We start from the raw sequence: 61,956 nt of genomic DNA, 5'->3' as shown, positions 1-61,956 counted from the left end.
TTATTGTACATTATAACTTTGTAAATTATTGTATGTATGAATTTATTTTATTCTCACGCTACAAAAATTATTTATGTATAGTTCTATAAAAATTGTTTTATAAGAAAATGAAATATATTATCAAATATTTTTATTTAGTTTAATTACCCAACTTTTCACTCTAAATGAATGATTTAGATTATAAAAATTTATTTTTAATCGGCAGTGGATATTTTTCTACCATATGTTGTATCTTTATCAGGTTTCAAAATTTTTTGGTAAAAATGACCAAAAAACCCCTATGTGGTAAAAATTTTATTTTGATTGTTTTCGATCTAAAATAGTTTATATTTTCTTAAAACTCGATATTTAACAACGATTGCTCACAAGAAAGGCAAGAAACTGATTCGTTAGCCTTGCGAGGTTTCGATTGGCATTCCGGATAATGAGTGTCAATCGGGATGTAGCGATGATTGTCATGGGCCCGAGAGAGGTTCCGGGTCGTGACACTTCGCCTACTCACGGGGTCGATGATAATCACTGAGTCTATGAGACTCACACTCCTCTTATTTTCCCTTTTTGCAGATAGAGATCAGTCTAACGTGTAACCATTGGTGCATACAGTCCATCGCAGAGTATGTAAAGGCATCTCCTAACCCCGTTTCGAGTCGTTGCACTATTTAGGGTTGTGTCAAAACAAAATTTGCTAGATGTTGAAAACTGTTGTTAACTCATAAACATGAATTGTTATTATTTTGAATGGAGTATATAGTAATTTAATTAGTAATATTCGCTTACGCACATGATTATATGTATTTAATGAATCTAGCGGAAGTCTTAAATAAGGATTGCTCAGGACTTAGCGAAAATTCCTCTGAAGTCTCGGATGTCGGTAGCGACCAAGGAGGGATCGTTACAATATTGGTATCAGAACCCTAGGTTTAGTCGAGTTCTAAGATGTTCTTGTGTCAAGCAGCGAAGTAATGAGGTCGACGTAGAGTCTTGCTTATAGTTAGTGACTACAGCACCGATTATAAGCAAGAGGTTGTGTAGACTTCTTTAGCTTAAAAACCACCTTGTGTAATTATAAGAGATAATAAAATAACAAGAATTGACTGCTGATGTTCGGGTTTGAGATGCCACTTAAGACACAAGCTGCTGTTGGAAAGATTTTAAGCAAATGCTCATAATGAAAGGTTGATGTAATGATATACCCCTCCGACTAAGGGTGGAGGGAAGTGAAGCTAGACTAATAGGTCCGTAACAACTTATTCATTTGGTGGAGTTCAAATTTGAGCCATGATTGTCAATGGAAAGAAAATTATATTGCTATGGATTGTATATGAAATCAATATAAAGGAGCACGTGTGATAATAGCAACTTGAGTTTTGAAAATAATATGTCTGAAGAATTGCATAAATGGTATAATGATAAGAGATACAATTAGAAAATTGAACTATGTGGAAATGAAGAGAATCCCGAAACAATAGTCAAGATGGAATGATATGATCAAGAGGCAATGATAAATGAAGTGTCATTTCCTAATTATACTAAATTCTCTATGCAGCAATAATGCGATGGATGAAAAAATAAATGGTGATAGTATTATAATGTGAATATTTGGCGAGATTGAGTAAGAAAGATAAAATTTAATTTTGTCAAAGATGGTCAAAAAGCTCTTAGTCATAATAAGGATAATATATTTTAAGGCATGAAGGACTAGAACTACTGACAAGAATTAAATGGCAAATGAAAGAATTACAATTAAAGATGAATATTGACAAGTGAATTGCCTTTTCGCATAAATTGAACCGTATTAGATTAAGACTGATGTAGAAGTGTGAATCTTCGAATGTGTAATTAACGGAAAGATGGAGAAGAATGAAGTTGCATAAGTGCAAGATAAATAGGAACTATGTGGGGATAATTGAAGATGTTAATTTTCCCCAACGTTGAGGATACATACAGGAATGAACATGGTATGTTTATGATGCTGTAAGCTACCTAATATAATATAGAGACAAAATGAATGAATAAAAGTTGAAACATTTGACAAGAAACGAAGTAATAAGCGAGTGATTAGGCATGCATAAATGTAATATGTGATCGAAATTAAGGTGATTGAGAAGGAGTTACGGTTCATAGTTAATGATGGAAATAAAGATACGTTCGGCATTGAAACAATAAGCTAAAATGATTGTAGAGGATATTTCCAATTTGATTCTTAAAGATGATAATAGACATAAATGAAGTATTCTAATCGAACTAAAGGTAAACAAGATGGATAAAGCAAAATTCCCTATAAGGAAAGCAATGAAATAGGAGCCTAGAGTGGAATTAACGACCCAACGTCAACGTGAATTCGGGGACGAATTTTATTTAAGTGGGGGAGATTGTAACACCTCGTACCCGTATAGTAGCTAACTTTACCATCCCGGTAGGATGAAGGATTAGTTGATATGAGTTTATGTGTTAAAGAGCGAGAAAGAGGCGAAAGAAATGCTCAAGAGTAAAATATTTCGCACTCACAAAAATAATAATTAAATAATAATATCTTTGTCCGGAACGAATTAGCAAGCTAAAAGATGATTTGGAAGTAAATTGGGAAATACTAAGATGTTTCGGGACCAGAGAAGATAAGTGAAAATTTTTTAAATAAAATAATATTTTATTTAATAAAATAATATTAAAATATTAATATTTATCCGGATATTGGAATTAGTCAGGAAGAAAAAAATTATATGATCAATTCAAGTTGGGGAGGATGGTAATGAAGAAAAGTTTAAAAAAATTAATAATAAAAATAATAAAATAATAATAATAAATAAATATAATAATATAATAGTAAAAAAAAAAGAAAAAGACCCACATGGGCAGCCGCCCATGTGGTCAATTAATAGTCAACAAAGTGTTTTTTTTTAGTGTTGAATGGTGTAAGGGCCGGCAAGTGAAAAAAAAAGGGAAGGAAAAGAAAAGAAAGAAAAAGGAAAAAGAAAGAGAGATGGGACAAGTCGACTTTTCCCAAAAAAAAAATTTACAGCACATCAATATATAAATTTATTGTCTTTTTTATTTCTTAGCATCAGCCATTTAAGGAGAAAAAGAAAAAAAAGGAAGAAGGAGCTGAATTAGGAGAGGAAAAGGAGGAAGTGCTGCCGGTTTATGAGTAAGGAAGAAATGAGGGGCTGGTGTTGGTATGAGAATGCCGACCAAAACCAAGGAGAAAAGCCATGGAAGAAAGGAAACACAGAAAATATATATTACAAAATGGGAGTGGTAAGAGTTTGAATTTTTTTTTAGTTCCAGTTTGGGTATTTTCTAGAAGGAAAAAGGTTTGATCTTTTAGAGCTGGTAGAGGAAGTGAGAGCTTGGGTTCTTTGGGCAACAGTGAGGAGATCTAGTTTAGGCAAACAAAAAGAGAGAAAGCTGGGTTATTGTGGTGACCGACGGGGAAAGGAAGTCCGCTATAGAGAGAGCGGGTGAGAGAGTATAAAAAATGGAATTTGCATTTTAGTGAAAAGGTAACATAAACGGAAGAAGAGGGAAAGAAAAGAAAGGAAAGTAAGAGCAGAAGAAAAAAAGAAAAAGAGCTCCAAAACTGCGCTGTTTCAAAGGGAGTAAAATCACTCCCTTAGTCTTCTAGAGAACTGCAACAGATTATTTAGGTCATTGCCCGAGCCCAAGTGAGGAAATGTGTAAATGAGAAAGGTTTACTGTGGTGGCGTACCAAGGGAGATAATGGGTGATCGGCAAATGAGATTAATTATATACACGCACAAACTAATAGTGACGTAGCATCCCACTATTGTGAGGTGAGTGGGTGCTAAATTTCAAAAACTGTATCTTTGTAAATATATTATATATTACAATTGATGGTTGATGAAATTGTGGAAAGCATGAGTTGGTAGAAAGCTCTAGGTTGTTTGTGATTGAAATCAAGGATTTTAAATTCGTTTTTTTATATTATACATAAGTATATATCTACAAGTTTTTAATTACAGGGAAACAAACCTTTTAATGGCTTTCACTTCAAAATCATATCTTGCAAGCTTGTGTGATGTTTGGGCTAACGGCCATAGTATTGATTCGTAGGATTTGATGTTAAATTATTTATTTCACTTACCATACCGATTTGATAGATATGACATGTTTTGAAATAAATTATGCATTAAATTACAATGATTTCCATTTTAACTTGATTGAGATATTTTGGGTAGGACCTGTTACCACACCAAGTCAAGTGTGGTCTTTGTTCACAAAGTTATAATTATTGATTATTGATTTTTTATTATAAAAGGGGACCTGAAGCCCCGATTCATATGGTGGCATGGGTAGTTCCCATGAGTAGGTAAAGGGGGACCTGAAGTCCCTATTCACATGGTGGTGTGGGTAGTTTCCACGAGTAGGTAAAAAGGGGGACCTAAAGCCCCGATTTATATATGGTGGCGTGGGTAGTTCCCACGAGTAGGTACAAAGGGGGACCTGAAGCCCTAATTTATATATGGTGACGTGGGAAGTTCCAACGAGTAAGTGATGATGTCTGAGAGAGTAAGCCTAAGGGCTATACTAAACCTACCCAAGGATGATGCTCACTTATGGATTTTTATTACACAATTCATGTCATTAATACTCGAAATTTACTATTAAATGGCAAGTGAAATTTACATATTCATTGTTGATCAGTTATTTCGCATTTTTGTTTGAGACTCTTCATTCTACACTTGCCATTGGATTTATAGTTGATCAGATATGAAAGTTGAAAGAATTTTCTAGTACTTAAAATACAACGGTTTTCATACATGTTTACTTGTGATTTATTATTTTTAAGAGTTGCAAGGTATAAAAAACAAAATGTCTTAGTTTTACAGAATGTATTTTCTACGCTTACTCCTGAGTTTATAAGCATTCCACCTTTATGTTTGTTTCCCCTCTTCGCCTACTCACAGGGTCAATGATGATCACTGAGTCTATAAGACTCACACCCCTCTTATTTTTCCTTTTTGCAGATAGAGATTAGTCTAATGTGTAACCATTGGTGCATACGGTCCACCTCAGAGTAGGTAAAGGTATCTCCTAACCCCTTTTCTAGTCGCTCCGCTGTTTAGAATTGTGTCAAAACAAAATTTGCTAGATGTTGAAAAATATTGTTAACTCATAAACGTGAATTGTTATTATTTTGAATGGAGTAGATAGTAATTTAATTAGTAATATTCGCTTACGCACGTGATTATATGTATTTAATGAATCTAGCGGAAGTCTTAAATGAGGCTTGTTCGGGACTTAGCAAAAATTCCTTGAAATTCTCGGACATCGGTAGCGACCAAGGAGGGATCGTTGCAGTGGAGTTGTATATATAAGAAATAAATTAATTTGACATGTTTTAATCTTCATGCATTATGTAATGCTTGTATGTGAGTTATATAGAGGTTTATGAAAGTAAATGGATATTGGTTGTTAAACTTGGACTTGCGGTTAATGGTGAAATAAAATATCTAAATGTTAGGAGTCACAACTAATGAGAAAACTTTGAGAAGGCTACATTCTCTCTTCGACTGAAGAGACCATAAAGGCTGGTTTGAGCCGAATTAAAACTGTCAAAGGTAAGTGATTTGGGTATGGAAATGTGTAATATAATTACAATGTTGAAATGTTAAATTAAATTAGTATAAATTGTTTAGAAATTGAGCTAGAATATTGGATATTTCAGTGTACAAATTTAGTAAGAGACTTCAAAAGCTTGTTGGAAATTTCTTAGTGAAATCACATAAAGTCAAAGGAAGTGGTTAATAATTGGTGAGATTTCCCACCAATGGAGGTGAGTGGGGTTTTTATGTTCTGAAATGCATGTGATGCATTACACATGATAATATGCGCTACCATGGTACCTTGAATTGTTATGTTTATGCCTAGGCTAGTATATTATTAATCTATGTTATTATATGTGTTTGTTTGTGATTGCTATTGGGAAGCATGAGCTGTTAGACATCTAGGTGATGTATGATCATAATGACTTCTAGATATGCTTTAACTAAGTAAATGTGGTGGTTATACTACAATGTGTGAATGGATTGCCCAATTGTCAACGAAATATAATGCATGATTTAATGTGAGATTGCTCTATATATGTGGGTTTATGTGATATATGTGGGAAGAACTTACGATGTTAAATTGTTGATTTGAGAATGATTGAACTAATACTTATGTTACATTATGGGAACTAAGTTGCCCAATTGTATATGTGATCATGATATGTATTTGGAGGTTGTAGCATATGATGAATAAACTATTAAAGGATTATTGTGTTTATACACGTTCGATATGTGCAAACTTATGTATAGTTGATGTGAAACTGCTGATGCAAAGTATGGCTATTGAGTTGTGACAATTGACGTGAATTATGGTGTAAGGATTATTAGTGGCATTGATGGCCCATAAATTTGATGATGGTTCGTCCGATAGGTGAATTTTAGACATTGACTTGACTTAAGGTTGAGTGGGTCTTGTTACCTTGTGACTATGTGTGTGTGCATGCAGGGATGGGGGTAAACAGGGGCTGTGGTTTAGTTTCGCTTGTAATGTCGTGATGTTTCCCATCGAGAGATTACTTTGGGCAATGCTTTGATTCTCTGCCAGCTGCTTTAGTGCTAGATGTGATTTGATTCTCCACCTGTTGCTTTAGGACGCACGTGACTTGTATTATGCCAACTGTTTCGATGTTGGGCAAGATTTGTTTCTCTACTGGTTGGCCACCGTACATGATTTGGCTATGTCTAGGGGAGGCCTCTCATTGATTTCATTTAATGTTGATGTTATAATATGCAAACATGTGGATACTGATATATAACTAAAATGTGGTGGTCATTGTATAGCTGAAATGTGATCGATATTTAATAAAAAGCTTCAAGGGAAGTGAATCATATATCGAGTTTGAGGCTGTACTTGGCAACTAAAATGTGCCTATGGACCTTGATTTGATGAAGGCTTTAAAATGGTAAGCCTTAATTGATACGCTTTGTTAAGGAGACATAAATTTTATTGAGCACAAATATAAGTGTGCCATTGAGATGTGATTCTGGCAAGCATAGTGTGATGTGTATGTAAGATATTAGAATGATCCTCGTACTTGTATTTTGGAGATGTTTGATGAATTACTACGTCTGTTACATAAGAATGTGTCTCCATATTATGAATATTCAATTATGCTTTATTATGCTACATTAGCATCCCCATCTCACTAAGTATTAGATGAGTCACCCCTTTTTGTGTATCATGTACAGATAAGCGATATATATACGTGGCTTAGCATCGTCGTTTAGACAAATGAATTTTGGCATCCGGTAGGTTTTCCACCCAATGGTTCACTTCGTTGAGTCCAGTCCACACTAGCTTCCTCATTTGAAATTTTCAAGTTTTCAAAGTAACGTATTTCAGTTATTGTAGGCACTGAGCGCAATGTAATATTGTGTACAAAAGGTTGTATGATATTGTAAAACTCGACCCTATAAATACATGTCATGACATACATGCATTGAGTAGCATGTTATTACGCTAGAAAAGCACCTAAGAATAGACGAAACCTGATATTGTACCTAACAGTACACTTAAATTGATTTAACCTCGAACTAGTTCAAATAGGAATTGTAGGATGAAATTTAATATTTTATAGTCCAGGAATGACTAAAAATGATTGTTCGGAGTTCGAGGGTTCATTTGGGGTAAAATTTGAAATTTTGATATTCAATGGCAAAATCGTCATTTTGCCACCTAAGATAATAATTTGATCATGGAGTGAAATTTTTGACCAAGATTAACTATTTGGAGTATAATTTAATGATAGGAAGTGAAAAAGTTTAATTCTGGTGATTTTTGGAGTGTAGGGGCAAAATCGTAATTTTGCCACCCACGGACAAAATTTGAGATTTTGAGAGAATTTAGATCAAATTTGACAAATTGGAGAATGGTATGAGTATAAGGGATGAAAAATATGTCTATGGGCAATTTTTCAATTTTTGGGGCAAAAATGTAATTTTTGACTTTTACGGGGGCAAAAGTGTAAATTTCAAAAATTACTCCACCGAGACTTTGGATGAGTCTGAGAATTTTATCTAAGCTATGAATATATGAGACAAGTGTATGGTGAAAATTTGGAAACAAATGGATGAAATTTTAAAAATGGGCCAATGGGAAAGTGACATGTGGCATTTTTTAATGAAATAATATTATTTTAATGAAAAGTCAGCCCATTTAAACCCAAATTTTGAGTGCTGGCCGGCCATAAGGAAGAACAAGAGAGGAAATAGAGAGGAAAGGAAGAAAAAAAGAAAAACCAAAGAGAAACAAGAAAATTCAAAGGGAAATTCGCGGTTTTCGACCGTTTACGCGTCTAACGGTAAGATTTTTCGATTTTAGCTTGATTTCTACCTTTCCTATGCCTTTATTTCCATTTAGCATGCTTGAGGAGAGAGATCAAAAAGTGATATCAAGGGCTGGACGAAATTCTAGGGGAGAGAAATTGAAATTTTTAGGTTTTGATTTTTAGTTAAATTGATAGTTTTAGTTAGTTAAATGTGTTTAGAAATTAAATTGGGCAAGAAATCATTAAATTTTCACAATACCCACTCTTGGCTGGATGCTCAATGCTGTACAATGATGATGAATTGATTTTATTCTAAGGGAAATGAAGAGAAAATGATGAAAAACGATTAAACGTGATAGAAAAACAAAGTAGAAAATTAACCGAGTTAATGTCCCATTTTTGGCCGAATTTTCCAAGGAAGGGAGTGAGCTGATTTTGTTGTTTTTAGAAGGTTATTGGCTGATATTTAATGGTTAGAAATGTTGGAGAGAGAATGGGATGATTTAGAGCTAAAATGGAGCGCGTTAGCAATTTATCGGGCAAAGTGCCAAAAATAGGTTAATACCGCGTTTAAGCCGTTTTAGGCTATTGCATTTCATACCATGCATTAGTATAGGATTTAAGTTAATTATATAGTGATTTAGCATCAATGTGATGAATTGTGTAAATTTTTGTAATGTGTCTAGGAGGAGAGCCTTCCGGAAAAGGCAAAGAAGTCGTACCCGACGAGTAGTGATCGGGGCGCTTAGAAAGCTTTTAGTTTGTACAAACGGTGAGTAAACTTATTATTATTGTAAATTATCTAGAGTTTATTTTAAATGCCCTTTATGTATTTTATGAAATGAGAACGAGATTAAAACGGGATTTTTGATGTTTTAGGAATAAATGTGACAAATAAAAATATATTGTATTGATTATGAAATTGAGTAATTGGAGGCTACAAATTGACTTGAAAAATATATATTTTCCTAGGAATGGCTTATGAGAAATGAGTATATGTGGCTATATTTTGTGAATGCATTGGGAAATTTATGTAAGTTGTTTTACTATGCAGGCTGGATAAATAAATAAAAGCCACGTTATACTGTCGAAATTTTATTAAAATTGGTGGGTTAGTCACTGCAGTGACGGGTTTCCGTGGACTGCCTATTAGAGGGGCACGGTAAACCCAGTTATATAGTTACTCCGGTTGTAGAGGCGAGGAGGGTAACTCCCGGGGTAGTATTAGAGCTCACTTCACGTCGAACCCCCACGTGAATGTGTAACTCGGCCAACGCCAAGGAACGGCTGGTTTTAAAAATAAAAATGTGTTTCACGTGTGAATATTTTAACACCCTTGGCGGACTCGGTTAGATGCCTCGGCCAAGGTATCCCCGAGGATTAGTTTTGGCTTGAGCCTTGTTTTAATAAAAGACATAAGCCTTAACAACTGTTTTGGTAAATTACAAATATTTTATGGTTTAAGAAATAAATTGAAAACATTATGAAATGGGTTGAAATTTGTTGTTTAAACTTGCCTCCATTTTACTCGCCTTTAGATATTTATGATAATGTCTGTTTACTCATTGGGATTGCAAAATCTCACCCAACTCCTTTCCACCCATTTCAGGTTCAGTATAGACTGTAGATAGCTGATCTCATCGAGGACTACCATTGGATCTGCATTTTCCAAACCGTAGGTTCACAGTCCTCTTTACTTTTGTTTATTCGGGGGCCCTCTTGTTATTGTAAATTAAATTAAATATTTTGGCTTACTGTATTTCAGTATGTATAAATTTATTTAGCTTTTACGCTATAAAAATTATTCACGTATAACTCTATAAATATTGTTTTATAAGAAAATAGAATATTTTCCTTAATATTTCTTTTATTTTCTTATTATATTCAAATAACCGTAATTTCGTTTTAAATGAAGATTTTAGACTTTTAAACTCATTTTGAATATGAATTATGTGTTTTGTACTTGTATATTACGTTTTAGCCAGTTTTGAAATTTTTGAGAAAAAAATGACCAAAATACCCCTGTGTGGCGAAAATTTTATTTTGATTGTTTTTGATCTAAAATAGTATATATTCTCTAAAAACTTGATATTTAACAATGATTGCTCACAGGAAAGGAAAGAAACTGATATGTAAGCCTTGCGGGGTTCCGGTTGGCATTCCGGATAATGAGTGTCAATCGGGACATCGCGGCGATTGTCGTGGACCTGAGGGAGGTTCCGGGTCGTGACAGATATGAACTTGCCTTGAATGGCCAATGTATGGTCTTATAAATATTTTTATGAATTACATGCCAGGGATGATGTATAATGTTGGAACTTAGATTCTATTTATGAATATTTGGTTATGAAATGCCTTGGCTATGTGTTATATGATTATGAACTTTGAGGCTTGCTCGGGTCTAATGGGCTAGCTTGCTGGGCTCATGCGTCAATCACAGACTCCCAAGTTTAGGTCTTGACATAGGCCCCTAAGGGCTGGTTCCTAAGTGCCCAAGGTTTTGTTCGTAGCCTTTTTAAGGTGTTGGGTAGTACATTTGACACATAGGACCCCCAAGCTATTGTCCACACCGTAGTCTACTACAATTAGTCAACTACATTTTTTACCATCATTTTTTTTGAACTAGATAAAGTGCTAAATATCAAAATTGTAGCTTTTCCTCTTATCTTCTAATAGGTCCAAGAATCGTGTCAATCGGATTTTTGTAGCTCAAGATATGTTTCCATTACTGCAGTATGGTTTGAGGTCAACTTAAGCAACAGTGCATGATCCTTTGCAAATTTGACTTCCAAGCTCTTTTGCACTTTTGCCAACATATAACACAATCAATAGAAGGTATAAACAAGACTTAATAACATGCAATAAACTCAAATTACTTACTTAAACTACTAAAGCATGCATAAAGTAAATACTAAGAAAAATGTAAAAACAAAGTCTAAATTAATTAAAAACAAAGAAGACAGTAGTCATTTTTAGACTCAAAAGAATGTAAGATAACTCTATAAAATAGAGTTATCACTTCGTAACAAAAAAAAGAGGTCGAATTGAAAAAATTGCCACTGAACATCAATTCCAAAAACTATCTCCGTTTACATGGTAGTAACATCACTAAGTGCCAAATACATTGCCAAATCATCATCTTTATAAATAAAATGAAAAAGAGAGAAAAAAGAAAAGTCCCTAGGTCGACAGACAATAGAAGAAATGTACTTACATAGAATGCAAGGGACACTAATTAGTACGAAATAAACGTACATACATAATAATCAGGATAAAAGCAAGAAACTCATAACAACAACAAACCCACCCTAAAACATGTTGATTTAAACTCTTTAAACCTATGCATAATCTGATTTGCACATAGAAGAATAACAAAAGCCAAATTAGATATAAAAACCATTAAGAGTAAAAATAATAATAAAATCAACTATCTCAAGAACATCGAAAAACAAACAGGAACACAATCAAAAAATAAAAAACGTCAAACAAAAAATGTTAAAAAAATTCATCTGCAGAGCATAGCAAAATAAAGATGTAAACAATAAGAACATAAAAATCATATAAAACAAAAAGGAATAACTAGTAAGCTCCAAATCTTTCCACTTGAGAAAAGCCACACCGATGAAATAAATAGAGAAAAAGAATGGAAATAGAGGAGAATACAAAACCCAAATCTGGAAAACACAAATAGAAACTTTTAGGAACCTAAAAATGGAAGCAAGGATGATTGGAAGTCATTGATGGACATAGAAATGGCAGCATCGAACATAAAGAACACGACACCCATCTCTAGCAAAGACACATTGGTCGATCGTACAACATCAATAAGCTTCATACAAATCCCAAAACCAACCAAGAAACCTAAAAAGTCACACATGTCTCTAGAAGAAAGGGAAAAGACCCAACAAAACCATTCGCCATACCCCTTAGCTGTCACGACCCAAATTTTGGGTCATGACCGGCTCATGGGCCCAACGGTCATAGTCCACTAAGCCCAAGCAAGCATATTAATATAACCTTTTCACCATTCCATTAAAAGTTGCTAAGTCACATTTTATAACTTTGAATCAAAATAATACTAAACATTGCCATCTTATAGTGGCATACCAATCAAAGAGTGCATATATTATCTAAACATAATTTAATAATTTACATCGGTTTGTCTATACACAGCAAAAGAGTACTCGACTTCCAGCAGAGAGACTCGGACGAATGTACAGCTACTAAATGTCGAGACACCTACCAAGGGTCGAATATACAAAGACACTTCGACCAAGTTACCAGCTGCCTCGAGATCTGAAAACATGAAGTTGAAAACGGTGAGTATAAACCCAGTGAGTGAACAAGAAAGGGAACAAGCAAACATTAAGGAATGTTTAACGAAATCATGATGCATTCATTTTTTTTAAAACAATGCAATTTGTTTTAGTTCTTATTAAAACCCCTCATGTAAACCCCATATGAGTAAATCACTTTATGAAAAGGGTCCATGCTCAACAAAGGATTTGGAGAGTGAAAACTTTAATAGCATTCATGCGAATCAGGTCAAATAAATGACGAGTCCTCGCTGCAGTGAGAATGAATTTTTGCTGCAGCGACACTTGACTTAAATTATCAACCAACCAAGGGTTTCTTAACTGGCCAAGGGTTTCTCACCAAATCTCCTTATTTTAAACTTAATTCATTTATTCCTTAATGTTGGAAGTCCATGCTCAACTATGGTACCAAAGAAATGGAAAATAGGGTAGTAACCGAACCAAATGAGGAGCAAAATAGAAAGTTTTTCGCTGCAGCGAGATTCAATCTCGCTACAACGAAATTTTTGGTCACAAAACAAAAAGTTTCTCGCTGCAACGAGAAACAGAGCAGTGAAAAAAAAAGTTTCCTTCCTTTCAAGAAAAAGTCATCCTGCTGAAATGATAAAATCAACATAAAACACATAAAGGTTTCCAAAGTTCAACATGCCAAATTCATATGCATTTCATTACAACCATATACCATATATGTATATATATATATATATATCAATCATCATACACACCCTCCCATCATCATCAGCTCATATGCATCGGCTTATGCGCACTCCCACTCACACATAGCCAACTTAGCATTGGCTTATGCACACTCCTACTCGCACATAGCCGGGTCAATATCATTACACAACATTATTTATATATATATATATAAACATAATGTAGTAATACAACAATCCATAACAGCCACATGTCACCCATAGAGACAATTTATCAAAGGTTTGTTCCCAAGGCACCCGTTTTAAGAAAGATTGAATAAATCATTCACATTCCCAAAACTATTTTTGAAATGCAAGTTCACTCACCGGTATCTTGTTGAACCTTTTGTCGACTCTACTTCTCTAGTTGTCCAAATGTGGCGATGGGGCTTCGTTGGAACCTATTATCACATTAGCATCACCATAAATTCAAGCCACATACTTATAAATTCTAAAAGCTTTTTCTTAGCTCGATAGACATTCATTACCCGGAATACCAACCGAAACCTCGCAAGGCTTTAATATCAGTTTTCTCACCTCTCTTGCGAGCAACAGTTGCTAATATCATATTTTAAAAGATTATAAGCTATTTCCAAACCAAAACAATAAAAAAATAATTTTCGTCTCTCGGGGGTATTTTGGTCATTTTTCCCCAAAAATTTCAAAACCAGCTAATAATGTAGTATGCGAGTGCAAAATACATATTTCATAATCAAAAATAAGTTTAGATGTCTAAAACATTCATTTAAGGTGAAATTATGACTATTTGAATATAATAAAAATATTCAATAAAATATTCCATTTTCTTATAAAATAATTTTTTTATAAAGTTATCTGTACGAAATTTTTGTAGCGTAAAAGCAAAATAAATTCATACATACTATAATACAGATAGTCAAGGTATGTAATTTAATTTACAATGACACGTGGGCCCTCAAATGATAAGAGTGAACGAAGGTTGTGAACCTACGATTTTTGAGGAAGTAAAGCCAAATGTATCCTTTGACGATATCAGCTATCTACAAACTATCCTGAGCTTGAAATGGGTAGAAAAGAGGGTGATGAGATTATATAATCCTCGTGAATAAACAAATATCATTTAAAAATCTAAAGCCAAGTAAATAGAGACGATTAAAATAGATCATCATATTGTAACTCATCACCTTTCAACTCATTTCAACCAAATAAAATCAATTCATATAAATCGAGTAATCAACAGGGCTTATGAATTTCTTAAAACTTGGCTCGTGCCAAAAACTCATACTCGATGACACCTTGATCAGAGGTATCCAACCAAGTCCGCCAAGGCTATCAAAAATTTCATATACACGTAAACATATTTTCACGTTAGAAAACATAGTCGTTCCTTGGCGTTAGCGGAGTTCATCCTCAAGTGGTGGTTTGAAGTGATGTGAACTCTAACCATACCCTAGGAGATACCTTACACACCTCTCCGACCGAGGTAAGAATATAATTGGATTTTGTGCCCCTCCAATAGGCTGGTCCACAGAACCCGCCACTGTAGTGACCAATCTATAACCCACCAATTCAATAAAATTCAACAGCATGACATGGCAATTTTATCATTATCCAGCCTATCAAGGCAAACAATAGTTTAGGCATTTTCAACACAAATACCCATCCAGCCATTCATGCCCACATTATCATAAGCCATTCAATTCAAAATATAATTTACAATACAGCAAGTAGTCTCCTATTACTCCATTTTCAAGTCATCATTAAATTTTAAAACAATTTATAAAATCATTTCATTTAAACACATTTTCCATAGAATTACAAAATCGTATAAAAACATACTTTAGATAATTAAGATGATAATAAGGTTACTCACTTTAATGGAAATCGAGTTTTGAGTACTTCGATTCTTGATCCTCGCGTACTATCTCTTTACTTTTGCCAGAAAGCTCAGCACTTAAACATAATGCACAATAAGCCATTTACTACATTTGTGCTAAACTGTTATAAAACTAATTCAGGCTCTATACTAATGCATGAAATGGGATGTGAAATGCTCAGGTAACCATCTAAATACGGCGTTCAATATAAGTTCAATTGTGTACCTAAATATAATGGTATTGGCCTAATTCGATCTATCACCCGATTAATTGGCCAATACGTCCAATTCAACTCTAAATAATTCCATTTCTCTGCCAATACTCCAAATCATCAAACAAAAATTAAATAACTTGAACTATGGTAAAATCATCCTCACATTTTCTCTTGGAAAAATTTGGCCATGGAGGTTCTTGAGGGGTATACGATTTTTCATGCTAAACATTACCATTTTCGGTTTCCACCACCATAATTCATTAAATTCTAACTAAATAACATAAGACATCACAAGATTCATCTTCAATATTTTCTTTATGAAATTCGGCCAATGAAGAATCCATGAAGAATATGTGATTTTTCTTGCTTGTTTTCCTTCCAAACATGATAAATCAACTAAAAACACTAAAATATCTCAAAATCTAATCAAATAAATCATCAAATCTTCTCTCTCTAAATTCGGTCAGCCATGAATCCTTCATGATATCTTGTGATTCAACCATGGAAAATGCAAAAGAATGCACAGGAAAGATAGATCACAAGCTAGAGTTAAGAAATTTCACCTTTGATGTCTCAATTCCTTGAAATCTAGTGATTTTCCCTTGAATTTCTTAGCTAGGGTTTTGTTCTTCTTCTTTTCTTCCCTTTTCTTCCTTTGGCCGACCAAGAGAAATGAGTTGGGAGGGTTTATGTGCTGATTTCTAAAGCCAATTATAAATGGATGAAAATTTGACACATGTCACCGTTCCATTGGCCTATGTGTTATACTTACCCATTAAGCAATCTCTCTCCACCATTTAAAATTCCTCAATTATCCATAATAATAATGGGTGAAATTCATGTGCTGCACAAGTGTTGGGTGGTGCAAAATTCCAATTTTGCCCCTAGGCGGTAAAATGACTATTTTGCCCCTTATGCTCGAAAAAATATCGAAATTAAAATTTTTTACCTCTCAAACTCAAATTATGTTCTAATGGTCAATCTTGGTCAAAAACTTCTTCCAACATTCCAATTTTAACCTCGGGTGGCAAAATAACCATTTTGCCCCTACGTTATGAAAATTTCAATTTAACTCCAAATCAATCCCCGGACTCCAAATCACCATATTAAGTCATTCTAAGGTTCAATAACTCTCGAATACATTTTAAAATCTCTATTTGGACCAATTCGAGGCTTAAATCAACTTAATTGTACCATTAGGTACAATGCTGTCTTTTAACGATTTCTGAGGCATTCAAGTATACATACATTCTATTAAGTACCTATAAAATATGGCAAATATATTATAAAGCTGGGCTTGACAAATTCACCCCAAATCTAAACACTAATCATTCTCAACACTAAAATCAACTTTAGTTTACTACTCACCTTAATAGCTTTGTAATCTTGAAATTCTTTCCAACAATTCCCAAGCTATTATAGGGGCTTTCTTTCTCTTTCTCTCTCTAAACACCTAACTAGTGAGAGAAAGTATGGAAGTGGGATTTTTCGAGGGTTTTAAAGTGAGAAAGTGAAAGAGCATAAGGGTTCTAGTCAAAAAGGCACAAAGGTATGAAAATTAGGGCTAGAGAGAGAAAGTTATGAAAGTTTCATACCAAACTTTCATGGAGGATGGAAGCAACGTGAAATGGAAGAAGAAGAAGGAGAAAAGCTGCTGAAGAATGTATAAGCTGCTGAAAGGAAGAGATATTTATAGCCTATGCTTATCCACTCCACTTCAAATACCAAAATACCCCTCCACAAATTAGCTTGTTCTCCTCCAACCCTTTATGAAATCTTTTTACTCCTTTGACACTGGGACAAGGTTCATAATGGTCTAGAAGTGCTTGGGTTCATGAAAACTTAAAAATTCTAACCCGAGGTGAAAAATGACCATTTTGCCCCTATCGTGAAAATCATCAAAATTTTTATTTTCTTGTCATTTTACTCTTATTTTCATCATTCATTTATCCCTTAGGCCTACTTAGGCCATAATATTGTTTAAAAATCTTACTTTTATGGGCTTACTAAGGAAATGACGAAATTAACCTTGATCAAGGATATAACATCTATTACTAACTATGAGCCTATAAAGGTCAAGGTCTCACACTAGCCAAGCCAAGTCAAGAAGAAATGGCAAAAATTCCCCAAGGCAATGAAATAAGTCTTTGTTAGATTCCCAAACATGCAAGCTTATTTGAGCTGGTCACAAATGAGTGTAGAAGGCTTTTAACGGCTCACTACTATGTATAAAAAGCATCCAAAAGGCAACCTAAAGAAATCTGTTAGCCAACTTAGAGGTGACTTTAGAAGCAAGCCAAAAGACATCGAGACAAAGGCAAATGACATAGAGAGTCGGATAGAGCATTCCTTTGTTCCATCATCTAAAAATAACCCTCAACCTAACCATACCCCTCAACTCCCCTAACTGACCAAAACAACCCTTCCACAATGCACCATGTGCTAACCGAAGAGAAAGCCACTATCAGTTAAAATACTACTACGCAAGTATATGTATCGAGTAGACAATATAATAGCAAGTAGAGTATCGATCCCATAGAGAATTGCTCTAAAATTTTACTAAGTACTAAAATTAGAACAATTTAATCTTATCCAAATAATAAAAATTAATTTATTAGCTAAAACTAATTAACTAAAATTAAAATCAATAAAAAAATTAAAATAATAATAACTTTAGAAAATATCAAATCAAACAGGCCTAGGATCACAATATCCCTCACACTTCATCTAAATCTTACCTCTCTTCCTTAACTTATTTCAACAGGTTGAATTGCTAACCTAAAATCCTCAATTATTTATAAAGGTCTCCTGACTCGTCCTATAAAAATATCTATTTTAATCAAAACACTATATCCCTATGTGAATTAAAATTAAAACAGACTCATTAAATTCAAGCTCTAATCTGACTACATATGGCCTATAGGTATATCTCTATCCTGTAAGCAAATCAATTAATATGATCATATGCTATCCGAATTTTAGTCTACTCTAAACTCCCTTTCTCACGTTTGTTTAGGTTCCTAAATCAATTTAATTGGTGGCCAAGCAATTAAAAGCATTAAGAACAAATTGGAATAAACAATTCAAATCCCATTGAAAATATGTAAGACAGAAATTAAAAACTTAGATTACACGTGAGTTCAATTGCAATTCTAGAAAAAAAAATTTAGCTACTCATAATCGCAAAATAAAATAACATTGTATAAAATTCAATCATTGAAAGTATCTAGAAAGATAAAAGCTAAGGAATAAAACAAAACAATATTTGCCGTCTTGATCTCCAAGTTTCAGCCTCAACTTCTAGTTTCTTGAATCTCCCAAAGATTGTTTTTTTTCTAATGTTATTAAACATATCCTATTTATACTAATAAACTTAACCTAAAGTTCCTTACGCTGACCTAGGGTTTAATTGGGCTTAAAAGTATAATAAGAGGCCCAAAACTCAATTATCAGTCTTTCCAAATTTTCATTCTCGGCATAGTACATCTAGCAATTTTCAGATGTAATTTTCTCTATATTAGAAGCAGAACTGGGAAAAGTAAGCTTCATAAAAGTTATAGCTCTGTCTCTTAGATTTCCACTGGTCCAAGAATCACATTATTTGGAGTTCTGTAGCTTGAGAGATAGCCAAAATACTAAAGTATATGCAAGTAGATTCTGGGTCTATCTACATCTTACTTTCCAAAATTAAGCCCAATCACTTTTAATCCTACAAAAAATATAAAAACTAATCAATAATAAACAAATTAAAAGAAATAACATAAAATTAAAATAACTAACTTAAGAGTAACCTAATAATAAAAACAACTAAAATAAGTAAATTATAATTAAAAATTGAGGACTTAGCTAATATTTAATAACAAAATTAGAGTAAAATAATTCTATAAAATAGAATTATCAGCCACATGTCAACACCAAGATGATTCGTATAAACTTCTTTTAATATAGAGGTATAGATGATGAAGAGAACGTAAACCGTTTTTTTTTCTTAAAAATTGTTTTTTGTTTTTCAATTACAGTTGTCTTCTTGTATTATAATTCAATCACATTTTTAGAGAAATCCTTAGATGTGGATGTAGCTCTATTTTGTTTTCAAGTTTCCTTTGTTGTTTTGTTGGTTGGGCTATTTCAAAAATTGTTTCTCATTTAAATTTAAATTTTAATATTTATTTGTTTTTATAAATTTGAATTATTAGTAAATTGTATATTTTAGATTTGAAATAAACTTCTTTCTTAATTGAATACGAGTTTGGTTATTTAATCGGGTACCCATTGATAGATAGAAAATTTGACTTAGATAATCAATTATTTAATAAGTTTGGGGTATTTAACGAGTAGTGTTTAAGGTATTCGAGTACAAGTTTAGATAGCATTTTCAAATTTTAATTGGTATCTATAGGATTCATTTATCTTATCAATTAATAAGGTTTAGGGTAAGATACATAAAAAAAATATCCTAATCCATAGTGAGGTTCATGAAGAGTGAGAATAAGGTTTTTATATTTAAGTCATAAATGAAGGCAAGAAAAAGACCAAAATCTCCTTCAAACCATCTAAAGTTCCACCCTAACCTTTTACAAAACCCTTGATTTCTACTTGTTTTGTTATGGAATTAAGTGGAACGGTTTTACATTTACAAACGTATTAAAAAAAATCTTTACGGAGAAAAAAAATAGATTTACTTCAGGTTTACATACTCTCATACTCTTATATTTTAATCGAAATTTTAAACGAGTCTATTAATTTTTGAAATGGAAACTTTGTCCAAAAAATGTAAACACTATTAATAGAGATTATGAAAAAACTAAAATACATTTTTTTCTTTATTAATTTTAAAAATTATTATTATATTTAAAAAAATGAAAAAAGAGAGCACCCAGCTCCCCACCCAAGAAAGGGGAGAACTAGATGAGCAGCATCGATCGGTGCTCTCTTTCTTAGGGAGCTAGGGAACATCAATTAAGGGTTAGCACGATTCGATTTTGTTAATTTTTTGTTCGATTTTGATGAAAATCAATAAAAAAATTTGCCCTATAAATTGACCGAACCGTACTATGCAAGAGGTCAGTTTTTGAGGTGGGATGACTTGGGCTTTTTTTTTTGTTGAACCCTTTGTAAATGGTTTTTTTTGTTTGACTTGGGGTTTTTTATATAACCCCTTGTAAATAGTTATTTCAGGTCCATTTATTTATATATAATCCTTTGGAACTATTTATTTCTTTTAAATAGTTAACAATATTAATCTTCATGCAATAATTAAACATTAATTTTTATATAATAAATAAACATTAGCTTCAAAAGTTCTATTAGTTTAAGCCGATTAATTAAATATGATACAAAAAAATTAACATTAATCTTCATATAATAAATAAACAAAGAAGAGATATCCTTCATGATTTTAATTTAAGATTAGAAGTTACACAACTCAAAGTTTCGCAACATAAATTACTAAATTTCAAAAGATGGACCTATAAGGCTCTAACTCCAATTCAATGATTTTGCAAAACAAGCTCCTAAAATGGTTTAAAGCNTAAATTTTCAAAGGTGGCAGCGCGTAAAATTTTTTTCACCCGAAGCTTTACGCTTCAGGTTTGAGCGTCGCGGCGCTCAACGTTTTTGTTTTAGGGCCATTGTTTAGCATCGCGGCTTTCCCTTTGAGGGCCGCAACGCTGAAACATTCTGTTCCATGTGCCTTGTTTTCTTCATTTCAAGGTCGTAGCTCTCCCTTTGAGGACCGTGGCTTTGACTTTTTTTTTTTTACCAATTACCTGCAAAATGGAACATAAAAAAAATTAGTAAATCAAAAGAAATAAATTCTAACTAAACAAAAAAAATTAAATAAAATAAAGGTTAAAATAAGTAAAGTTTAGAAACTTGGGTTGCCTCCCAATAAGCACTTGTTTATAGTCACTAGCTTGACTATAATGCCCCCCTTTTCAATTCTTCATCCTCAGAATATGGTCTAAGGCTCATCCCATTAACCATGGTTGTTCCTGTGTCCTCACTATAAATCTTAATTATTCCACAAGGATAAGCTTTTACTACTTTGAAAAGACCCCACCATCTTTCTTTGCGTTTCCATGGAAAAAGCTTCAAATATGATCTAGAAAGCAGCATTACTTGTTGTCCAATCTCGAAAGGACAATTAGATGGTGGTGGAGGATGCTCCGTTGGTGATTGCTCAACTCTCACAAGTGGAGGTGGTGGCTTAAACTCAAAGATTGGTGTTTGCTCACTTATAGGTGGAGAATTAGGTTCATCTTTTCCTTCATCAATTAGGTCCACTCTATAGCAACAATTTGTAGAGCTAGGATGTTTATTTACATTGAAAATAGTAAACTCAACTACCTCTTCTCCAACTTTAAAAGTTATCTTGCCTTCCCTCACATCAATAATTGCGCCTGCGGGTAGCCAAGAATGGTTGTCCCAAGATTAAAGGAATTTCTTGATCTTCTTCCATCTCAAGCACAATGAAGTCCACCGGAATGTAAAGATGCCCAACTTTAACCAATACATCCTCAATAATCCCAACAGGATACCTGATTGTTCTATCTGCTAATTGCAAAGAAACTGTGGTAGGTTGTATCTCATTAAGTCCAATTTTCTTAGCAATTGACAAAGGCATGATTGAAACATCTGCACCCAAATCACATAAAGCTTTAGTAAATTTAAATCTACCAATAGTACAAGGTATAGAAAAACTCCCTGGATCTTTAAGTTTTGGTGGAAGCTTGTTCTGAATTATTGAGCTGCACTCCTCAGTAAGTGCCACTGTTTCAAAATCTTCCAGTTTCCTCTTCTTAGTTAAGATGTCTTTTAGGAATTTGACATAACTTGGCATGTTTTCCAAAGCTTCAGCAAAAGGAATGTTTATGTGGAGTTTCTTGAAGACATTGAGAAATTTCTCAAACTGTTTATCAAGCTTTTGTTTTTTCAACCTTTGTGGGAATGGTGGTGGAGGATAATTTGCTTCAGAATTCCCTTGATTTTTAGCTTGCCCATTATCTGTCTTTTCCTCTTCAACTTCTTTCTCAACAATTGCCTTGTCATCATTTCTACGCTCCTTTGAAGATTCAGTTGATTTTTCATTCACCCCTCCGACTTCTTTTCCACTCCTAAGTGTAACTGCATTACATTGTTCCTTACCATTGGGATTGACTTGTGTATCACTTGGTAAGGCACCTTGGGGTTTACTGTTGATGGAGTTTGCAAGCTGTCCCATTTGGATCTCAAGATTTCTCAAGGAGGCTCCATAGCTCTGAATTATGGCATCAATCTTGGACATATATTGCAAGATAAGTTCTTTCACTTGGGACTTCTTTTCAGGAATTGGTGGTCTAGATTGTTGTTGAAAACCATGAGGCACGTTGGGGTTTGAATTGGAAGGCCCTGTATTATTGTTCCATGAAAAGTTGGGGTGGTTTTTCCAACCAGGATTGTAAGTATTAGAGTATGGGTTATTCTGCTGCTTGTTAAAGTTCCCCATAAATTGGACTGATGCAGAATTGTATGAACATTGATCACTTGAATGGCCATCTCCACACATCGCACCAACTACACATGAATTTTGAACTACATGGACTCCCAATGTGTCAATTTTCTTGGACAATGCAACCACTAGCGCAGCTAAGTTACCAATTGCATCAATTTCATAGGCTCCAACAACTTTTCTTGAACCCGACCTTTCTGAAGGCCATTAATAATTATTTGAAGCCATCTTTTCCAACAAATTATAAGCATCTATCGCATTCTTACTCATCAATGCCCCACCAACAATAGCATCAATTATGGTTTTAATTGACCCAATCAGCCCATTGTAGAATGTTTGAACTTGCAGCCAATCAGGAAGCCCATGATGTGGACATCTTCGCAGTAGTTCTTTAAACCTCTCCCAAGCTTCATACAAGGACTCACCATCAAATTGTGTGAATGAGGTGATGTCGTTCCTCAACTTTGCAATCTTTGCAAGCAGAAAGAACTTTGCGAGAAACTTTTGAGCCAATTCCTCCCATGTAGTGATAAACCCATTAGGCAGTGAATTAAGCCAGCTCTTTGCTTTATCCCTCAGAGAAAATGGAAACAGTCTCAATCTAATAGCATCATCAGTTACTCCATTGTATTTAAAGGTATCGCAAATCTTCAAGAAATTTACCAAATGAGCATTAGGATCATCATTGGGTAACCCACCAAATTGGATCGAAGACAGAATCATCTGAATGTAGGCTGGTTTAATTTCAAAATTATTCATATTGATGGAAGGTCTCCTAATGCTTTGGTGGAAACCTTGCAAAAGAGGAACAACATAATCTCGCAGTGCTCTATTTGCTTCGAGAACCAGATTGATGTCATTGTTGCCATTGTTAATGTTATCCTCGGCCATTGTCTGATTTAAAGTTGCAACTTGCAAATTCTCCCTTCGATGTCTTCTAAAAGTTCTTTCTATCTCAAGATCAAAAGGAACAAGATTCAAGTTGTCTCTTCTTTGCCTACAATGACCAAAGATATCTGCAAGATAAACAAAATATAAATTAAAACAAGAAAAATAAAATTTGAAGTAAGACCAAATTGCTTGGTATTAGTATTAGTAAAAATTCTAGAAACAATTCCCCAGCAACGGTGCCAAAAACTTGTCAGTTAAAATCCTACTACGCAAGTATACGTATCGAGTAGACAGTATAATAGCAAGTAGAGTATCGATCCCATAGAGAATTGCTCTAAAATTTTACTAAGTACTAAAATTAGAACAATTTAATCTTATCCAAATAATAAAAATTAATTTATTAGCTAAAACTAATTAACTAAAATTAAAATCAATAAAAAAAATTAAAATAATAATAACTTTAGAAAATATCAAATCAAACAGGCCTAGGATCACAATATCCCTCACACTTCATCTAAATCTTACCTCTCTTCCTTAACTTATTTCAACAAGTTGAATTGCTAACCTAGAATCCTCAATTATTTATAAGGGTCTCCCGACTCGTCCTATAAAAATATCTATTTTAATCAAAACACTATATCCCTATGTGAATTGAAATTAAAACAGACTCACTAAATTCAGGCTCTAATCTGACTACATATGGCCTATAGGTATATCCCTATCCTATACGCAAATCAATTAATATGATCATATGCTATCCGAATTTTAGTATACTCTAAACTCCCTTTCCCAAGTTTGTTTAGGTTCCTAAATCAATTTAATTGGTGGCCAAGCAATTAAAAGCATTAAGAACAAATTGAAATAAACAATTCAAATCCCATTGAAAATAAGTAAGATAGAGATTAAAAACTTAGACTACATGTGAGTTCAATTGCAATCCTAGAAAAAGAAATTTAGCTACTCATAATCACAATATAAAATAACATTGTATAAAATTCAATCATTGAAAGTATCCAGAAAGATAAAAGCTAAGGAATAAAACAAAATAATATTTGCCGTCTTGATCTCCAAGTTTCAGCCTTAACTTATAGTTTCTTGAATCTCCCAAAGATTGTTTTTTTTCTAATGTTATTAAACATATCCTATTTATACTAATAAACNTAATGTTCTTAAAAATTTCCTATTTATACTAATAAACTTAACCTAAACTTCCTTAAGCTGACCTAGGGTTTAATTGGGCTTAAAGTATAATAAGAGGCCCAAAAATCAATTATCAGTCTTTACAAATTTTCATTCCCGGTGCAGTACATCCAGCTATTTTTTGACATAATTTTCTTTATTTCGAGGCAGAACTGGCAAAGTAATCTTCATAAAAGTTTTAGCTCTGTCTCTTAGCTTTCCACTGGTCCAAGAATTGCATTATTTGGAGTTCTGTAGCTCGAGATATAGTCAAAATACTAAAGCATATGCAAGCAGATTCTGGGTTTATCTACACCTTACTTTTCAAAATTAAGCCCAATCACTTTTAATCCTACAAAAATATAAAAACTAATCAATAATAAACAAATTAAAAGAAATAACGTAAAATTAAAATAACTAACTTAAGAGTAACCTAATTATAAAAATAATTAAAAATAATTAAATTATAATTGAAAATTGACGACTTAGCTATTATTTAATAACAAAATTAGAGTAAAAAAATTCTATAAAATAGAATTATCAGCCACATGTCAACACCAAGATGATTCGTATAAACTTCTTTTAATATAGAGGTATAGATGATGAAGAGAACGTAAACCGTTTTTTTTTCTTAAAAATTGTTTTTTTGTTTTTCAATTACAGTTGTCTTCTTGTATTATAATTCAATCACATTTTTAGAGAAATCCTTAGATGTGGATGTAGCTCTATTTTGTTTTCAAGTTTCCTTTGTTGTTTTGTTGGTTGGGCTATTTCAAAAATTGTTTCTCATTTAAATTTAAATTTTAATATTTATTTGTTTTTATAAATTTGAATTATTAGTAAATTGTATATTTTAGATTTGAAATAAACTTCTTTCTTAATTGAATACGAGTTTGGTTATTTAATCGGGTACCCATTGATAGATAGAAAATTTGACTTAGATAATCAATTATTTAATAAGTTTGGGGTATTTAACGAGTAGTGTTTAAGGTATTCGAGTACAAGTTTAGATAGCATTTTCAAATTTTAATTGGTATCTATAGGATTCATTTATCTTATCAATTAATAAGGTTTAGGGTAAGATACATAAAAAAAATATCCTAATCCATAGTGAGGTTCATGAAGAGTGAGAATAAGGTTTTTATATTTAAGTCATAAATGAAGGCAAGAAAAAGACCAAAATCTCCTTCAAACCATCTAAAGTTCCACCCTAACCTTTTACAAAACCCTTGATTTCTACTTGTTTTGTTATGGAATTAAGTGGAACGGTTTTACATTTACAAACGTATTAAAAAAAATCTTTACGGAGAAAAAAAATAGATTTACTTCAGGTTTACATACTCTCATACTCTTATATTTTAATCGAAATTTTAAACGAGTCTATTAATTTTTGAAATGGAAACTTTGTCCAAAAAATGTAAACACTATTAATAGAGATTATGAAAAAACTAAAATACATTTTTTTCTTTATTAATTTTAAAAATTATTATTATATTTAAAAAAATGAAAAAAGAGAGCACCCAGCTCCCCACCCAAGAAAGGGGAGAACTAGATGAGCAGCATCGATCGGTGCTCTCTTTCTTAGGGAGCTAGGGAACATCAATTAAGGGTTAGCACGATTCGATTTTGTTAATTTTTTGTTCGATTTTGATGAAAATCAATAAAAAAATTTGCCCTATAAATTGACCGAACCGTACTATGCAAGAGGTCAGTTTTTGAGGTGGGATGACTTGGGCTTTTTTTTTTGTTGAACCCTTTGTAAATGGTTTTTTTTGTTTGACTTGGGGTTTTTTATATAACCCCTTGTAAATAGTTATTTCAGGTCCATTTATTTATATATAATCCTTTGGAACTATTTATTTCTTTTAAATAGTTAACAATATTAATCTTCATGCAATAATTAAACATTAATTTTTATATAATAAATAAACATTAGCTTCAAAAGTTCTATTAGTTTAAGCCGATTAATTAAATATGATACAAAAAAATTAACATTAATCTTCATATAATAAATAAACAAAGAAGAGATATCCTTCATGATTTTAATTTAAGATTAGAAGTTACACAACTCAAAGTTTCGCAACATAAATTACTAAATTTCAAAAGATGGACCTATAAGGCTCTAACTCCAATTCAATGATTTTGCAAAACAAGCTCCTAAAATGGTTTAAAGCAAATATATAATTAGTGTAAATTATTATAGTAAGATAACCTAGATGAATTATAAATATAATGTAAATATTACATAATACCTAATGATAACATTACCTGAAAAGTGCAAATAGCCAATGGAAATAACACGTTAGTTCAACTCAGGCTTAAACTCAACTATTGTCTCCAATGCAATATTAGCCAAATCTAAAAAATATAACAATAAATATGGTAAATTGATCTTTGACAAATCTAATAAATTAAATTATAAATAAAAACTATAAAATAATTACCAAAATCAAGTTTATTGAGCTTGTTCAAATCATCTTCAATCAAATCCAGATCACCACGTGCCAATCCACATAACCAATCTTGAGCACAAATAAGCACTTGCACGAACTTAGGAGTCAAAGAACTCCTATATGCATCAAGCACATGTCCATCGGTACTAATAGCATATTTTGAAGTAATTATTGATATGGGAACAGCCAAAACCTACAAGCAATAGTGGCGAGTATAAGAAACCTAAATTGATTGTGTCCACCACATGAGAACATCAAACTCAACATCATCAAAACCCTCATCATCCACAAGCTCAGACAAATATTTCTCCAATTACATTTTCAGCTCTTTCGACCCAGTGTTTAACTTATGCTTCTTGAACCTATTCAATCTTTGTTAAGTATGTTCTGTGTCCTTACCAATCAAAGTTGAAGCAATATTATCACTACAACCACCACTGATGCCTTATCCCATGGACGTTGGACACTATTGACCACTTTCACCAATATGAGATGGAGGTGGTAACATATTTCCATAACAACGAAATAACTCATCCATTGTTTGTTTCACCAAAAAAAAAAACATCATTGAAGCTTTTGTAAGAGGATACATTTCTAGCAAAGTGAATTCAACATAAGAAAGCTTTTTCCTTGGATTAAGTATAGTAGCAATGAACAATACCAAATTCATTTTGTCCACATTCCCTCAATATTTATCCTTTTATCTTAGTTGCCATGGATCATAAATCAACATCATCACCATTTTGCCATTCAATCAAAGTGGTCTACATATCAGAAATGGAATTTAAAAATGAATTAGCAGTTATGTAAGATGTACTTGAAACACTCAAGATCAAATCATAAAATTCTCTTAAGAAATGAGAAATACTCCTAACATTTGCCCAATCTCTATCATCGGGCACCTCATCTCCCAACCTTAATAACTCAAGTATGTCGCTATTATCACATAATTCAAATGATGCAAAAACCTTATGAAATTTCAAAGCTGTATCCAACATAAAAAAAGTAGAATTTCGTCTAATGCTTACATCCAAACACAATAAACACTTGCTCTTAACTTCTGTACTAGCAGCACACTTCTTAAACTTGGCTAATCCAACTGGAGATTGTCTAATATATCTCGTTGCCCCTCTAACAAGAGTAGTTAAGGTATTGATATCCTTCAATCCATCAGACACCCCAAGATTAACAATATGAGCAATGCATTTCACATGAAAAAATCTACCTCATAAAATACTAGTTCCAGCAACATTAAATTATTTCTTGAAATGTCCTATTGCAACATCATTTGAACAAGCATTATTAATAGTGATAGAAAAAATCTTTTGGATCCCTTGATCAAACAAACATTTAGTAATTGCTTTTCCAATGGCCTTATTTTTGTGACTAGTAATGGGACAAAAGTTCAAAATCTTTTTTTGCAACCTTCAATCATTATCAATAAAATGGGCAATTAGACACATATTATTAATTCCTTGTATCGAAGTTCATGTGTTAAGCGTGAGACACATTCTACCAAGACATGATCTTAATAATCTTCTTGTTCAAGTTTTTTCATTAGTATAAACCTTATAACAATCTTTAGTAGTAGTCCATCGTGATGGTATATGGAATCTAGGACTTGCTTTGTTTATTTGTTTCCTATATCTTTGATTTTCCATAAACTTAAAAGGCAATTCATCTAAAATTATAATTTCAACTAAACTCCTCCTAATTGTCTTTTGATCAAACTTCCAACTACCAAACCCATCTCTTCTCAAAGAAAAAACTAATTCCTTTTGCTTATTCTCCTCACTATCACGAACCAGTTTCAACTTCAGACAAACTTTAATATGATTATTCAATGAAGATATTCCATTTTTTTTTGTATCAGCACATAATTTTTTACCACAATGAGAGTATTTAGCCTTATTATTACCTTTTTTTATCAACAAATTTGGTGAAATGATCCAACACAACTTCACATGTGTTTAAGGTGGTTCCTTTTGCTTCCACACTTTGCTTACAACTTCACATGTGTTTTTGGCTTCAGTAGAATTAGCAGTAACATGAGGTGCAGATGTTGATGGTATTGATGTTGGTGTTGGTGTCTCACTAGTTGCTAAATTTGTTTCCTCATTAGTTGACAAAAAAACCCAAACATTAATTTCAATCATTAATTCTAGCATATTGCCAATCATTTTAATTGAAAATCCAAATAATAATTCTAAACATTAATTCCCAAACATAAGTTTTATGTTTAATTCTAGCATATTGCCAATTATTTTAATTGAAAATTCAAACAATAATTCTAAACATTAATTTCCAAACATAATTTTTAATGTTTAATTCTAGCATATTGCCAATCATTTTAATTAAAAATTCAAATAATAATTCTAAACGTTAATTCTCAAATGTAATTTTTAATGTTTAATTCTAGCATATTGCCAATCATTTTAATTAATAATCTAAACAATAATTCTAAACATTAGTTCACAAACATTTTTCTTAATGTTTTATTTTAGCATATTGCCAACCATTTTAATTGAAAATCTAAACAATAATTCTAAACATTAATTCTTAAATATAATTTTTGATGTTTAATTCTAGCATATTACCAATCATTTTAATTGAAAATCCAAATAATAATTCTAAACATTAATTCTCAAACATAATTTTTAATATTTAATTATAGTATATTAGCAATCATTTTAACTAAAAATCCAAACAATAATTCTAAATATTAATTCTCAAATATAATTCTTAACGTTTAATTCTAGCATATTGCCAATCATTTTAATTAAAAATCTAAACAATAATTCTAAACATTAATTTTCAAATATAATTTTTAATGTTTAATGCTAACAAACTTTAATCTTTGTGCTTACATTAAAATATTATGCAAATAACCATAAGACTCAACATGCTGAAAGATGCTCATAATATAAAAGCATGTAACATGCTTAAGTTATTCGGTGTTTGTTATTTTCACAAAAAGAAAAGCTTAAGCTTTCTCTCTTTTGCTTTTTTCACAAAGCCAACAGCCATGACAAAAAAATCTATAGTTTACATTCCTAGTTGCTGCCAAGAAAGGCAAGAATAGGTGGCTGGCAACAGTTTGGATTGACATCGATGGCAGCAAATGGATGGGCTATGAATGGATGAGCTAATAAGGTGAATTAAGGTTTAGGAGAGGGGGAGATCACAGATGGGGGGAATTTTATAAGGGGAGGGGGTTTGGTTGGTTGAAGTTATTTGAGAGTTTAATGAACGACAGGATAGTCTTTAACTCCCTAAATAAAAAATAAAAAGAGTAATGGGTCGGTTTCTCAATCGACGATCGAACTAATCGATCGATGAGATCGATTGTTGCAGTTCACGAGTCGACCTATCGATTGCAAGAACGGACGATGTGGTCGGTTGCTCAATTGCAATTGATTTCTGCACACTCCTAACACTTGGTGTTTTTTTTTATTAAAAAAATAAAATAATTAATAAAAAACTGATAATATATATAATAATAATTTTTAATAATTAGTGAAACTTAAGCTGCATCCCTATGCATGTGTTTGGTTCGAACCGGCTTTTGAAGAAACTTCAATTTAATTTTGCTATAAAACACATAGGATTCTTGGCTTGAATTTTTTGCTCACAAATTAATATACTTCAGATTAAAGATGGAGGGCTTGAGGGTGTGGAGGCTAAGCTCATCAATTGCAAGGCCGTTAAGTTTAAGGCAACCACTTGGATTGGGTTATTCTTCCTGTGAACTAGTCCTTTGCTCGAATAGCGGCGTTGTCACCGCCACCAACACCAGGCTGCCCTCTCGCGATAGTCGGTCTTTTACATTCACTTCAACCTCCACTTCGAATCTTGAAGTTGCTTGTGCCATCCGCCTGAAAAAGGTGGAACCATTGTGGAGCAAAGGGTCGCAACCTTATGCTTATAAGTGGGATAGAAGTTATAGATTGGGCTCTTCTTCCTCTGATCTAGTCCCTTGCTGCTCAGATGGCGGCGCTGCCGCTACCAACACCAAGCTGCACTCTCGCAATCGTGGGTCTTCGACTTCGACTTCCACTTCAGACCGTGAAGCCGTACGTGCTATCCGTTTGAAAAAGGTGGAACAATTGCGGAGCAAAGGGTTGGAGCCGTATGCGTATAAGTGGGATAGAAGTCACAGTGCTAGGGAGTTGCAAGAAATATATAAGAATCTAAATAACGGTGAAGAGTTAGATAGTGAGAGTCATCATGTCTCTATTGCAGGCAGAATTGTTGCTCGCAGAGCCTTTGGAAAGCTTGCTTTTCTCACTTTAAGAGATCACTCCAGCAGTATTCAGGTTCTTTTTTTTCTTTCGTTTTTATTTCTCAGTCATAGTGCTTCTTCCTCTGTATTATTCTCTCATAATGTCATTCACATTTAGATTATATATTCAAAATGGTTGTAGCTTTACTGTGAGAAGGAAAGGCTTTTGAATAATCAGTTTGAGCAGTTAAAGACACTTGTTGATATTGGTGATATATTAGGTGCATCTGGCTCTATCAAGCGGACTGAGAAAGGTAAACTTCTTCATTAAAGAAATTCACTATGATTACCCTCTATACTAATCTCTTTTTGTGTATATATAAAAGTCAAAGCTCCCCTTAATTTCATTACATTCTTTTTCTGATTTACTTTTCAGGGGAGCTTTCTGTTAAGGTGGATTCTTTTGCAATTCTTACAAAATCTCTGCTTCCGTTGCCTGACAAGTATCATGGTCTAACTGACATTGATAAGCGTTATCGTCAAAGGTTACTTGTTATCTGCAACTTGTGTTTTTTCTTTTTGTTATTCGTTGTGAATCATATTGCAAAGTACTCAGTCAAACATATATTTTCAATCCATCCCATTGTCCAAGTACTAATTGATAATTTTACTGAGCTCCTCAAATAATTTTTGCTGCATACGTGACATTTATTTTCCATCATTTTTCCCCTTAAAGAAAGATCTGAAACATTCTTGAACCTTGCTTGTCTCTGTTTAGCATAATTGTCATATGAAATTCTTTTTACCATCTCATTATTTAGCATAATTATCTTTTAATCATTAACAATCACATCAAGGAAGTTTTTTAGTACATAACTCTTACTTGTCTGATAACACATTTGAAATTGTTTGATGTCCCTTATGCATTTTATTCTTGGTGTTGTGATATGGCTTGATTGTTTCACCCTTTTGACCATATTCCTCCATCCCCCCCTCCACCTATTTTAGGTATGTTGATATGATTGCAAATCCTGAAGTAGCTGATTTATTCCGGAAACGAGCAAAGGTGATTTATTTGCACTACCCTGAATGATGTTGATTTGACCTTTTGGTTTTCTTCCTATAGGATTGTATTTGTATGCTTTAATCATTTGGTTATTTTTTCTCTAGAGTGACTTGCACTTCTAAACTCTAAACCTCCTTTGGTTGCTCGTCAAACCAAGAGAGAATTTAGTTGTTCTTCTTTTTATATAGAGTAATTCATCTTCTGTAAGACTACATCATCAGTTGGTACACATGTTTGGTTCCATTTTGGATATTGGTTTATATTCTTATACAAAAGGAATTAATGTGTTGCATCTTTTTCGTTTTCCCTCTATATATACCTTTCTCACGTTTCATAAACCACTAGAACTTTGTTTTTGTTGTGGTGAAAATAATATAACCATTGGTTATATCTAGAGGGTTTATGCATTCTCAGTGCAAGGTTTTCTATAAGCACTATTGATAGATATATCAGGTCTATCAAAATGTGGATTTGTTGATGGGATATTTATATTGATATTGATATTGATTTCAACAAGTATGGAAATTTGTAAATGAGAGTTGAAAACTTTAAAACAAAATTTTAGAATACATTGATTGTTGGATTTTTGCATTTGACTTCTTAATTCAATAAATAAAAAAGCTAATAACTAAGGTATAAGTTGTTATTATGTGATATTGATTACATAAATAATATTATTACAGAATCACAAGTATAGATATTTTATATTTATGCCAAGTTTAAAACACTATCAATTTATCACAAGGTTGATAATAGAATCTTGAATGCTATGTCACACATTTTAGTAAATTAAAGGATAAACATAATTATCATCATATTATCAATGAAGTTGAATTTGTGTGATGCCAAGGATGTATAAAACTTTGGATTGTGGCTTAGAGGTGTGACTTTTTTTAATGGAATTTTACGGAAAGAATGTTGTTTATGCCACACATCACAATTCTAGTCTAGGGATTGCCACTTTAAGAGCAGAAATATCGCAATAAATTTTAAAATTGTAATGTTTTGTTGATAGCCTGATTTATTGAGCAATAAATGGAGTTAATAACTTAGAAAACAGAGGTTTATATTGAGACCCTTATTGTTGAATATTCATCAACAGTTCTTGAATCTTGCCAATAAATAAACTATGGATAAGTGTCATAGATGGATGTTGAATCAAACCTCCTCTAACATTTTCTCTCAATTTTCTACTGCAGTCTAGCCTTTTGATGTTGCTGCTTGCCTAAAGTAAGGTTTTTTTCTAATGAAAAGATTATTTGTATTTTTAAGCATGCTTGTTTTTGTAAGTGAATATAAACTCTTGCTTGGAGGAAAGTTTTAACTAATTGACTTTTTACATTTCTAAAGATTTGTCAACAATATTGGTAATTGACTTGATAAAAGTTTGGACCATATATTGTATATTTTGAACAGTCTGATCTTATTTAAAATAGCTCTTAAGTTATGGATTATTTTCATGTGTATTTATGTACATGCGTGTGTATGTCTTGTTTTTCTGGTACTTATAATTCGAGTTTTGATGCTTTATAATTGTATTCTTATTAAACTTTTCTTTTAGTAGATTGTGACGGAGATACGAAAGACGGTGGAATCTCAGGGTTTTGTTGAAGTTGAAACTCCAGTTCTGCAGGTTTGTGAATAATTTTCTAGTTTTTCTGGGTGTTGGCTTTTCTGATAGTGAAATAATTTTCCTTTTCTTGTTGATTACTATTAAGTAAAATGATTGTTAATGTTATAGGTGGAGATGGAAACTCAAATAACTTTTTTATCTATTGGGATGTCAACTGAGTGGTCTTTCATGTCAAAGACCTACTTATTAAAAAGCTACATTTTACTCTGTTGCACATTGACTCTCTCGGAACTTGAAGGGTTTAGAGCAATGCATAACTCTAACTTGCAGTTGGCTCCAAAAAAAACAAAAAGAAAAATATGTAGGGTTTGTTTGGTTTTTGAAAACAGAATTATTTTTCTTTTCATTTTTATTAAAAATATAAAATGATAGTAAAAAATTTGGATTTTGATATAGAAAATGTTTTCTGGAAATGAGAAGGAAATAGGTTGAATTTTGAAAGGAAGAATAAAGTTCTATTCTCTGCTTTCAAATAAAACATGGAGAGAACACTGGAAATAGTGAATACATGGAAGAGTCTCTCCCATCTATGGTCTACTTAAATAGCCAAGTATTCAAATCTCACAAAACACGAACAGCACATGGGCAATAAAAGTAGTAGCTAGTTTTAGATCAATGCCTTTTTAAGAAACAGTTGTTCTTATATGATTGATTGAAAGATGAAGCATGGAACAAACTAGAATATGGCATGATGGCCAAGAAAATATAGAAGGCATATATATTTTTTTGCTTTTCCTCTGTTTCTTTTACACCCTTACAATCTTTTTTTTTTGTTTTTGTATAAATTACCTATATTTGTAGAACTTAAAGTTTAAATGATCTAAGAAATATTTTGTTTGACAAAGATGATTCACTATCACTGCCATTGCGTTATGAACAGTAAGTGATACTGTGAATAAAAAGTGATCAATTACTTTTCAGTTTGAGGTGGATTGAGAAAAATTCATTTAAGCCACAAATGAAATAAACCTTAACTTATGTGAACTACTTTTCTTATCTTTATTTTCTGTTTAATAGTTAAGCACTTTTATAATGATGTTTAATAATCGTTCTTATAATAATTTTCCTCATCTTAACAAAAAAATGTTAATGCCTTACATATTTTCTCTAATTTTGTGTAGAAAAATGAATATTTATTTCTATTCACTAAACAATCTTGAAAAAATGAACAATAGAATATGAAAAGCTTTTGTAGAAAAAGAAAATAAAAAAGTTGAAGCTCGGAGATGTGGAAAATGAAAATGAAGAAGTAAATACTAGTAAAATTCCTTGCACTCCGTTGCAGTATAAATCAATAAATTTCTATATTGGATAATAATTTTACAAAAAGTAATTATTCTAAATTATGAACACTTATGAAATAATATCTAAAAAAAGCTATTAAAATTAAAAAAGAGAAAAGAAAAAGGAAAATAGAAAACATTCAACAATAAACATTTTCATATTTTTTTATTTTTGATATTTTCTTTTTGTTTTTTGTTTTTTTTTTCTCTTATCTTTCTTTTTCGTTCATCAAAAGACTTTTTGCTTTATTTTAAAAATATAAATTGATTGAACAAATCTGTAATCCTTAATAATAATTTGGTTAGGAAATATTAAAATAAAACAAAAGGAAAATGGAACAAAAAATAGCACATGGAAAAGGCACAAAACTATTTTTAGTCGTGCAAAAAGGTTGAAAACCACCCCATCAGCAGACTGCTAATTCACCACTGTAAGGCCCAATATCAAGCAATTAACTCCACATTATCACATGTCAATCAATTAGGCAACCAAATTTGCCAAATGCTAACAACAAAATTAAATTGGTTGTGGAACCTGCTTCAGGGTAACTTTAGTTGTAGGTATATATAGTAAGAATGGTCAAGTTATGATTGTTGTCAATTTCATGTTTAGAATATTGTTAACAAATTTTAGTGAACTTTAGGTCAGCTGATTTAGAATTTGAGAGAGTTGCACAATTCAATTGGGTTAGATTATATTTTATCACATCTAAACACAAACACGAATCCAAAGAAAATTAAGCTCCATTTCAGGTTTTTAGCATTGTTAGAGATCATTGAACCACCAAACTTTAGTGACTCATTTTGCTTCAGTTAGCATCAAATTCATGGTCCATGAAATGCCATAGTCAGAGGATTATTCATTAGCTTAGTTGTACGCTAAAAGAAAAGTAGGAATTAGAGATAATTCTGGTCAGGTCAAAGATCAAAGATCATCAAAACATCATCCACTATTGGCTGTCAAAAATTCTTCTGATAGAGGTGGTTTCCACCATCAGATCACTCGTACACTTTGCCACCAATCTTTGAGCCTCTTTTTGTTCTTTTTTACTTCTCGGGCCCCATTGAACCTCGTGCCTCTCTTACTCCCCCAATTATATTTTTCATTTTCACTATTCCTCTCTCCTTCTCCCCTCTCCCTCCACCTTTCTCTTTCTTCATCACTTGCTGTCTTTCTATCTATTTGCTCCCTTCCCCTTCTCCTTGAATTGGCTAGCATTGCTGATCCTCCTCCACCTCCCCATGCTCCCGCAAATGTGAAAAAGACCCCTTCAAATTTAAAAACCCTAGCATGTCCATTTTGCCAAGTGTCATCTCCATGTGTATCCATAGCTTTCTAAAACAAATACACCCTTAGTTTGTTGGCCCTATATGTATGTATGTGTGTGTGTATATATATATATATATATGTTAGTGTTGCATGTATGATACATGGACATTTTAAGAGGTTCAACTAATTAAGCTTGAAATAATATAGAAGTTCAGGGTTGTGGAAGTGTTTAGAGCTCCTTAAAGGCTTTAAAGATGTTCTCTTACTTTGAAATCAAGATGTGCGTGTAAACATATTGCATCATCTCATACTGGAAATATGTTGCAAGGCACTTGAAAAAGCTAACACTGGAGTTGTTGCTAGTGTCTGAAAATTATGTGCTACTATATTTTTATTTTCCAGGTACTTAAAATTAGGGTAAAATCCAAAAAGCCCCTCAGAACACTTCAAAAGGACACTTTGGTCCCTCTTGTTTTAAAATAATGTTTTTGGTCCCGTGATTGTTAACACCGTTAGTCAACCATTAAAAAAGATTATACCCAATACTACATAAATATTTAGGACACAAATGCCTTCTTCAAAAAAATCTGTTCATGTTTCCTTCTGAAACTTAATAAAATTCACTTTAAAATTTAATATTTGACAAAGAAGAAAAAATTCAAAATTTTATAAAATTTTAAAACGGCATTTTTGAATGCGGTACTTTGTCTTACTTTGATACTTAATATAATTCAATTTTTGATAAAAAAGAAAAAAACTGAAAATTTTTTGCTTTTTGAAACGCAACTTTGATTTTATAATGAAAAAATAAAAAGAGCTACAAGTCATGGTAGAAACAAGAACTCAAACAATCCAAATCCGACCAACAAATTGAAACTCAAGATCACTTCCCAGGTTGCAAGAAGATTAAGATGTCTTCCCATCAAATCTCAAGGCAATCACAAGAGCCCTTTCCCAGCAGCCATATAGCAACCACTACATCAAAGGCAAAACTCAGCCCCAACCAAATAAAAAACACAGCAGAGCTGAGCCAGGAAATAAAAACAAAAACGCAGCAGAGCTAAAGCCTGACAAATAGAGAATGAAACCCACTACATGGTGCACCATCAAACCTTTAAACTTCTGATATATAGTAATCAAGACAAAATCTTTTTATGTCATCTTAAACTCTAATCTCAAAGAACAAATTTTAGGCAAAAATTTTCAACAAAATTAGTAATTATGAGTAAAAAATTAATCTCTTAACCCGACAACATCAAATTTGAAATGTCCATCATTGAACAAAAAATTTAATTTTAATACATTCTTTTCAATGAAAAAAATTCTCAAACTGTTCGAGAAACAAAGAGTTTTTCCTCTAGGAAGTTGGTTTTCATGGTGAATACTACTTCAAATTTCCAGGCCTTCAGATCAAATATTTTTTATATTTTTTTCTCATTAAGGTTTTCGAGAGAAGGATGAGCAGATTTTTTTTAAAGAGAATATGCTTAAATTCAAAAAACAATATCATTTTAAAGGGTATTTGTGTCTTAAAATATTTATGTAGAATTAGTTCTAATTTTTTTTAACTATTGATTAACAGTGTTAACAGTCAAAGGGCCAAAAATATCATTTTGAAAAAAGAGGGACCAAAGTGTCCTTTTGAAGTGTTTGGAGGGGGCTTTTGGATTTTACCCCTTAAAATTATGTATCACAATTCTAAGATAATAGTATTTATTGCAATTTTTTTTTTCGGTTTTTACTTGCCTTTTTATTTAGCAGTGCAGAAGTAATCTGTTTTGGTGAATTTGACTTTTAATTGATTTGATCAACTAGGGAGCAGCTGGCGGGGCTGAAGCAAGACCATTCATGACATACCATAACTCCCTTGGAAGGAACCTTTATCTAAGAATTGCAACTGAACTTCACTTGAAGAGAATGCTGGTGAGGTCCTAAATAACTTTTGATTTGGATATCCTATTTAACTGCCATTTTCCATTTGGAATTTGTTGTTTTTTCTCATCTCATTAATAAAAAGTGGATTTTCAACTTCAAGGATTTAAACCTTAGGGCAAGACTTAGGTGGAGTTCCTTAAGTGGAGTTTGTGAAGTTCCTAAGTAAAACATCTAAATAAAAATAAATACTAATATAATGATAACACTTCATGAATAGATAAATGATGGTAAAGTATTAATGAAAAATAACATCTACATACAGAATTTAATCAATTGTTGATGAACATGAAGAGCTTATCAGAATTTTTTTTAGTTGAAATAGCTATTTAAACAGAATATTAAAACTTTTTTTTCCCTTTGATTAAAAAAATCACAACTTGTTTACACATTTAGTTTTTACAATTTATAGCTTTTGTCTATATTTTAGTTCTTATTTGACCATTTTTAATTGAAACTTCACAAACTCCACCCAAGTCTTGCCCTACACCTTTTATATATGGGATAATTTCATTCTATTTTCCGGTGATTATAGTATGCAGTTTATGACTTGTTGCTTGCTATTTTATGCCGAATATATTTGTTGGTACCTGAGTTGTTGGGACTCTGGTAGCGAGTGTGGGGCGTGGATATGTGTAGGACACTGGTCTATTTAAACTTTTCTCATCTCTTCCTTTTATTTGGAGGGTCAATACCTCATACTCATTTCTACTTTGACATGTTGGATATGTATCTGACATCGATACTTGAGGAAAAGTGAAGAGTCAGAGCAACATAGGTGGATTCTCTAAGTCCTTGCTTTCTTTTTCCATAATAAGTTCAATTCTTTATCAAATGAAGTTGTAGTTAGATGGTGAGAGTTTCATGGTTCAAATTATTCTCTCCTCTCTTGTTTCTGGTTAATTATGTGTAACAAGCTTTAAGATGTCCAAAGTTTACAACTGCACAACCACCACTATCAACAATGACAATAACAGTCTAAGACTCCATTTGTTTTGCAGAAAATGGCTTTTTGGAAGCCATTTTTCGTATTTTTTGGTGTTTGGATGTCAAAGAAAAATTTGTTCAATGGAAATGAGCATATAGTCAACAGGAAAAAACCCTCAATTTCAGGAAATTGTCTTCCTTTTTTGAAATCCAGAAGACAATATTCTAAACTCACATAGAATACAACCAATAGCTTCAAAGCCTTACAAATCCAACAACCCCAAACTGAAATCTGGCAACCAGGATCAGCCACCACTGCCAAAGCCAGTGACGACCTCACACCCCCATTTTTGTCTCCTCCACGATCTCCCTATCTCCTCCATACTCTGCCGTTTGTCCTCTTCTACACACATATGCAGCCTCCATATCACCCTCTTCCAATTCAAGCTTCAGCCTCCTACACTTGTAGTGTTACCTTTGCAACCTCCAAAGCATGCCACAGCCCTTTAAAAGCCTCCTTTCTATTAAGAAGTTTGCTCTTTCCTACACAAGCTACCATTCTACTCCAAGAACTCCCATTTTTTTCCCTTGAATATCCTATTCAGCCTTGTTCAAAACCTTCACAACCACCTTCCTCTCTTCCTCCATTGTTGGCAAGATATCTATTGCCAGCCACCTTTGCAATAGAGAAAGATCAAAAATGGAAAAGTAAGGCAAAAAAATATGAGAAAGTGGAAAACGGAAGGAAACAAAGAAATATATTATGGCAATAATCTGTAGCTTTTTAAATTTTAAAATATTAGTCAATTATACAAATTATTGAGAAAAGAAGAAAACTTTAGAGGAAATGGAAGTCAAGAAAAGAATTGTCAAATGAAATGAGAAAGAAAATAAAAAAAAATATACTAGTATTTATGCATTTGTACAGGTTTTGTAAAATATTAAAAATTTAAGAAAAATGTTGATGCCATGATGGTAATGAAAAAATTGGGTGGTGATGAAAAAATTGGGTGGTGATGAAAAAATAGAGTTATGCTTTTTATAATTTTTGTGGTTGGGATTATGTATGAATAATTCATTTTGAACATAGCTTTTAACATTTATATATGGTTTTTGAAATTATTGGTGCTGGGATACTTAATAATATTAAGACAAATATCTAGAATGAGAAATATATTTCACAACGTCATCTAAATAATAAAAAATATTATTCATGATGTCATCCAAACAATAGAACACGTTTACTTTTTGAGTGAATGCCTTCCATAGAGAACTTTTATTTTTCACAAGCCAATTTCCATAAAACAGATGGAACCTAAGTCTTTTTCCACTATATAGGATTAGTTACATGGATCATTTTGCATAGATTTAAGACTATATCTTTATTAAGCTTAGTTTCTGATAACTCTATTATCAAAGAAAGGATAGAATAAAGAGGAATACCACAGATGCTACCAATGTTGTAGCCACATATGTATTTATACCAAAATAGCAATGTACAGAAGGCCACTTGACTCTTTGCTTTAATTTTAATCCCATTTCTTCTATGGTAATTTCTCTTTTTTTATTAACATCGGTATTCTTCATTAAATTAAATCTTCTGGTTGGCCTTTTTTCATTACATTTTCAACCACCATAAACATGTTTCCCTCATTGTAGCCTCAATGGCTGTTAATCTGACATTATCCAGTGTGCACTCTTTCCTAATCATATCTTTCCTTGTTTGCCCATGCATTAGCATCTCATTTTCATCTCAACCGCACTCATTTTTTTGTGTATCTTGATTTTTAGTAGCCCAACATTCTGTCTTCTACAACCTAGGTTGTCATATTGCCCTCTCATAAAGCTTTTGTCTCAAGTTTTGATGGACCTTTGTGATCACACAAGACTATTGATGCACTTCTCCTTTTTGTCCACCCTACCCTACTCAGGTCCCATGAGTGCTATCTCATTCAATTTTCCCATCCTTTGGGATAATTGAACCAAGATATTGAAATTACTCACTTCATTTTGTGGCTTCATCTACGAATTCCAACTAACCCTCGATTTAGTACTTGTGTTTAGTTTGCATTTCAAATATGCAATTATACAGACTAAGTTGTAAACTTTAAAAACATAGTTTCTTGCTATAATGCAGTTTGAATTAACCCTTCCTTTATTCTGCTCCAATTATAAACCCAAAATAATGAGTATATCCCTAATTGAAATTAGATCCTAGTACCCTTCGGTGACCCTCCATCAATCACCAATGGTTGAAGGAACTTGACTTAAGAGAGTTATAATGAAAACACCACTTTTCTTTAGTAAGTCCAAAACTAGCAAGAAAAGACAGCCTTTCGGTGAACAAGGTGATGACCTTAGTTGCTCAACAAGAAGCACTAAGCTCATCGCCAGAAGTTATGCAATTGTAAAATGCTTATATGCAGACTAGTAGACAAAGCAAAAGATTAAAGAGCACCACAATAAGGTCATTTATCACCATATATAAATTGATTTCATGGTTTGGGCTCTTAATTTGTTGAAATAGTCAAGCAAGGTATGGGGCAGGATAAGCATCACCCCTTGCATACTGGTGTGTCGCGTCCATGTTCGACATGGACATGTGTCCAATATATTGGGCTACATATTTCACACGATTGGATATGACAAAAAAAATATATATATATTTGTTTATTTGGATATGATTGGACATGGGGATCAACACCACAAAGATTCTTGGTAGTCCAATTCACAACCATAAATACAGTATAAAATTGAGGAGGCTAACTATCACATAATCAGTAGCATAAAGTTCCTTAGTCATATAATGCACATCCATAGCGAATTTATAATCCTTATAATTTGCCTAAAGTTATTTAATCATAGTAGGGCCCTTAAAAGTATGGCAGGCAAAGAATTTTAAACGATCAAAAAGAAAAGTGTCATGTGGGAGATTAAGGTCAGTTCGAATGTGGTCTTTATGATTAGAAAGCAATAAAATGAATACTTTCTTGCAAACCAATTAAAAAAGCTATGAGCAAACTTGAGAATGCATAACATTTAGGGATTATTATTCAATACATTGGCGGTGAAGTTTTTTAAAAATCCACTAGTGGGTTTAAAGGATTGATATGTGTTCATTTAGGGCTCAATGTGGGCTTTTTTTCTTTTTTTGGTAAATATGATAAGGAAACACAACCTGGGGATTTGAAACATATCACAAAGTACTACACACCCATAAGCAAATATCAAAACACCTGACTTAGCAGTGTACCAAAAAGATAACACTTAACTTCACAAAACTACGATATGAAATGGACAAAGATCTTCTAACTCAACAAAAGTGAAACCCTTTCATCTTCCAAAATAGTGGAATTTAATCATTCTTAATGTTGATAACTACTTCCAAAATCTCTCAAATGCATCTACTCTTTCAAAATATTTTGTGGAGTAGTGAATTGCATGCTTGATAAGAACTCTGAAGCTGTATGAAGCAAGCCTAAAAGCTCATTTATACACTGATAACAGAATCTTTTAAAGACTCAGGACACAACCAGAAAAAAAGCAAGAGAAGTTGTACAAACCCACCACACTTCATAAGGATTCCCATCCCACAAGACCTTGAACTCCAACCAGCAAAAGAAAAACCAACCACTATCAAAACAAGTATTACCAAGAAACTCAAACTAGGATCTGGCATGCGTACTGAGTTACTACATACAGGAAGTGAAATTTGCCAAGCTACCGTACTAGACAAAATTGCTACCAGAAATTGAAAAAACTGAGATAAGTGATACACTGAACAAAACAGATAACAAATCTGCTTCTGTGTAACCAAAACAGATAACAAATCTGCTTCATAGAAGCATCCACAAAGGCAATCATCCGGCACTGAAGCATATCTCACTGAAAAGAACTTCACAACTTCTGCAGGCTATCAATGGCTTATACCACCCATAAACATGGCATTTCTATTTCCTGTTCCAAACTCCAAGTAGGTGAGGCTAATCTTAAGACTGACAAGATTGAGGGAGAACTAAACCAAATAAATTGCCAGAAAGCTCCTCTAGAAATTCAATAAAGTCAGCTCCAAAGAGAGCCAAAATTGAAAAACACCACAAAGGCCATGATCATGTCACTCCTAGTCCTATGTAAAACTTTCGTCTTAAACCATTAACTGTCACTGGACACCACCCATGGAATAGGAAAAAAATATGCTATCTCAACAGATAATCAAAAGTTTGAGTTCAAAAACACTATTAGGAATCTCCATCTTTCTTTATTAACTTAACTCTTTTTTTTACAGATTCTAGGTTTTGTTTGATATCATACTTGCATTTCTTGTCTATAGCTATTAGTTTCATTTGATGCTATTCAATGTAGTCTTCCATCTCGGAAAAGCATTAGATTCCATCTTCTCATCATAATATGGAGTGTCAACTTAACCATCTTATGTACATTGAATTAGTCCTTTTGATATTTAGAAAAACACCAATTCTTTTTTTTTTTTTGTATATATTTTTTTTGTTTTTGGTTAGTGAGGAGGGAGTATTAAGCTAAAACAGTGTTTCTATTATGTGGAGTCTCTAGAAGGAGGTGGGTGTATCAAAAACATGTATTGGTATATTTTCTATCTTGGTTTTCGGTGGGCCTATTTCTACGCATGTTTTGGTTTCTTCAAGGAAATTGTCAGTTACAATGTGAGTAAGCAGGTGGGATCCACATACCAATAAATGTGACTGATTTCCGTGGGAGAAGAAAAGGTGTGCATGGAAACAGGCAAACCCAGCAATTTTCTCAGTTAATTTATTCTTCATTTTTGCCCCGTTTCTCTTATCTTTCCATCCTTAGTGTACACTTCTAATATTTGCTTGCCTCTTAAATTTATACTGTCAACAATATTTATATTTTCTAATGACAGGTTGGAGGATTTGAAAAAGTATATGAGATTGGTCGTATATTCAGAAATGAAGGCATTTCAACTCGTCATAATCCAGAATTTACGACCATAGAGGTATTTATAAAAATACTAGTATTTATTGTCATGTGCCTTGCATGTGAATATTCTTTTTTAATTTTTAAATAACAATTATATATAAAACACAAATGTTTTTAAAGTGTAAAGTTAATTGTCTTTAAATAAAAAACAGTAATAATTTAAATAAATTATATATAAAAGAAAATTATAATTGAAAGACAAGTATATGTATAAGAATATTAATGATTCAATTATATATAATAGAAATTTTTAATATTAATCTATAAATTATTCAATACTATTAGAATTAAGAGAAAACATTTTTTAATGAAAGTCATTCAATGCAATTAGAATTTTTATATATAAATTGAATAAATTTTATTAGTATTTATAATGAAAAATATTGTTAATAATAGTTATTTGGTACAATTAAACTTCTTATATATTTACAAATTTAAATAAGTTTTATTGAATAATTATAAAAGAAATTAAAATGATAATTTACAAATATAATGCAATATGATCATTTTCGTCAATCAAAAAGTTTTCCAACATCCATATTTTTATACTATAGCTGAGATATCGATTCTGTGCTTGGTTGCAAATGTGCTTCATATGGTTTCAAGTGTTAAAATTGTTTTCTGAAGACCTGATCATCATCGTTTTTAGCCTGGTTTTAGATGTATGAGGCATATTCAGACTACGAATCTATGATGGACATGGCTGAGGAAATTGTTACCCGATGTGCTCTTGCAGTTCATGGAGAGCTCACCATTGATTACCAGGTAATGCTTTGCATGGCTAATAAAAATAGTTTAATTTCATTTCAGGAGGTTCTGGGAATTCTAGTTTCTCAGTTTTTTACTTTTTGGTCTTATCTGGTTGGGACAGGCTTTGAAACAACTAATGTATGCCTTCTACGCAGGGGGTTGAGATACATTTGGAGAGGCCATGGAGGCGGGAAACCATGCACAATCTTGTTAAAGAAGCCACTGGGATTGATTTCACTGAATTTGAAAATGATCTTAAAGTTGCTAAAGATGTTGTTATGAAGGCACTGGGAGTTGGGCTTGATAGTAAGGACAAGTTTTCCATTGAAGCCTGCCCTTCACTTGGCCACCTTCTTAATGAGGTGAGTTTTCATTTATTATTTCAGAGTTCTTTAGAGTTGCAAAATGGTGTAATAGAAAATTATAATTGTAAAATAGCAATGAAAGTATAATTTAGGGAGTGAACTGAATAAATTTCATAGAAGGGAAATACAATTCCTGTTTTTCCCTAAGCTTGAAAACTATAGATAACACATTTTATTCACCTGTCTCATCTCTCTGTGAGAACAATTCATGGAAATTTATTGCTCAGAATTCCTTTAGTGGGGATTGTAGAATTCACAAAACTATAAGTTGAGTGTGGACAGTTTCTTTTATTTAAATTTGTTTTACTTTCACTTTTTCTAGTGCGAGATGATTGGCAGTTGTGATAAACCTTTGGTTTATTTATCTTTTCCAGGTTTTCGAAATTTTTGTTGAACCAAAGCTCCTGCAACCTACATTTGTTTTGGACTATCCCATGGAAATATCTCCTCTTGCCAAACCACACCGGAGGTATGGAAGGTTTACGAAGAAGTGGTGGCATACATTTGCATTGTTGCATATGTGGATTTATGCATATATTTTTGTCTTCACTTTCAGAATTATCTTACTCTTCTTAGTTGTCTGAAAAATAGGCATGCAGGTTTGACTGAGAGATTTGAACTCTTCATATGTGGTCGTGAACTGGCTAATGCATTCTCTGAGTTAACTGATCCTTTGGACCAGGTAATAATGATACAGTTTTTTTTATATGCTAAACTTGGCGACTCTGATCACAAGTTGTTATGCAAACAATGAGCATTTGGATATTTATACCATCATAATAACTGATGTAGTGGGCTTTTAGTTGGTCTGTGGCAAATTTCAATGATTTTTTCCTAGCTATAGTGTACATTAATGAAAGTTTACACATAAGTTGAAGTATATGGTTTTAGTTTATCTTTATCTGCTTATCTTCTCAATAGCTTTATATGAATGCCTTCGATCATAGCTGGGAATGGAACTAAATTTGGCTAAGCATTTGATTGCTCTTCCCTTGATCCCAGAAGTAACATATTTATAGTGTTTCTTCTTCAATGTGACTATTGTTTAAACTTTGTCCTGCTAAGTAGATGTTGCTTACCATCCCTCGCTGTAATTTGTCTCCTCTCAATGTGCTTGGCATCAAATATTGTTTTTTTCCAGTTGTTTTCTTCTAAGCAAAAAACCTTGGCCTAATTTTATTAGAGTACACCTGTGGTTCTTATATAAAGATGTTCCCCTCAGAGTGGCCACAACTTTCTAATATTTTTGTTCATGTTATGAAAGTGTAATTGTGCTTATGAATTTCATTGACAAGATCATTATTTCTATATGAATAGCTTGCGGTAAGTAATATGAGCAGGCAATGAACGCGTTGGAATTGTTGGTGTGATTGATGCCTCATTAATTGGTTCATTTATAGCTGCCTGTACATATCTCCTTGATGAGATACTTATTTGTTTGTTACTCTTACAAAACTTTATAACCTGTTTAGTGGCTTTGAAGATATAAAGCATGGTTGAAGAGTCTTAAAAAATCTCTTTGGGCATAATTTATGAGATATTGTCGATAATGTATTTGTGAACTGTGACTTTGAGCTTGTTTTAAGTTGAAAGCAAAAGGATGGTCATTTATTTCCAATTGTGGCAGAGAGCCCGCCTGGAAGAGCAAGTAAGGCAACATAACAAGAAGAGAGCAGAAGCTGTTTCAGTCACAGATAGTATGGAAGAAAAAGATCATAAAAATGAAGACTCTATGTATGAAGTGACTCTTGATGATGATTTTCTTACTGCTTTGGAATATGGAATGCCCCCGGCTTCAGGAATGGTATACCCATCTTGTTTGCATTGATTAGCGTACATCATTCCTTTTCAACATGTTGATAATATTATATTCCATCTAATCATAAACATGCTGGGTTATGACTGAGCCTGTTACTTGCATTTGATGCTTCTAAAACTGATCCGTTCTGGTACTTCCAAGCTCTTTATGGATTGGGTTTATATAGTATGACTTAGTTTGTGCAAGTCAAAAACTCACTATACTTTGCACATAATCTGGATTTACCATAATAAACATAAATACATGTTTATACATTTCAAAAGATGGTTGCACTGTGGTCCATCCATGTGTGTTTATTGTTGTATATAAGGTCCATCCATTAGTCTTGTTCTGAGTTGCAAATTGTCTTTATGGAAAGTAATAAATTTTCATAAATTTTGCAGCTTCAGCTCTTGGAGTAAATGTTTATTTGTATGCTATTGGCCTATTGTTCTTTTTCTAAAATGGAGATTTTATGGACACTGATATAATTTTCATCTTGCCACATTTGTTTCTAAGCAAATCCTGATGGAAAAAATTCTTTGTAGGGACTTGGAATTGACAGGCTTGTGATGCTTTTGACAAATTCTGCCAGCATCCGAGATGTCATTGCTTTTCCTGTTTTAAAGATACAGTCGTAAATGGCAGGATGGGTCTGCAAGATAATTTTCTTTCATTGTCTTGGCATTACTTGAACATTAATGCAGGTCTTGTGGCCCTTAGACTCTGCATGGCTGGCACTCATTGCCTTCATTTTTCAATTTCTGTTTTTTTTTTTTAATTTTGGTCAAAAGCGGTATAGTGCTTCATAATTAGGAAAATTTATGCTGCTGTATTTAGACATTCTTGTTGATTTTACATGAAACTATTTCATTCAAACGATCCTCTTCTATTGAACTTTGATAGTTTTTCTCATTTCATTTTATAGTTGATGCAATCGGTTTGTTGCATTGTCTGATATGAAAATATAACCGAAGATTTCTTTAATCATTCATGAATATTGATTTTGGTGTGAAAGGGGTTTCATTTGATCATTCATGGATATCGATTTTGGAGTGCAGGCTGTTCCTAACGATTTTGTTGAGGTCTGATGCCGTCCAAAAATGTACAAGTGGCGGTTTAAAGTGAATGCTGTGACAATGGTCATTACGAGCAACAACTGTAAATGAATTGATACAAATTATTCTCGGATTAAAAAATGTTATTATTTATGCATGTACCATGAGTAATGTTTTATTATAAAATTTCTCAATATATACTTTCAATATATTTAACTCTTTTAACTTTAATTTTGTTTCATTAGTGAAGGAATATAATTATATTGATATTAACATATATTAAGATATGAATGGGAAAAAATATAAATATTTTAAAAAAATTAAAAATTATTTAAATAAAAAAAAATTGAGCCCACAACTATACCAGGGCAACACACTAGTTTTTGTTCCAAGGAACATCCAATCCATCTATTATTAAGAAGTATCCTTGGGCCCGTATAGAAAGTTCCAGTAATAATTAAGCATGTGATCACTAGGCGTTACTCTATCTCCCTTCCCTGTACAGAATATTGCATATGCATCTGCAGCATACCTGTTCACCAAAAACGGTACATCAATAAACTGTTTTCGCTGTGAAAAGCATGGGATCTACAAGATTGGATAGAGAAAGAGAACTGCCAACTTACTTTCCTACACCATGCAGCTCAGTCACATGGGTCCATTCCTTCCACAAATACTCCTGAGACATTCGTTGTATCATCTCTGCCCTCTTCCTTTGGAGCCCAAGAGGCTTTATAGCCTTTTCTATCTCCCCCGTGGCAACCTCAGTGGCAGTCTTTGCATCGGGGCACAGAGTGAAGAGGTCGGATAATACGTTTCTAGCCTGCAATTAATGCAACTATCATTAATTTGACTACATGCAACATCTACTGCTTTGTTTTCTCCATCTCGTGAGTATTTATACAACACAGTTATGCAGTCAGCGATAAGAGTCACAGCTTTAGCTGGTTTCCCATCATGACATGAAGGGAAATAACAATGTCAAGATGTACCAGCCAAGAAAACAAAGGATCTCATGAAACTCAATTGTAGTTCAATTCTGTTTCACCTTTCAACTGATATGATTACCTGCAATAATTTTAGAAAATACTAGTTAAATTCCCATTCTATTTATACAGTTACACTAAAATAACAAGAAAAATGTTTCCAACATCCAACTACCAAAATTATTGATAATCAAGCATGAGAGTTTTTTAGCAACACAACATCCATATTTATCAAAGAACTAAAACTCCAATAGAGGGGACCATAGTTACAAAATTCGCCTCCCCCCATCAATATTCATATTGGATCACAAGATCCCAAATGCCGATCATCAGCGATCCAATTTGCACAATCAAGCAATCCATAGGTTTCTAGAAGTAATGCACTGAAATTGACAGCACACATCTCAGCTTCCAAAGGCTGAGACACGTTGGAGAAATAAGAATTGACGTGATCCACGTACCAGGTAACTTTGGAGGGGACTGCACACTTAAGCCTATGGACAACATGGAGGTATCTCACATGGAAAAGATGGTGATGCCCGGTTTAGAGAGAGAAACCAACTTTCTACACAAGGCAAATTGCTTCTGATATTTAGTTTTCTACATGTTATTCTTAGTTTTATTCTCCAATTTCTCAAATATTAATGCTTTCCACAAGGGTGGCAGAACAATTTTATAAATGTCTAGGCTGAAAGCTAGGTGTCATTTGTGTAACTGAGAGACCTTTCACCCCACCATGCTTTTCTCACATTAACTTACCTACATTCCCCTGTGCCAGCTCATTCCAAACCTACCGCTCCTCCCAAACCACACACAAAATGCCACACTTTCTTTCTGCCATCCCTTCTCTCATTCTCAACCCCAGCTTCAATTATAAACAAAGACATATCTTCACATTGCAGCCATTTTGATTATAGGGGCCATAACAGGTACAGTTTCCCTACGTCAAAACCAGCCTTCTAAAAAGGAGAGAAAATTTTTATAAACCAGATTATCCTGTCTGTCATACACTACCTCAGGAAAGTGCTACACAACTGCGTTATGATTACTACTTTAATGAAGAAGAGCTAATTATTGTAATTTCCCTATCTAGTCACCCGTTTTATACTTTAATAGTCAACAGAGAAAAAATTGCTTTCAAAACTAAATCATCATCCTACCGGATTGATCTACTCATCTCCGCAATATGTAAGACACTGAGGACAGTAATTGTAAGGGAATTACATAATAATTGTTATTACATAATATGCGAAAGCAAAAAGTTTGCCCCCAGCCTGAATACTCCTAAGGGTGTGATGCAATATGCCTTCTTAGTGCCGAGGATCAAAGTGGCATACTAATGCTCAGCTAAGATGGAAGATGTGGAGATACATAGTGGTCAATAGTAGTTAAGAATTGTTGTGGTGCAATACATAAGAGGAGTCAGATGATTTGATTCATAAAAAAATGAGAAATCATAACCTAACAAGAAAAGAAAGGAAAGCAACAGCATCTCAACAGTTTCCACAATAATTATAAAGTGAAGAAAAACATATTGTAATGGGATTTGAAAGAAGGAAACCTGGTTCCCAGACGTTTTATTGAGAAGCATGCATATAAGCAAGACTCTCCAGGGATCGTGTGTATGATCCTCCTGGAGCAGTGGAGCATTGGAGCGTGGAGGAATCCATGTGTTATTGGGAGTTTTTCTTTGGTAAGCCTCATCTCTCTTCTGAGATGCAGAAAGAACAGGTTTAACTCCAGCTGGCTTCATTGCTTTTTTCATGCCACCTAAAATGTTATCCTTGTTCTTCAGGAAATAAGGGGATGCTTTGACCACTTTGTGTTTTGGTTTGCTAGTACCACTTTCCATGTCTTCTTTTTCTCCACTTCTCTGCAAATAAGGAGAGACCTTTAGAACTTGCGCATCTGCTCTCCTCCTCTTGCTATTTTGTTTGTTAACATCTCCTTTCTTCAGAACCTTTTTATTACTATGAACAACTTGTGAAATCAAATTGAGCTTTGGTTTGCAGTTTCCACTTAACATTTCTTGTTTTTCTCCACTTGTCTGAAAATAAGGAGAAACCTTTAGAACTTGCGCATCTGCTCTCCTCCTCTTGCCATTTTGTTTGTTAACATCTCCTTTCTTCAAAACCTTTTTATTACTATGAACAACTTGTGAAAGCAAATTGACTTTTGGTTGGCAGTTTCCACTTAACATTTCTTGTTTTTCTCCACTTGTCTGAAAATAAGGAGAAACCTTTGGTACTTGCACATCTGCTCTCATCCTGTGGCCATTTTGTCCGCTCACAATTTCGCTTTCCTTCAAGACTTTTTCATAACTATGACCACTCTTGTATGCAAATTGGGAAAGCAGATGATCAAGATTTCTGACCTCTTTGCCTTTGGCTTCCATATTATTATCCACCAGAAGATTCAAGAAATTCCCATCACCTACAGTTCTTGCCTCAATCACTGGTCTCTGCCCTTCAATTTTCTTCAACTTCTTCACTACAGGAACTGCAATTCAACTTTAATTACTCAGAATAGATATAAGTCTAGACAATAGTTTACATATCATACATACATTCAAATATACAATTCAGGAACTGGATTCAAATCAGTATATTAGGGTGGGAAAAAACCATGAACATGAAAGCATAACCGATTCCTTCCACAGTTGTTGAAGCTGCCAGCCAATCCACTGAGATTCTTTATGGTTGCCACTCAGGAATATTTTTTATACTTGGTCAGCTTGCGGAGGCAATTAGTAACAATTAATCAAAACTTAGTCAAAAATAAGAAACATATGCAAATAAATTGAGATAAAACATCAGAAAGTTCCCAAACTTGGTCAAAATGTCCGATAAAACTCTCAAACTTCGATTCAATTAACTCAAAACTTGATTTCTTCTCGTCTGCAAAACAAAACCCAGAATTCGTGGATTACAAAAGGGATGGGTATAGCAAATTAAGCTGATTTTCTTCTTTTATTTCTTTTTTTTTATAAAGAAAAGAACAGAAAAAAAATTGGCTATCGCAGATGAAGGTAATACTGAAATTAGTACCTGAATTTGGATGGAGCAAGCAGCGCACGAGTCGGAGTCCTTCAGCAGTTCTACAACTCTGAGTTGGAGAAGAAGGCATACAAAGATTTTTTAATTATTTATGAAACAATTTTTTTAAAAAAATTAATTATTGCTGTAGATTTTTTTATTTTATTTACTATTTCAGTATTATAGTGGCTCTTGACTTGAGTCGTGGCCAAAAGCTTTTACTTGTTGGTAATTCAACGTGAGAAACTGTGGGGGATATTATTATTCTTTATGCATAGCCGTGGCATTGTCATCTTGCAATTTTCTTCGTTAATTAAGAAACTCCGACATCTGAGCAGCAATTACAGCGTCAAAACCTTTGCTCTTATCGCATTGGGAATATGGGGGGCTGCTGCTGCTGGACCTTTCCCTCTTCCCCGCCTTTCTCCTTGTATAATAATAATAATATCTCTTCTTCTTCTTTATCATGGTCATTGCCATCATCCTCCCACAATTCCTCCTCTCTTACCCAGTCTTCAAAGACTTTGAAACTATCCCAGCTCGTCCATGCCAACTCCACTCGTTTCAGAATCACCTGCAAAGCCAAAGACCCAGAAGTTATGGATTGCGCGGGGACGGGCCTAGACGTCGAGTGCCTTGTCTCTCCAAATGAAAAGGAAGAAACAGAAGACGAAAAGGCTAAGGAAGAAGAAAGTAACATATGGTTGCAGTGGGCGGTGCTGGTGTCCCCATTCTTCTTCTGGGGCACGGCAATGGTGGCAATGAAGGAGGTGTTGCCCAAGACAGGGCCTTTCTTTGTGGCTGCTTTTCGTTTGATTCCGGCGGGGTTGCTGTTGGTGGCATTTGCCAAGTCAAAGGGCAGGCCTTCGCCCTCTGGACTCACTGCTTGGCTTTCCATTGCTGTCTTCGCTCTTGTGGATGCCACCTGTTTCCAAGGGTTTCTTGCACAAGGATTGCAGCGGACTTCTGCTGGTTTGGGCAGTGTATGTTTTACTTTTCTTTCCATCCTATTTGTCTATAATTCAGAGAATTTAGTACCTAATCCCACCACCCCCCCCCCCCTTTTTTTTTCTGATAAGTATATAAGAAATGTGACCTATTGCTCTTTGATTTATGTAGGTGATAATTGACTCACAGCCTTTGACAGTAGCTGTGCTTGCAGCCTTGTTATTCGATGAGTCCATTGGATTAGTAGGAGCTGCAGGACTAGTCCTTGGGGTCATTGGCCTTCTACTTCTAGAGGTAAACACTAGATTTTCTTTCTTAATCTATTTCTTCGAGCTATTGTTTATCTCATTCATCATGTGTAAACAATAATTTTTTTAAAAAAAATCTGTTTTTGGTGTTCGGGTTATGGTTTTTCTGATTCATTAATATATTAATTTATAGCTTCTTGGGAATATCTTTTTTAATGAGAGAGGCAAGAACTAGATTTTGATTCAGAGGTTTAGCTCTTTAAATTGTTATTAAGTTATTAAATTCTCTAGTTGATTAGTTCTGCTTTTATCCTGGATAAAAATAGAGGCTCTATTTGGCCTGATTGGAGCTTCTATAAGAAGTGTTCTTTGAGTAAAGTTGTTCTAAAGTGCTGTAAAGAGAAGGTGAGATAGCGGTTTGGCAAACTTAATACAGAAGTGCTTTAGAAGGTAGATAACTATTTGATAATATTTTCTTTTATTTTTTATAAATAAAGAAAATAAAAGACTCAACTTTATTAAATTAAATCATAAGTTTTTAAGTGAAAGAAATAATAAAAGGAACGCGGTATTAATACTTCACAGGACGTTGTGTCAGCATAAATGAGTGCCCTATATTTAGAATATCTTGCTTTAACAAGCAGTGTTTTATTCCCTATAATTAAAAAGTATCCACACATCTTTGGCTTTGTTTGGCCTAGCTGGAGGTTTTTAGTAAGTGTTATTTTGAGTAGATCTATTCAAAAAGTATTATAAAGAGAAGTTAAAAAAGCATTTGGCAAACTAAATGCAAACTAGCTCTAATATGTAGAAAGATGTTGGCCGCTGTAGATGCAGGATTTTGTCATCATATAATTCTATTTTTACTTCGCAGTTCAGTAAATTAATTCTTATATCTTTAGTTTTACGTTTATTCATGCAATGGTTGAATAATCGATACGGGCTTAACTCTAGGATATGTGGCCTATCAAAAAAAAACTCTAGGATACATGGCAGGAATCTAAAGTTAAACCTAAACACTTAGGTGACATTTTTATAAATTATTAGATAGGTCATTTGTATAACATCAATTGTGTATGCAACAAATTAAGATGTGACATTCTTAAAAAATGTCACCTAAACTACCTATTAGTTTCCATCCACAATATTTATAATTCTTCCTCTGTAACCCAAGTGCAATTTAACGGGGTACTTTTGATTGCTTCTCTCTAGTAGAGATGATTTGTTTGTCAACAATATCTTCAGTCTCCTTCTTCAAGCTTTGAGGCAAGAAGTCTTCTGATAGTGGGAATAGAAGGTGGCTTCGTCATCATGACCATGATATAAAGTTAAAGGCAAAAAGTCTTCTGATAGTGGGAATAGTAGGTGGCTTTGTCATCATGACCGTGATGTAAGGTTAAAGGGTTAATTACACATGTGGTACATAAACTATTATCAAATGTTCAACTTGGTACCTAAAGTTTAAAAGTTCACAATTAGGTACGCGAACTTTGCTTCTGTTAAATAGTTTACACCTAAGACTAGCTTTGTTAGTCAAATGGTAAACATCTAATAAGAATGTGCCACATGTCTAACTCTTATTACTTGTTTTTCATGTCACCCATTTGACTAACGGAGTAAACGAAGTGTGCAATATGCTTAACACAATAAAAGTTGCTGTACTTAATTGCGAATTTATTTTCTTTAGGTACCAAATCGACAATTCCACTACAGTTAGGGTACCAAATGTGTAATTAACCCAAAGTTAAATTGTCAATGTTAAGAAATTACTTATGTCCATATCATCAAGAAAGTCAAGGAGCATGCAGGCAAATTCTCATGAGAATCTTGTATGGACCAACACTCCTTTTGGATACCTTTCAGGTTCGATCCTTTCCACAACCATGTTTCCTTGAATTTAGCAACCTTCTTCCTAGAATCAGCATTTGTTTTGTAGCCCTCATTGCTCATAACAATCTTTATTTAAACATCATCATGCATATCACCAACATACTTTGCCAAAGCATCTTCTCTTGCAGTATGATGAGTCTCATTGCTTTGAATCACAGAAATTTTGTAATTTAATTCAACTATGGAAGAATTTGTTTCCCAGTCAGTAACATGATCCTGAGGCAAAAATGAAGTTGATCAACAAAGCTTCTATTAAAATTTCTGACTGGTCATTGGTTGGAGGTTGAAAAGGTGAACAATGTTTTAGCTTTTTGTTCAACTTACTCCAACAGAGATGGCCTAAAAGTTACTCAAACTCTTTATCAGAATTTGAAATGATAATCTTGGTCGATCCCTGAAGTTGAACAGCTCATTAAAGAAATGCCGAGCAACAATTAGAGCATCAGAAGTTTTTAGACAAAGAAATAATCAACTCATCTTAGAATAACAATCCACTACTATAAGGATTCAATCATGACAACTAGAAGTTTTATAAGTCAGATTGATTAAGAAATAACATTTTTGACACCTTTTCCCTGATTTAACCCCCATTGTCTCAAGAATTAGCCCCTCGTAAGCTGATACTCATTAAATACCTAATGGTGTTATTATCTCACAATAAAATATTATTAGATTTGCATGAATTTTATTAGGCTGCAGATCATGAAGCTCTATGCAAATTTATTTCCCCTTTTTTTGCTTATAAAAAAAAAGGGAAAATAAATTTGCATAGTGCTTCATCATGAACCTATAATCAAATTCACATATAATGGCCTTCACTTTTTGATGGGAATTTTGATCTCCAAGTAGTGGGTTGTGCTTGCTGGGTTTGTCCAAGCCTTTGGGATTCGCTTTATGCAAATGAATGATATCAAATAGTTTATGCTTGATTTGAAATTACGCATCAATTGATGCTTGGGGCTTGACACGAGTGCCCTCCATTATGTATACAGTGTAGTGATTAGTGACTAGAACAGATGAACTTTCATTCGCATTAAAAGGAGGATTGTGTTTTGCATATTCTCCTCATGAAATCATAAATGTACTGATTTTTGTAGAACATTCCATAACTTTTGGGAGGCTAGTTATTGACCTTTGTAATGCAAAGTTTAAAACAAATAATCAGATTTTTTGTTCCTTGTGAACCCTGATTTGTTCATTTTGTTTTAGAATGGTTAGATCCAAATTCATTCCTTTGGAGAGCTGTTGGTATCATTCCTTTGAAGAGCTGTCACCATCATTGCCTTTTCCTGCAGTTCTTATGTACAAAAAATTTAAGTTGTTGTTTAAGGTTGTATATGATACTCAGTTTTGATTTGGGATAATTGTTTTCATTGTTTAAGGCTTTTGCTTAAGCAAATACAACTGCTCCTTTGTTTCGCCTTGGTATGAGATAAGCTGTATTTTGCAGGTACCTGCACTTGCATTAGATGAAAGTAATTTTTCACTATGGGGGAGTGGAGAATGGTGGATGTTCCTTGCAGCTCAGAGTATGGCAGTTGGAACTGTCTTGGTCCGCTGGGTTTCCAAATACTCTGATCCTATCATGGCAACTGGATGGGTAGGCATCCCAATTTCCTCTCTAATAAGCTTGTTATCATTTGATTATCTGTGATTCTTAATGTCTTTACTTACAGCCTTTTTGTAAATATCTTTAGGTCTTACTTTACTTGTTTCTTTCAGCCAAGGTAGTAGGCAGCATACTTGATGTAAGATGAGAGAGAGAGAACCATGACATTTATAATATGTCATCTTGGAAATTAAATAAACAAGTCATCATCATCCAAGATGTCAAGTTTTATTTCCTCAAAAACAACTGTATCTACTTCTTAGCTTCCCATGACAGCTTATATCATCTTCACATCTACATCATTTTTCCCTTCAAAACCTGATCCTTCTTCCTTATGGTTTTGTACTTTGACCTCAAGATGAAGTGTGTGTCCACAACTTTTACGTATTTGATATAATGCTTCCTCTTTTCCTTCTGATTTCAACAACTTTTTCTTTCACAATATTAGTTCCTAGTGGAACTTGTTTTAGTACCAATGTAACCAGATTGAGACCTTGAAGCCCAATACGAAACCTTAGTTTCTTGCAATTGCTTCAATTGCTTATACCTTTTCTTCGCTTTCAAACTAGAAGCTTTTCTCATTCTGACATATAACTTTAGAGATGATAGGCTAAAGGATGACAATTTTGAGAGATGTGCCTCTATCTGAGAGAAATTAACTCCTTCAAGTGCATAGAGAGTTCAGACATATCATCATCTTTTTATTGTTGAGACTGATTATATGTAATGTTGCTCATTTAGAACCTTAAAATTATTGCTTCACCCACTGATATTGCAAAATGTCACCTTTCATGGTGAGGAATAGTTATTATAGAGTTTGGTTCATGGAATGACATTGTTCCTGTGTTTGGTTGGCAAAAATAACTTTAGAATGACCAAGGAATATATGATAAAAGGACAAAAATACCCTTTATTATAATCTATGATTTTCAAACAGAAATTTCTAACTATTTTTATAATATATTTAAAATATTAATAAACTTTTAATTAAAACTTTAATATGATTATTTATTTTATTTTTTCTCTATTTTTATGATCTAAAACATTAATAATAGTTTATTTAAAATATTAGTAATTTATAATTAAAACATTAATATGATTAATTATATTTATTTTATTATTTATTCTTTAAAATACTAAACTATAAGTCATTTATAATTAAAACTTTAAACTTTAATTTAATTTTTTATTTTTAATTTAAAATATTAATTTTTTATAATTTATAATGGCGCTAGTTCTGCGGCCACCTTTCGGTGGTGAAGGAAATTTAGAGAGAGAAGGAGAGAGGTAGAAGAGTAGAGAGCAAAAAAAAAAAAAAAAATGAATAAGTTGTCTTGTATATGGTAGTAAATTTTAAAATTGGTTATGGGCATTTTTATACAATAACTTTGTTATCCTATTCCAGCTGAGTTGTAATAGCCATTACTAAGGGGGTCGGTAATGGCTATTCCAAGCTTTCTCAGAATGGCCATTCTGTGAACTAAATGACTTCATAAAAGGTAATAAGGGATAGGGGGAATGGTTATTTCATTCTCCCCGACCAAACTGCCCTTAAGGTACATTGTAATTTGTCTTCATACAAATCAAAAATTATAATCTTGCTCTCCAAGGTAAAATACAAGTTTTTATATTATTTTTTATTAAGTTAAACAAATTAAAGTTGCATGATTCTCACTATTTAATATATAAATGGCCAATAACAATTTCTAAATATATTAAATATTATATTTTTTTATCAGCCACATGTAAAATTAATTTTTCTTATTAGTAATTTTAGTTACCTAGTTTAATTAGATAAACAACAATTTGAAAAAGAACTAAGCATAGATATCAATGTATCTTCCATATGGATTTAATTAGGTTAAAGTACAGATTTGACAATATTATGGATTTTAATTCTTTTTTTTTTTTTTTTCATTTCAAGGATTTTGATTCTTATACTTTAATTAAATGTGGATTTTGGTCCCTCCGTTAATAATCAAAGATAAATTGGTGACATAGACGGTTAAATTAATGCTGTGGCTATTATTTTGACTGACATGACTAGTTAAATGACTTTTTTAATTAGTTCTCTTTGATTATTTCTTTTAGTTTCTATTTCTATCAGATTTATTTTTTATTTCAAATTTTTATAAATATATTTTTTTAATTGCGTATTCTAAAAAATAGACAAGTCAGTTAAAAATGCTATGTAACTTGCCACATCAGCCAAAAAATAGCTACGTCATCAATTTAACTGTAATTATTGATGGAGGGACCAAAATCTATATTTAATATTAGTATAGAGTCCAAAATCCTTGAAATAAAAAGGGTGATTAAGATCCATAATTTTGATAAAAACAAGCATCAAATTTATACTTTAACCATGTAATTACATATATAATAACCTCCTATGGGCCCCATTTGGTTTTCTCCTTCTAGAAGGACGAAGGTTATTAGAGATACTTGATGTTGCAAAGTTACAGTAAGTCATACTTCCTCGTTTTGTCTACTTGCGCAACCTCTGTGAAAGATGGAAATCAGAAACTAATGTACATGAAATTCTATTGCAGCACATGGTTATTGGTGGTCTTCCTCTTGTTGGAATCTCCATTCTCAATTATGATCCTGTCTTCAGTGGGAGTTTTAAGGAGCTTTCAGCCAGTGATTTGTTGGCACTCTTTTATACATCTGTTTTTGGAAGTGCCATCAGCTATGGTGTGTACTTCTACAGTGCAACCAAAGGTTAGATTTCATCCAAAATTCGAACATATGCTTATTTCATTTCAGTATCCTATTGTTGTTTATTTATTTGGGGAAGGGGGGGGGGAGATGGTGGATTGGAGTTGTTTCAGCATCGGAAAGTTATCTGGCATCTCGAGTTTAAAGTTGTATGTGAAATTTGAATTGCCATTAGGAATGGATTTCAGGTAGCTTGACGAAGCTCAGTTCCCTCACCTTCTTGACGCCCATGTTTGCTTCAATTTTTGGGTAAGATATTGCAATTTGGTACGACGTTCTATAAAGAATTGGTAATGTAGGATTCTACTGTCAGGGTTAAAATTTCTAACATGAAAAATTAACATCCAGCGATGGCTGGATAATTTTGACAAAAATGAGAGCTGATTACTTATGAAAAACATATAACAGAAGTTTCTAGTCTTTGTAATTGGTTCACTGCTAAGATTGTCATTCCTAACCGCAGGTTCTTATACCTAGGTGAGACCTTCTCACCCTTGCAACTGGTTGGGGCTATTGTCACCATAGTTGCCATATACATGGTTAACTTTCGAGACAGTTTACAGTGAAGAACCTGGTTGGTGAAGATGCATAATATCAGAAAGAGAATGATGTTAACTTCACCTTGATGAAGGCATGTTTGTAGCCAGACGTGCTTGGAAAGATGAACATGGTTTAAGAAAGAGCTTTAAGTTTGAGATGCCCAGCTCAGCTATTAAAGCAATTAGTGTGTCTGTAAATATTATTGTCAGGATGATTTTGGAGTTTTCTCCAGGTAAGAATAGATGAAGCTTATTTTTTCAAGGCTACAAGATAATGTTAGACTGCCCTTTAGCCAGGGGCGGAGTTAGTCAATTTTTGTTGGGGGGGTCAAGGTAAAAAAAAAAAAAACTAAAAATTTTTAAAATTAATATGTTGAATTTAACCAATGATCAAAAAATTCATAATAAATAATAATTTTATATAATATGTAAATAAAAAAATTAAAAAAAAACTTATAATAGTTATTTAAGAAAGTTGTGTTCGACGATATTTTCTAAATTCAAATTCATCAATTATTGACTCTGTATTGAAAAGACTAGCAATATCTTTCTCAATATAAACAATTAAATTATCTGCAAGAAACTCATAATCTATTTTGTTCGGAGTCTTGTTTTCATTGCTAAAAAAACTCTTTCTGTAGTTGTTGTAGAAATCGAAAAAGGTAAAATAAGGTGAATTAATCTATCAATCAAGTTGTAATTCTTTGACTTTTTTGTTTTTGTTAATCTTTGACACAATTCAAAAAGTATCTTAATAGCTTTAAAACTTTGATGATGAGGTATATCGAGCTCGTAATGCCTCAATTATAACCTCAAAATAAGCCTTTCTTATTCTGTGAAATCCTAAGAATAAAAACTTTTTGCTAACTTGCAGATATTATCAATATTGAATGATTTTTTATTGTTTTCAACTTATTCATATTTTAATCAAACTTGAAAAAAAAAAATATAGTCAACATTTAATATTCTTATTTATTTTATTTAAACTTAAAAAAATAAAACATAAAACTATAATGAATAAAATATAAATAATTAAATACGAAATACAGGATTTCATATAATAGTTAAATAATATAAATAGAAAGAAGAAGGTAAAAGAAAACTTTACCTTCTCTTACTTTTACACAATGGTGGTGGGTGATCTCTATCTTTCCTTGTCCAAACTTACAAACTCATAAATCTCTTTTGAAGAATAAGGTGTGTTTTAATGGTGAGTTACAAGAAAAGAAAAATAAAAATAAAAAGACACAAAAGAGAAGAGAAAAAGAAAA

At 32.9% G+C, this 61,956-nt stretch overlaps 4 protein-coding genes and 1 long non-coding RNA gene across 9 annotated transcripts; 2 read left to right on the top strand and 3 right to left on the bottom strand.

Annotated features, from left to right (window-relative positions):
• LOC108661764 lies at positions 12,512 to 16,144 on the bottom strand. Of its 2 annotated transcripts, XR_001927552.1 has the most exons (4): positions 15,980 to 16,144; positions 15,199 to 15,278; positions 13,674 to 13,747; positions 12,512 to 12,631 (listed from the first exon to the last, which is right to left on the bottom strand). It is a non-coding gene; the product is annotated as an uncharacterized LOC108661764 (long non-coding RNA). The 2 variants fall into 2 exon arrangements; XR_001927553.1 differs by lacking the exon at positions 15,199 to 15,278.
• LOC108661548 lies at positions 21,336 to 23,796 on the bottom strand. Its single transcript, XM_018118977.1, has 3 exons — positions 23,172 to 23,796; positions 21,818 to 23,102; positions 21,336 to 21,702 (listed from the first exon to the last, which is right to left on the bottom strand). Exons 1-3 carry the CDS (start codon positions 23,794 to 23,796, stop codon positions 21,336 to 21,338), a joined length of 2,277 nt encoding a protein of 758 aa, XP_017974466.1.
• On the top strand, positions 30,979 to 48,821 carry LOC18601229 (lysine--tRNA ligase, chloroplastic/mitochondrial). 3 transcript variants are annotated; one of them, XR_001927548.1, is made up of 14 exons: positions 30,981 to 31,744; positions 31,853 to 31,964; positions 32,087 to 32,195; positions 32,659 to 32,716; positions 34,281 to 34,349; positions 38,718 to 38,825; positions 44,662 to 44,754; positions 45,399 to 45,503; positions 45,644 to 45,850; positions 46,228 to 46,322; positions 46,445 to 46,535; positions 47,481 to 47,657; positions 48,200 to 48,358; positions 48,713 to 48,821. XR_001927548.1 is itself a non-coding variant. In XM_007032097.2 (13 exons), exons 1-13 carry the CDS (start codon positions 31,085 to 31,087, stop codon positions 48,740 to 48,742), a joined length of 1,914 nt encoding a protein of 637 aa, XP_007032159.2. In that variant the 5' UTR covers positions 30,979 to 31,084; the 3' UTR covers positions 48,743 to 48,821. The 3 variants fall into 3 exon arrangements, 2 of the variants coding, with proteins under 2 accessions (XP_007032159.2, XP_017975085.1); XM_007032097.2 differs by lacking the exon at positions 48,200 to 48,358 and having other exon boundaries at positions 30,979 to 31,744; XM_018119596.1 differs by lacking the exon at positions 48,713 to 48,821 and having other exon boundaries at positions 30,982 to 31,744; positions 48,200 to 48,566.
• On the bottom strand, positions 49,030 to 52,286 carry LOC18601228 (methyl-CpG-binding domain protein 4-like protein). Its single transcript, XM_018119630.1, has 4 exons — positions 52,262 to 52,286; positions 51,257 to 52,194; positions 49,336 to 49,532; positions 49,030 to 49,241 (listed from the first exon to the last, which is right to left on the bottom strand). Exons 2-4 carry the CDS (start codon positions 52,088 to 52,090, stop codon positions 49,124 to 49,126), a joined length of 1,149 nt encoding a protein of 382 aa, XP_017975119.1. The 5' UTR covers positions 52,091 to 52,194; positions 52,262 to 52,286; the 3' UTR covers positions 49,030 to 49,123.
• Positions 52,955 to 60,998, top strand: LOC18601227 (WAT1-related protein At3g02690, chloroplastic). 2 transcript variants are annotated; one of them, XR_001927549.1, is made up of 6 exons: positions 52,955 to 53,713; positions 53,850 to 53,972; positions 57,267 to 57,416; positions 59,978 to 60,149; positions 60,322 to 60,395; positions 60,610 to 60,730. XR_001927549.1 is itself a non-coding variant. In XM_018119623.1 (6 exons), the coding sequence occupies exons 1-6, from the start codon at positions 53,111 to 53,113 to the stop codon at positions 60,710 to 60,712; spliced, it is 1,212 nt and encodes a 403-aa protein (XP_017975112.1). In that variant the 5' UTR covers positions 52,957 to 53,110; the 3' UTR covers positions 60,713 to 60,998. The 2 variants fall into 2 exon arrangements, 1 of the variants encoding a protein (XP_017975112.1); XM_018119623.1 differs by having other exon boundaries at positions 52,957 to 53,713; positions 60,335 to 60,395; positions 60,610 to 60,998.

This window comes from Theobroma cacao, chromosome 4 (genome assembly GCF_000208745.1).
Source record: "Theobroma cacao cultivar B97-61/B2 chromosome 4, Criollo_cocoa_genome_V2, whole genome shotgun sequence".
Classification (NCBI taxonomy): domain Eukaryota; kingdom Viridiplantae; phylum Streptophyta; class Magnoliopsida; order Malvales; family Malvaceae; genus Theobroma; species Theobroma cacao.
The sequence above is the reverse complement of the archived record's forward strand: the minus strand, read 5'-3'. Positions and strand labels throughout refer to the sequence as shown.

Excerpts from the sequence above, each read along its gene's own strand:
- LOC18601228 (XM_018119630.1), bottom strand. The coding sequence starts at position 52,090 with ATGGAAGCCAAAGGCAAAGAGGTCAGAAATCTTGATCATCTGCTTTCC. Across the intron at positions 49,533-51,256 it reads ATAAAACGTCTGGGAACCAG|GCTAGAAACGTATTATCCGA; the intron begins GTTTCCTTCTTT and ends CATTAATTGCAG. Across the intron at positions 49,242-49,335 it reads GAGCTGCATGGTGTAGGAAA|GTATGCTGCAGATGCATATG; the intron begins GTAAGTTGGCAG and ends TTTGGTGAACAG.
- LOC18601227 (XM_018119623.1), top strand. The coding sequence starts at position 53,111 with ATGGGGGGCTGCTGCTGCTGGACCTTTCCCTCTTCCCCGCCTTTCTCC. Across the intron at positions 60,150-60,334 it reads CTTCTACAGTGCAACCAAAG|GTAGCTTGACGAAGCTCAGT; the intron begins GTTAGATTTCAT and ends AATGGATTTCAG. Across the intron at positions 60,396-60,609 it reads ATGTTTGCTTCAATTTTTGG|GTTCTTATACCTAGGTGAGA; the intron begins GTAAGATATTGC and ends TCCTAACCGCAG.
- LOC108661548 (XM_018118977.1), bottom strand. The coding sequence starts at position 23,796 with ATGGCCGAGGATAACATTAACAATGGCAACAATGACATCAATCTGGTT. Across the intron at positions 23,103-23,171 it reads TGTTGGTGGGGCATTGATGA|AAAGGTCGGGTTCAAGAAAA; the intron begins GTAAGAATGCGA and ends AATGGCCTTCAG. Across the intron at positions 21,703-21,817 it reads CCATTCTTGGCTACCCGCAG|AGTGGACCTAATTGATGAAG; the intron begins GCGCAATTATTG and ends TTGTTGCTATAG.
- LOC18601229 (XM_018119596.1), top strand. The coding sequence starts at position 31,085 with ATGGAGGGCTTGAGGGTGTGGAGGCTAAGCTCATCAATTGCAAGGCCG. Across the intron at positions 38,826-44,661 it reads TTCACTTGAAGAGAATGCTG|GTTGGAGGATTTGAAAAAGT; the intron begins GTGAGGTCCTAA and ends TTCTAATGACAG. Across the intron at positions 45,504-45,643 it reads AGCTCACCATTGATTACCAG|GGGGTTGAGATACATTTGGA; the intron begins GTAATGCTTTGC and ends CCTTCTACGCAG.